The sequence below is a fragment of the Myotis lucifugus genome, unplaced genomic scaffold (genome assembly GCF_000147115.1).
Source record: "Myotis lucifugus unplaced genomic scaffold, Myoluc2.0 scaffold_382, whole genome shotgun sequence".
NCBI lineage: Eukaryota > Metazoa > Chordata > Mammalia > Chiroptera > Vespertilionidae > Myotis > Myotis lucifugus.
In genome coordinates, this window is record NW_005871430.1 from 668737 (window position 1) to 728078 (window position 59342).

Below are 59342 nucleotides of genomic sequence, written 5' to 3' on the forward strand. Positions count from 1 at the left end.
GCCCAGAATAGCCCCGGTTCACACCCGGTCCACAGAGAAACCCGTGACGACAAGGATTCTGAGTAAGCCCAGAGAAAGGACTGGCAGGGCTGCCAACGGCCCTGCCGCCACTCCTTCCTCTTCCTCAGTCCTTTCTCCCCAGTGGACGGCGTTTGTTTCTGTGTTGACTACATTCCCAGCCTTCCTGAGCCTTACTGCACAGGTTCCTTTCTTGCGTTAGCTGCTGCTTGAAAATGTCCTCATCCCTACGCGTCTTCAACGAAAGGTGCTTGGATTCTCAGAGCCCAACAAAAGCTCCCTGTGCTATTTTGCTGGCAATCAAAACTTAATGCCAGGATTTGCTCGCCTGCGGTGAGATGTGTCTCCCAGGCCCTGTTCCTTTCCCGCTGCTGCTGAGCCACATGGTAGAACACAAAGGCACCGATAGGTCTACGCCTTGATACCCGGTTTGGCTGATAGGCCTGTCCCAGTCCCCTCCTGAACTGGATTTTGGGGTGAGGCCTGAACTCCTCAGGGGCTTCTTAGGACCATCCAGAGAGCGGGACATCTTTTCCTCCTCATTTTTTTTTCTCTCCTCAGCAGGAGGGAAGGCTGCTCACCCCTCCCTTTTTCTACAGAACTGCCTCCCTCCACTTCCATCCTTTCCCTTACTGCTGCCTTTCACTGAAGCTGCCAGGTTGCCATGCCAATAAGGTTCCCATGGTTACTAGGAAGAGCTGCTGCATTCCAACAGGCAGGGCTTACCCACTGGAGGAGAAAAGGAGACCAATATTGCCCCAGGGCAAAAAGGGACGGAAGGGGTGTCTCAGCCCCGGGAATGTTGGAGAACAGATCTTGTTTATCTTGGTGTCTCTAGGCTGGACCTTGGACCAAATCTCGCTGCCTCCACTCAAGTTCTCTAGTCCCTAAACCGGGAGAGAGGCGCCTGGCACTAGTTCAAATCCATTGTTTTGCCTGGTGTGGAGTCCAATAGGCACCACATTGTGAGGATCCTGTTAATATGTAAATACACTGATACATCTGGGCTCTTTGTCCAGCTAGAAAAATGGCAAAATGCAAAACATGCTCTGCTGCCTCCTCCATTGGATAGCTTGTCTGAGAAACTGCTTTTCTCCTTATGGTGTTCCCCCCGGACTGACGAGTCTAAGCCACATCACTCTTTAAAGAAAACACACAGAGTTTGTTTTCTCTCAAATATAAAGACATGTATTTTCATGTAAAATTCAGAAGAAAAAATTTTTAGTCGTTCAAAATTCCAAAATCAAAATACTTATTTTTTAATCCTCACCTGAAGATATTTTTCCACTGATTTTCAGAGAGAGTGGAAGAGAGAGGGAAAGACAGAGAGAAACACCGATATGGGAGGAATCTGCAACAGAGGTCTGTGCCCTTGACCGGAATTTGAACCTGGAACCCTTCAGTCCGCAGGCTGATGCTCTATCCACTGAGCCAAACTGGCTAGGGCTATTTTCTTCTTTTTAAAATACAGTTTTTGTTACTGGTTTGTCTCAGATAAACACACTTTACTTTGTACAGATTTTGCTATAATGAGTATTTTTTCTCTCTCTGTTTCTATCAATTGTCAAATAAAAAAATGGCAATTTACCAGCCGGTGTGGCTCAGTGGTTGAACATGAACCAGGAGGTCAGGGTTCAATTCCGGGTCAGGGCACATGCTTGGGTTGTGGGCTGGATCCCCAGTGTGGGGTGTGCAGGAGGCAGCCAATCAATGATTCTCTCTCATCATTGATGTTTCTAGCTCTCTCTTCGTCTCCCTTCCTCCCTGAAATCAATAATAAAAAGATATTTAAAAAATATAGTTACCTTCTATGCCTGGAAGCAGAGCATCAACTTCTCTTTGAGGAACATGCTCCTTCCCAGCTACGAGGGGAGAAAAGTGATTCTTATCCTCAAAGATGGGGAGTGGATACCAAGACGAATTTGCATAAACAGACCTTACTAATGGAGTCCTTATAGTCCATAAGTCCCCCATGTATTGTCTAGTCAATTCCCCTCGAGTTGTTATCCACTGAAGCTCAAACTCTCTTTCCCTTGTGAAAAGGGTATATAAGCCCCCAGAGCTAAATGCTACTTTAAGTTTTACTTCTTTTTTTTTCTTGTGAATTTCTGTGCACATAAATGTTCATAAAAATTATGTGCTTTTTATCCTGTTAATCTCTCTTTTGTCAATTTAATCATAAGCTCCAGGTGCTGGATTTAAGAGAGTGAAGGAAAAGTGTTTCCTCCCTGATATATCCATGCTCATAGCAGCATAATTTACAATAGACAAGAGATGGGCCAAAACCGGTTTGGCTCAGTGGATAGAGCGTCGGCTTACGGACTGAGAGGTCCCGGGTTCGATTCCGGTCAAGGGCATGTACCTGAGTTGCGGGCATATCCCCGGTGGGGGATGTGCAGGAGGCGGCTGATCGATGTTTCTCTCTCATCAATGTTTCTGACTCTCTGTCTCTCTCCCTTCCTCTCTGTGGAAAATCAATAAAATATATTAAAAAAAAAAAAAAGAGATGGAAACAACCCAAATGTCCATCGGTGGATGAATGGATAAAAAAAAATGTGATATAACGATACAATGGAATACTATTGAGCCTTAAAAAGGAAGGAAATTCTGACACATGCTATAACATGGATGAAACTTGAAGACATTACGCTAGGGGAAATAAACCAGTCACAAAAAGACAAATACTACATGATTCCACTTACAGGAGGTATCCGGAGTAAATTCACAGAAACGGAAAGTGAAATAGTGGTTGCCAGGGGTTGGAGGGAGGAGGAAATGGGGGGTTGTTATTTAATGAGGACAGACTTTAATTACAAGGTGGAAAAGTTCTGGAGATTGGTTGCATAACAATATGAATATACTTAATACTATTGAACTATATACTTAAAAATGGCTGAGATAGTAAATTTTATGTGGTGTAGTGTGTTTTTTTTTAGCTTTTGTTCTTTTAATAAATTGATTTTTTAGAGACAGAGATGAACAGAGAGAGATATGTTCCACTTATTTATGCATTTATTGGTTGCTCCTTGTATATGCCCGGACTGGGAATCGAACCTACAATCTTGGTATATTGGGACGATGCTCTAGCAACTGAACAACCCAGTCAGGGTTATGTTATATGCATTTTACTACAATTTTAAAAACTCAGCCCTAACTGGTTTGGCTCAGTGGGTAGAGAGTCGGCCTGCGGACTCAAGGGTCCCAGGTTCAATTCCGGTCAAGGGCATGTACCTTGGTTGCAGGCACGTCCCCAGTGGGGGGTGTGCAGGAGGCAACTGATCGATGTTTCTCTCTCATCGATGTTTCTAAATCTCTAGCCCTCTCCCTTCCTCTCTGTAAAAAAAAAACACCAATCCAATAAAGTATATTTAAAACAAACAAATAAACATAGAGTTACCAAATTATATCTATAACATCATTTGACCCAAACATAGAGCTACTAAATTATATATAAAAAACATATGATAGGAATGTTCACATCAGTGTTATTCATAGTAGCCAAAAACTAAAAACAAAGCCGCGGAGACCGCGCCATCTTGAGTGGCTGCTTTTTGGAAATGTATACTGTACACCCAAAGACCCGGCATCCAGAGATCGGCTGCTAACCTGGAGACACTGGATCTGGGACAGCGCAACTACGTGGAGTCCTGCTTCTCTCAGAAAGCAGATCCAAGCAACAGCGGCCTCATGATCACCACACCCACTGTCTGAGGAACAGCAGCTGTACGTGAAGCCTCCCCCCACCAGCCAGAAGAGCCACCACAGCTGTGAACAGCACCCACCAGAGGAGCTGCTGCCAACTGAGGAGCAGCTACTACTGCCACCGCCCGAGGAGCAACCACAACCCAAGGAGCCACTGCCACCCAGGGAGCAGCCACTGAACGACTCAACATCTAGATATGTCAGTGAGATCAAACATGGGTAGGCAAAAAAAAACCCCAAAGGAAAGAAAAGGGGGACTTGCCAGAAAAGCAGCTAAGTGATACAGAGGCATGCAACATGACAGAAAAAGAATTCAGAATAAGGGTCCTAGAGTGCATAAACCGGATGGAGGGAAAACTCAACAACTTATGCAAGAAGCAAGAAAACAGATGAAAAAATCGATAACTTATGTAAGACCCAAGAAGAAATGAAGAGCGATATAGCTTCAATAAAAAACATCACTGAAAGCATCAACAGTAGACTAGGAGAAGTGGAGGACCGAATTAGTGAATTAGAAGACAAGGAAGCAAAACACACCCAAACTGTACTGCAATTGGAGAAAAAAATTAAAAGACAGGAGGAGAGCCTAAGGGAGCTTTGGGACAACATGAAACGAAACAACATACGAATAATAGGGGTGCCAGAACAACAGAAAGAGGAACAGGATTAGAAAACCTATTTGAAGAAATAATATCAGAAAACTTCCCTGAGGTGGGGAAGAAAAAAAGTCACACAAGCACAGAGAGTCCCAAACAAAGTGAACCCCAAAAGACCCACACCAAGACACATCATAATTACTATGGCAAATGTTCAGGACAAAGAGAGAATCTTACAGGCTGCAAGAGAGAGACGGAAAGTTACATACAAGGGATCTCCCATTAGATTATCAAATGATTTCTCAACAGAAACACATCAGGCCAGAAAAGAATGGACGGAAATTTACAAAGTGATGCAAAGCAAAGGACTGAATCCAAGAATACTCTATCCAGCAAGGCTATCATTCAAAATTGAAGGGGAAATAAGAAGCTTCACAGACAAAAAAAGGCTAAGGGAGTTTATCGCCACCAAGCCAGCAATGCAAGAAATGCTAAAGGGACTGGTGTAAAAAGAAGAAATAAAAAGCTCAGAAAGAAAACAGCCACACACACACAAAAGAAATGGCTACAAACAAGTACCTTTCAATAATAACTTTAAACGTAAATGGACTAAATGCTCCAACCAAAAGATATCAAGTGGCTGAATGGATAAAAAAACATGAGCCATACATTTGCTGTCTACAAGAGACCCACCTCATTAGAAGGGACTCACACAGACTGAAAGTGAAGGGATGGAAAAATATCTTCCAGGCAAATGGAAAGGAAAAGAAAGCTGGGGTAGCAATACTTATATCAGACAAAATAGACCTCAAAGTGAAGGCTATAACAAGAGATAAGGAAGGCCACTTCATAATACTAAAGGGATCAATACAACAAGAAGATATAACCCTGGTAAACATATATGCACTCAATGCAGGAGCACCCAAATACATTAAAAAAACTCCTGGAAGATATCAAAGGAGAGATCAACAACAATACAATCATAGTAGGGGACTTTAATACACCACTGACATCACTGGATAAATCCTCTAGACAAACAATCAGCAAAGAAACAGCAATCCTAAATGACTCACTAGATCAGATGGACTTAATTGACATCTTCAGAACACTTCATCCCAAAGCCACGGAATATACATTCCACTCAAGTGCTCATGAGACAGATTCAAAAATAGACCACATATTGGGTCACAAACAAAGTCTCCCCAAATTCAAGAAGATTTAAATCATACCAAGCATCATCTCAGACCACGATGGCATAATATTAGAAATAAACTACAATAAAAACAACCCAAAATACTCAAACACTTGGAAGCTGAATAGCATGTTATTAAATATTGATTGGGTTACCAATGAGATCAAAGAAGAAATTAAAAGCATCCTGGAAACTAATGACAATGAAAACACAACAATCCAAAACCTATGGGACGCAATGAAAGCAGTCCTGAGAGGGAAGTTTATAGCTCTACAGGCCTATCTCAAAAAACAAGAAAAAAAATGGTAGTAAATCATCTAACTCTACTACTCAAAGAATTAGGAAGAGAGCAACAAGAAAACCCCAGAGTGAGCAGAAGGAAGGAGATAAAGATTAGAGGAGAAATAAATGACATAGAGACCAAAAAGACAATACAGAAAATCAATGAAACCAAGAGCTGGTTCTTTGAAATGATAAAGAAGATTGACAAACCTCTAGCCAGGCTCACCAAGAAGCAAAGAGAGAGGACCCAAATAAACAAAATCAGAAACGATAGAGGGGAAATAACAACAGACCCCACAGAAATACAAATGATTGTAAAAAAATACTATAGCCGAAACCGGTTTGGCTCAGTGGATAGAGCGTCGGCCTGCGGACTGAAAGGTCCCAGGTCCGATTCCGGTCAAGGGCATATACCTGGGTTGCGGGCACATCCCCAGTAGGAGGTGTGCAGAAGGCAGCTGATCGATATTTCTCTCTCATCGATGTTTCTAACTCTCTATCTCTCTCCCTTCCTCTCTGTAAAAAATCAATAAAATATTTTTTAAAAAATACTATGGACAGCTCTACTCCAAAAAACTAAACAACCTGGAGGAAATGGACAAATTCCTAGAAAAATTCAACATTCCAATACTCAATCAGGAAGAATCTAAAAATCTCAATAGGCCAATAACTATGGAAGAAATTGAAGCAGCCATCAAAAAGCTTCCAGTAAACAAAAGCCCAGGACCAGATGGCTTCACAGGGGAGTTTTACCAAACATTCAAGGAAGAACTAAAACCTATCCTCCTCAGACTACTACAAAAAATTCAAGAGGAAGGAACACTTCCAAGCTCATTCTATGAAGCATCACCCTAATACCAAAACCAGGTAAAGACAACACAATGAAAGAGAATTACAGGCCAATATCCCTCATGAACATAGATGCCAAAATCCTCAACAAAATCTTAGCAAATCGGATCCAGCAGTACATCAGAAAGATCATACACCACGACCAAGTAGGATTTATCTCAGGGATGCAAGGATGGTACAATATCCGAAAATCAATAAACATGATACATCACATAAACAAATTGAAAGAAAAAAACCACATGTTCATATCAATTGATGCAGAAAAAGCATTTGACAAAATCCAACACCCATTTTTGATAAAAACTCTCAGCAAGGTGGGAGTAGAAGGATCATACCTCAACATAATAAAAGCCATATATGACAGGCCCACAGCCAACATCATACTCAATGGACAAAAACTAACACCATTTCCCCTAAGAACAGGAACAAGACAGGGATGCCCACTCTCACCACTCCTGTTCAACATAGTACTGGAAGTATTAGCCATTGCAATTAGACAAGAAGAAGAAATAAAAGGCATCCAAATTGGAAAAGAGGAAGTAAAACTGTCCTTATTTGCAGACGACATGATATTATACATACAAAACCCTAAAGACTCCATCAAAAAACTACTAGACTTAATACATGAATTTGGCAATGTAGCAGGATACAAAATTAACCCCAAGAAATCTATGGTATTTCTATGCACCAATAGTGAACTTTCAGAAAGAGAGATTAAAAAAACAATCCCATTTACCATTGCACCAAAAAAAATTAAGCTACCTAGGAATAAACTTAACTAAAGAGGTAAAAGATCTCTACTCAGAAAACTACAGGACGCTGAAAAAAGAGATAGAGGAAGACATAAACAGATGGAAGAACATACCGTGTTCATGGATTGGTAGAATCAACATCATTAAAATGTCCATACTACCCAAAACAATCTATAAATTCAATGCACTTCCCATTAAAATACCAATGGCATACTTCACAGATCTAGTACGAACTCTCCAAAAATTCATCTGGAATAAAAAAAGACCCTGAATGCCAAACCGGTTTGGCTCAGTGGATAGAGCGTCGGCCTGCGGACTGAAAGGTCCCAGGTTCGATTCCGGTCAAGGGCATGTACCTTGGTTGCGGGCACATCCCCAGTGGGAGGTGTGCAGGAGGCAGCTGGTCGATGTTTCTCTCTCATCGATGTTTCTAACTCTCTATCCCTCTCCCTTCCTCTCTGTAAAAAATCAATAAAATATATTAAAAAAAAAAAAAAGACCCTGAATAGCTGCAGCAATCCTGAGAAAGAACAAAGTAGGTGGGATCTCAATACCAGATATCAAGCTGTATTACAAAGCCACTGTTCTCAAAACTGCCTGGTACTGGCACAAGAACAGACATATAGATCAATGGAATAGAATAGAGAGCCCAGAAATTGGCCCGAACCAATATGCTCAATTAATATTTGACAAAGGAGGCAAGAACATACAATGGAGCCAAGATAGCCTCTTCAATAAATGGTGTTGGGAAAATTGGACAGATATATGCAAGAAAATGAAACTAGACCACCAACTTACACCATACACAAAAATAAACTCAAAATGGATAAAGGACTTAAATGTACGATGGGAAACCATAAAAATTCTAGAAGGATTCCAAGGCAACAAAATCTCAGACATATGCTGAAGCAATTTCTTCACTGATACAGCTCCTAGAGCACTTGAAACTAAAGAGAAAATGAACAAATGGGACTACATCAAAATAAAAAGCTTCTGCACAGCAAATGAAACCATCAACAAAACAACAAGAAAACCCACTGCATGGGAAAATATATTTGCCAATGTCATATCTGATAATGGCCTAATCTCCAAAATTTATAGGGAACTCATACAACTTAACAAAAGGAAGATAAACAATCCAATCAAAAAATGGGCAAAGGATCTAAATAGAAACCTTTCAAAAGAGGACATTCAGAAAGCCAAGAGACATATGAAAACATGCTCAAAGTCACTAATCATCCGAGAGATGCAAATCAAAACAACAATGAGGTACCATCTCACACCTGTCAGAATGGCTATCATCAACAAATCAACAAACGACAAGTGCTGGAGAGGATGTGGAGAAAAAGGAACACTCGTGTACTGCTGGTGATGCAGACTGGTGCAGCCACTATGGAAGACAGTATGGAGTTTCCTCAAAAAACTAAAAATGGAACTCCCATTTGACCCTGTGATCCCACTTCTGGGAATATATCCCAAGAAACCAGAAACACCAATCAGAAAGGATATATGCACCCATATGTTCATAGCAGCACAATTCACCATAGCTAAGATCTGGAAACAGCCTAAGTGCCCATCAGTAGATGAATGGATTAGAAAACTGTGGTACATCTACACGATGGAATACTATGCTGCTATAAAAAAGAAGAAACTCTTACATTTGCAACGGCATGGATGGAACTGGAGAACATTATGCTAAATGAAATAAACCAGTCAATGAAGGAAAAATACCACATGATCTCACTCATTCACGGATAATAAAGACCATTAGAAACTACGAACAATAATAGATACAGAGGCAGAGCAGCCTCAAACTGATTGTCAAACTTCAGTGGGAAGGCTGGGGAGGGTTGGGGGGCAGCAAAGAGGGGGGTAAGAGATCAACCGAAGGACTTGTATGCATGCATATAAGCATAACCAATGGACATAAGAGGAGGCCAAGGGATTGTCAAGGGTGGGGGAAAAAAAGGGACACATATGTAATACCCTTTGTAATACTTTAAGCAAACAAACAAACAAAAAAACCTTAAGTCACATCATTTAAAAAATAAAAATGGGGGAATTTGCTGGAAGCCGGTCATCCTTGCTGCTTGACACAGTCGCTGCAAGGAAGAAACATCTGCACAGCATATGTTTCAAGGGACGTGGCATATATGACATGCTGTTATTAATATGTTTGCTCCCCTTCTTGGTGCTATGTGTTTAAACCAAGGTCACCTCTCTGAGAAAGGTTGTTTTCCCAGGTAGGGATTTTTCCCCTGAAGTTAGGGAGGGAATAAAACCCCTTAACTAAGTGCCAGGCGGGTATTTAATCACTTTAACTACGAACAATCACACTTAAGCTACATAATCTTTACTCCCTGGAATGGAGATAAGAAACGCCCTAACCTTTGGAATAGAAATTGATAGGATTACAATCAACTGGTATAAATACAGATGTAACAAAACAATAATACACAGAACCTAGTTGGAGATCCTGGCTAGAACCTGGCTAGAGAACCTGACTAGGCTGCTGATCAACTGAACGCTGTCTTCGTGTCTGTCTTCGTGTCATTCCTTCTTCGCCGACTCCGTCCACACCTTTGGGAACCCCTGGACCTGCTGGGGCTGGACCCCAACAGGGAAGCACATCAGAGCACATCGCTGACAGCCCAGCCCCACAGCAGCTCAGCGTTGGGCCAGGATCATCCAGCGTGAACATCTGTGTCCGTGAGGAGAATGGCATCTCAAGACGAACCAGCCAGGAACGGTCCCTGGGCAGGAAACTTCAAGCTTAGAATTCTCGGAGGACCCATCAACCAGGAGGGAGAGGAGGCGGAGAAGGTCGGCTTCCCCAGCCCTGGACTCATCTCATTGAACAAGGGCAGCCGCAGGCTTGGGAAGGCGGAGCTTCAGGGCATCTATTGGTCTTTCTGCTCATGGCTGCAGCCAGACAGGCACAGTAAGCTAGAGATGATTGTCCAACTGTCAGTGGAGCAGTTTCTGCTCAACAGGCCCAACAGCGAGAGGGCCGCCTGGCGGGAGAAGTGGGAGTCGAGTGGCAGAGACCTGGAGGCATTCATGGAGCACCTGGAGGATGAGGACCTGAGGCCCCCCAGAATGATACATTTCAGCATGGGGGGGCAGGACGCCCTGTTCTCGGAGAACATGCCCATAGGACAGGTCCTGGCCTACCTCCAGGAGCAGTGCTCAGCAGCAGCCGCCAAGGCGCTCACCCGGGGGACACCCTCCCTGCCTCCCCCAGAGACACCCCCATCAGCAGCACCAGGAGATGCAGATGCAGATGCAGATGAAGATGGCGACAACCTTTCCAGTCCAGACCACCAACCCCTGGAGGAAGAGAGCCCTCAGGGCCCCGCAGAGAGCGAGGTGTCCGGGGAGAGTCCACGCAGCTCTGGTTCAGCAAGTCCGGGCGCCCCCACTGCCCAGGAAGAGCCTCCCCGAGAGGAGGCGCCCCAGGAGGCGGGGGGAGCCCGAAAGCTGTACCGGTGCGACCAGTGTCCCCGGGTCTTCGAGTACCTCTGTCGGTTCCAGCTGCACCAGCGGAGGCACAACAACGAGAGGCCCTTCCTTTGTGCCACGTGCGGCAAAGGCTTCTTCCAGGCCTCGGACCTGCGCGTGCACGAGCTGATCCACTCGAAGGAGAAGCCCTTCCGCTGCGGCAGCTGCGACCGCGCTTTCAGCCACCGGACCAACCTGCTGGCGCACGAGCGCATCCACACGGGCGCCAAGCCCTACACGTGCGCTCAGTGCGGGAGGACCTACCGCCAGTCCTCCACCTACCACCGCCACCTGCGGATGCACCAGGGGCAGGCCAACTAATCTGGGGCCTCCGCGCCCGCGGACATCACGCGTGCCAGCTCCTCTCTGAAGTGACTCTCCTGTTTGGAACGGCAAAAAGTTGGTTAAAAGGGAACATAAGACATTTAAATAAAAATTTCCGAAAAAAATAATAAATAAAAATAAAAACAAGCAAAAAGTCCATCAACTGATGAATTATTCATCAAAATGTGGTATATTCATACAATGAAATATTATTTTTAAAATATATTTTTATTAATTTCAGAGAGTAAAGGAGAGGTAGAGAGCGATAGAAACATTAATGATGAAAGGGAAGTATTGATTGGTTGCCTCCTGTATTCCCCCTACTGGGGATCGAGTCCACAACCCAGGCATGTGCCCTGACCAGGAATCAAACCATGACCTCCTGGTTCATAGGTTGAAGCTCAAGCACTGAGCCACACTGGCCAGGTTGGAATATTATCCTATCTAATCTAATAAAAGAGAAACATGCTAATTAGCGTACAACCGCTACCCTTTTCATTGGCTAATCAGGGCGATATGCAAATTAACTGCCAACTAAGATGGCAGTTAACCGCCAACAAAGATGGCGGTTAATTTGCATATGTAGGCACAATGCAGGGAGGCGAAAGGGAAAGCAGGAAGAAGCCCCCTGCCACTGACAGTGATCGGAAACCCAGGGAGGAGCTAAGAGCCAGCCACAATCGGAGAATTGGGGTGCCTTTGCCGCCCTGGCAGTGATAGCGGGAAGTAGGGGTGGAACCAGCGATGAGAGCTGGGCACGGGCGAAGCTGGCAGTCCCGGGAGCTAGGGGTCCCTTGCCTGGGCCTAAAGCGGAGCCCGTGCGATCGTGGGGCCGCTGCTGCTGCAGGTCCCTGCTGCCCAAGCCGGACGCCTCGGCCAGAGGCGTTAGGCCTGGGCAGGGGCGGAGCCTGCACCGCAGGGAGCTGGGGGTCCCCTTGCTCAGGCCTAAGGCCTCGGTCAGAGCATTAGGCCTGGGCAAGGGGCCGATCCTGTGATTGGAGGGTGATGGGGGTCAACGCCTGCGGGCTCCCAGTATGTGAGAGGGGGCAGGCTGGGCTGAGGAACACTCCCCCCCCCCAACCCAGTGCACAAATTTCATGCACCGGGCCCCTAGTCCTATATAATAAAAGGCTAATATGCAAATCAACCAAACAGCAGAAAAAAAACAGCAGAACAACCAGTCGCTATGACATGCACTGACCACCAGGGGGCAGACGCTCATCGCAGGAGCTGCCCCCTGGTGGTCATTGCACTCCTACAGGGGGAGCTCCACTCAGCCAGAAGCCAGGCTCAAAGCTGGCAAGCACAGTGGAGGTGGCGGGAGCCTCTGCAGCAGCGCTAAGGACCCCTCGGGGGTCCTGGACTGTGAGAGGGCACAAGCTGGGCTGAGGGAGCCCCCTCCCCACCCCGCCATCCAGTGCACAAATATTGTGCACCGGGCCTCTAGTTTTTCTATAAAAGAAATGAAGTGCTGATATATGCTATAACATGAATAAACCTTGAAAACATTTGTTAAGTGAAAGAAGTCAGACACAAAAAGCTACATACTGTATCATTCCATTAACATCAAAAGTTCAAAATGGTCATCTATAGAGACAGAAAGATTAGTGTTTGCCTAGGGCTGGGAAAGAGAGGTGGGAATGGGCAGTGACAGCTAATGGGTACGGTTCGTTTTTTGAGGCAAAAAAAAAAATGGTTCTTTTAAATTAGAATGTAATGATGGTTGTAAACCATTGAGTTACATACTTTAAATGAGTGAATGTATGATATGTGAAGTATATCTCAACAAAGCTGTTAAAAAATGGAAAAAATTAAAAAAGTATTTAGGTCTTAGCAAATTGCTGAGTTCTAATAGGTCTGGTAGCTTAACATGAAAAGTCAAACCAAGCAAGTCCCTTGGTCTGAATCTCTAGCGAAGGAGGGATTCTCTAAATTTTGTCCTAATTCCTGGGCTCAGCAGAATCAGTCCAAACCTCTATTTTTAAATCTGCCATAAATGTATGGTTTCTTTAATTCCTGGGTGAAGAGGGCTAATTTCCTAAATGTCTGTTCATTGAGGGGGAAATTCCTGACAGCATACCTAGGCAACTTATTTCTCTTTTGCTTTGATTTCATCATATCTAAAATGGTAACAGCCCTGACTGGTTTGGCTCAGTGGATAGAGCGTCGGCCGGCAGACTGAAGGGTCCCAGGTTCGATTCCGGTCAAGGGCATGTACCTTGGTTGCGGGCACATCCCCAGTGGGGGGTGTGTAGGAGGCAGCTGATTGATGTTTCTAACTCTCTATCCCTCTCCCTTCCTCTCTGTAAAAAAATCAATAAAATATATTTTAAAAAAATGGTAACAATAATACCGTATTTTTCCATATATAAGATGCTATTTTTTCCTAAAATCATTAGACTGAAAATTGAGGGGTGTCTTATACATAGAAGTAAGCTGAGGAGGGAGCTGCACGGGTGCGTAGCTGCCCATACCTTGTCAAACAGGCTTCTTCCAATCATGAGCCTTATTGTTACTGATGTCAGCTGATGCCATAATTGGAGGTGGAGATGGAGGTGGAGATGGAGGTGGAGATTGAGCAGATGCAACAGGGACCAGAGCATTCTGAGCCCATAAAGATGCCAAAAAATAAAAAGATAAATACCGGTAAGCAATTGTCTTACTCTGCAAAATTCAAACTGAATGTAATCAGCTATGCAAAAGAGCATGGAAATAGAGCTGCAGAGAGACAATTTGGACGTCCTCCCACTGAGTGTATGACCAGACAGTGGAGAAAACAGGAAGAACAACTCCTTAAGATGCCAAAAAAGAAGGCGGCCTTAAGAGGAAAACCAGCAAAATGGGTAAACTTGGAGCAGAGGCTTGGACTTGGATTATGGAGCAGTGCCAGAGTGGCTTATGTGTGTCAACCAAGCTTATTCAATGTCAGGCAAGAATGTTTGCAAGCAAAATAAACATTGCTGGTTTTATAGGAAAGGCAAAATGGTGCTTCAATTTCATGAGGGGAGAAGGGTTGACCATGAGAACACGAACAAAGTTAGCTCAGAAAATGCCACCAGTTTATGAAGATGATCTCACATATATAGACATGACTCAGAAGACAGCAGTGATACAGTAGAAGCTGAAGAAATTTATATGTCTGGAACTAATAGTGATGAAGAAGAGAGAAGTGATGCAACAGAGGCTGAATAAAGTGATATGCTGCATAATATCATAGTACTGGTATGTAAACATTACCTGTGGTAATTACTAAACAAAAATGTGTTCTGTTTTATGTTTAAAATATTGATTTCTTAATTTTGGGTTGGAAAAGTGGAGGGGGTGTTATACAGGGAAAAGTACAGTAAATAGCATTCCTATTTGCTTCTGTAGGGGAAGAAAACATTTTATTCTACCCTTTTGGGTACTTTTGACTGGTCTATTAAGTTGACATAACACAAATGAAGAGGAGAAAAACATATTTAATTTTGTATGTATGGGAGCCTCACCCCCAAGGAAGTTAATGAATGTGTAGAGTGTGCTCACTGCCTGATGTTAATCTATCCGTTTAGGAAAGCATTGTTCTTTCTGGTCAATCTAGGTGACCACCCACCATATGGTTTTACTACGAAGCCCCTTAAAAAAGAGACCCTGTCCTGGGAGGGGTTTGGATTCTTCCCGGCCCAACCACCACTGGGAGCAACTGCCTTGCCCATGTTTGTAAGTTTCTCCTAGGAATTTGACTAAGGCGAAATGTCAGTTCTTCCGAACTGACCCTGAATTTAGACTTCTGGGGCTTTCCCCCAGTGCCTCCCTTACTAGCTATAATCACAAGGCTACTATGTCAATGTCTCCATTAGCATTGCTGTACTTTTCCTGGACTGTCCTGCCCAAACAAATGGTTTGATTGTACATTACAGGAATTTCCCAACAATTTTTCAGTGGAAAACATTGACAGCCTGTACACACAATTCTTTGAATCATACTGACTAGGAAGAGAAGTAGCTCACATTGATGTAGACTGCTTTTGCCGAACACACTAAATCAAGACTTTCTACTGAAGGAGAATATAGGGGGCAGCCTGGGGGGTGGGGCGGGGGAGAGAAGGGGGTTAGCAATCTGAATCCTTGCCAGTAACCAGTATCCTACTGCACATTCTTGTTAGCCTATAATTAAGTCACTGCCCCTGCCTTAGGCAATAATCTGTTTTCCTAAATACTCCCAGTTTACAAGGGCCACAAACCCAGAATTTAACAGCTTAGCCAGAGAGGATTTTTAGCTGTAATCTTACTTCCAGGTCTTTAGCTGTAATCTTACTTCCCCATTCTAACTAAGGTAGGGCTGCAAAAGCCCGGGAGTTAGGAAACAAAGAATTTTAGGAATATATATTTAAGGAGTAATCTCCTTGTATAAGATGTTCAGGCTTTGGATCTTTGAATCCCCTGAGCCAGCAGCGCTGCTTTGAATAAAGGTCTCTCTTTTTTTTTTTTCCTGAATCTCCGAGTACTCATTGTGTATTTTCTGGTCGCCTGGTAAATTCTGCAACACTATGTTATCTAAACATTAGACCTTTTTTTCTCTTCTTTCTTTCCTTTACTCTCTGGCATTGGCCTGGAAAGATAATGCCTTCGTCCATATCTCCCAGGCCATTGCTAAGTGGGGTAACGTCTGGAATTTAGAACAACTTTTTTATTTCTAGCTAGCAGAAAACCTAACTGACCCCTACTTTGAATGGGGTCAGTTAGGTTTTCTGATAGGATTTATCCTTGTTTGTAGTGTTTATCATTATTCTCCTTGGGCCTATGAGTGCCTAGCTGGCTGGCACACAGCTGGACAATGACTTTGATTATCTGATTATGCTCAAAACTGTTCTAGAAAGGCCTACAAGGAGGCATTCGTGATTCAGGAATCACTTCCTTTGGGAAGGCCATATTCTCCTGGTTAGGAATAGATACAAATGGGAATATGATCTGAAACCCCTTCTTCATTCTTGGAGACATTACCATTACAGATTTTGTTGCTAAGGCATTATCTGTCCAGATCTTTAGACTCTCTGACTAAAGTTGTTCTTGATAATAGAACAGTCTTGGTTATCTGTAGCTGAGCAAGGAGGTATCTGTGCTATGGCCACCACCACCTGTTTTACCTGGATCAATACTTTGGGGGAAGTTGAAAGTCAGTTATAAGAGTTCACTTAGCAAGACAGTTGGCTTAAAAGGATGACTCCTTCAAGGGGTCTCTCTTTGTTTGGGTTTTGGGGACTATGGAGGTTTTTATTTAGCTCCAGACGGTTGCTGTCATTTGGCCATGCATGAAATGTTTCAAGATGATCAAGGTGTTTAAAAGGCCAGAATGGGATTTTCATGTGAAATCTAATTTTTAAAATGTTGGAAAAACTGAAGTCCAAACGAAACATTTCTGCATGCTGGATTCAGCCAGAGATTGCTATTTCCTGACTCCTACATTAAAACATTTGAATCATGAAACAAAAACAAAAACACTGAATCATGGAAAAAATTAGATCATATTTTTGTGTTTCAGAAATTAAGGGGGAGATGCAATAGAGTAGTAAGTAGTGTAACCAGACAATCAATGGGTTTGTACTGCCTGTCACTACTTGAGCCAATTAAGCAGAGATAGGGTTGAATCATATGTGAGTGTTTATTCCAATACTGCCGGCAGTTTGAGAGAGCAGCAGGTCATTCACAAAAATCTGCTCTGCGGCCCCCATAAGCCAGCTGCTTATACAGGGTAAAAATCAATGGGTAAATATCCTCGGGTGAGGGGAAGGAAGGAAGGAAGGAAGGAAGGAAGGAAGGAAGGAAGGAAGGAAGGAAGGAAGGAAGGAAGGAAGGAAAGGGAAGGGAAGGAAGGAAAGGAAGGATGAAGGGAGGGAGGGAGGGAGGGAGGAAGGAAGGAAGGAAGGAAGAAAGAAAGGAAAAGAATTTTGACCCGGCTGGGAGTTGTCTGCCCTCAGTACCTGGGAGTCAACCTTGGAGTGTGGTCCATTCTCATTCAAGAATTGCCTAGTGCCCTGACCGGTTTGGCTTAGTGGATGGAGCGTCGGCCTGTGGACTCAAGGGTCCCGGGTTCGATTCCGGTCAAGGGCATGTACCTTGGTTGTGGGCGCATCCCCAGTGGGAGGTGTGCAGGAGGCAACTGATCGATGTTTCTCTCTCATCGATGTTTCTGACTTTCTATCCCTCTCCCTTCCTCTCTGTAAAAAATCAATAAAATATATTTTTTTAAAAAAGAATTGCCTATTATCATGGAAAGATTAACAACCTTGTTGCCTGAACAATGGAGTCCCACCATAGCCTGCTTTGCCTACTTCCCCATGCCTGTAATCCCTACTTATCCATATAATCCTTGTCTTACCCTATGTAAGCAGCTGGTTTAGGGGATGATGCAGAGCAGATTTTTGTGGATGATGTGCTGGTCTCCCATACTGCCAGCAGTATTGGAGCAAAGGCTCATGTGATTCAACCGTCTCTGCTTAACTCGTGTAGTGACAGGCAGCACGGACCCACTGATTGTCCAATTACATATTCTGGCACAACGAAAGGACGTAAGCAAGAGACTCCTCTGGGGTGAGTACCGAGGATCCCGCTTGCTGCCTGGACTTGGGGTTCCTGGGGCTGAGGTCTGGACTCTTTATTTGCAGCGCTGCCAGGAATTTTCCTGTTTTGAGTTCCAGCTGTAGCCTCAGCAATTCTCCACGTGTCACCTGAGACCTAAGTTGATTGAAGCGTTTTTGTAGGAGGAATCAAGGGTGTTTGTATGGCACGAGAAGTACTTGCTGCCTCCTGTCTGCGCTTCCTTGTAAGGAAGTATGTTCTGTGTATGGCAGTAGTGTGTGTGGCATGGGAGGCATTTTATTGCCTGTCCTCCGGGTGAGCCTGATCAGCTCCGGGTGGCAAGGGACCTCCAGTGGTCCTTGCTTGGTCTCCAAGTCTTTAGTCTGATCCACTCTGGGACGAGAGACATTGCTCTGCTTTGGTTGGTTTTAAACACAGGGCATTCTGAGATTTCTGTGGCTGGACAGACAAGGAGCATGATGTGAAGCTCTTGTCTGTGGGTTGTACGTGCCCATAAATATTGTACACTAGAGGCCCGATGCATGAAATCCATGCAAGAGTAGGCCTTCCTTCCTCCGCTTGCCAGCACCGGCTTCCCTCTGGCACCCGGGACTCAGGCTTCCCTCGCAGCCCCCACTTTGTCTGGAAGGTCGTCTGGAAGGATGTCCGGTCTAATTAGCATATTACCCTTTTATTATTATAGATAGCCTCTCTGTTGATTGTTTTGTGTCTTTTTATTGTTTGGTTTAATGTTGTTTAAAGATGGGGCGTATCCCACTTTGCTAGGGGCTCCAGCTACTTGTGGTTGGCTGAACCTGTGTCAGGGATTTCGGTTATTTCCCAGCAGCTGCCGAGAATTCTTAATCTTAGTGACCCTTCCTGTTCTCCCTCTGAAGGCATCAACCGCTGGAAACTCTTAGCGAGTGAACGTTCTTGTCTGTCTATGATGTAACTTGGTTACTGACGTTCTTTGCTTGCTTTCTTATCTTTGGAGGACTTAGTTTGCTCTCTACTGTTTTATTAACATAGGGAATCCTCTGTCTCTGATGTTTGGGCTTTGTGCTACTCAGAACCCATTTGCTGTGCTGGGTTAGTGTGAGATAAGATTCTAAGGCTAATGTCCCAGTCCATCCTTTTGAGAGTACTCATTTATTTACTGTAGGGGTTTTTGTTTGTTTGTTTCTGTTTTTTAAGAACTCTTCTTATATGCAAGATTTCTTGTTGTTACAGTCTACTCAGAAAGAAAAATACAGGAAATAAAACCTTCTGAACTCCCCCAAGTTCTTTTCCTAGTAGAAGTGTCCCCCAGCAGGCTACAGAAATAGCAGTGGGGGGCCACTCCCATTTTTGTAAGGAGAAATAAAATAAAATAATACTTTCACATTACACAGTAATTTGGAGCCATCTAGTAAATCCTATCTTCCCTAAACCATGGAGACTTAAGAATAAATGATTTGCATTTTGCCTCCCTAACCAGAGGATAAATAGCTTATATCAACCTACTCAGGGAAACAGATAGCAGAAATCCAACTAGTGTCATTTGCTGACCACACCCAAGGGCAAATGAAGTTAGAGAATAAACCTCATTTTGGTTAGTCCTTTTCTAGTCTATTAAAAGGGAAAAGGTCTTTCCTGTTTTTGCCCAGGAAGCAAAAGTTCTATAAGTTATTGAAATGGTTATGTTACTAGGGGCCCAGTGCACGAATTCGTGCATCTTGAAAGGAACTGTGGGCCCCGAGGCTGCTGTGGACACAGGAGTGGGTCTTGGCCCATCCTCCACACCCCACCCGACCCCTCCCACTGCAGCCCCCCTGCCCCTCCCCTGTCCCTCCCATGTCTGCCTTGTCCACCTCTAGGCACCATTGCCAACTCTTTCTGCGCCCAGGCCTCATTGTCCCTCTGACAGAGAGCAAGGATCTCTTGGCTCTGAAGGAAAATGTTGTCCCTCAGCACGAAGCAGTTACAGAAGAAACCCTGTGCCCCTTTTCTCAAATAATTTAGAGCAGCGGTTCTCAACCTGTGGATCGCGACCCCTTTGGGGGTCGAACAACCCTTTCACAGGGGTCGCCTAAGACCATCGGAAAACACATATACAATTACATATTGTTTTTGTGATTAATCACTATGCTTTAATTATGTTCAGTTTGTAACAATGAAAATACATCCTGCATATCAGATATTTACATCACGATTCATAACAGTAGCAAAATTACAGTTATGAAGTAGCAACGAAAATAATTTTATGGTTGGAGATCACCACAACATGAGGAACTGTATTAAAGGGTTGCGGCATTAGGAAGGTTGAGAACCACTGCTTTAGAGCCAAGATACTTGAGGGGGGATGTGGTAGGAAGTTAGATATAAGCAGTGCAAGGATGATGATCCAACTGGAGGAGAAATGGATGGGACCCTGGGACGTGCTTCTCACCACTCCAACTGCTCTGAAGTTGACAATGGAGGAACCTGTGTAGAACTGACCTTTACATTTTGCTGAGTAGGAATTGGGGCACCTATTGATAATATATAGAATTATTCCATTCATTTTGGAAAGTCATACACAGAGACCTTTATATGTTGGGATCCACTGTCTGGGAAAAGGATGCAGGGATGTTTCCTCTAAAGCAGCGGTTCTCAACCTTCCTAATGCCGCGACCCTTTAATACAGTCCCTCATGTTGTGGTGCCCCCCATTTCATTGTTACAAATTGAACATAATTAAAGCATAGTGATTAATCACAAAACAATATGTAATTATATATGTGTTTTCCGATGGTCTTAGGCGACCCCCTGTGAAAGGGTTGTTCGACCCCCAAAGGGGTTGCGACCCACAGGTTGAGAACCGCTGCTCTAAAGGTTAGTGCAGTAATTCTCAGTGGCGAATGTCTGACTTTTACCAGGTGTTCTAGTTATTGTGGTTAAGTATCTAGTAACTACAATATGAATTGTTCAGATGATTTCACCCTCCATTATAGTAATGGACATATTACGCTGCCAGGTGGTTGGTTTCTGATAGGTGGGATAATTGTTTATTCATATATCCCTGCCAACAGCACTGTGTGTGTGTGTGTGTGTGGGGGGGGGGGTGATTCATGGAAGTCTTTCCAGGTAAGGGATGAAGGTTGCTTAGGATGACTGTCCATCTTTGAGCCCCAGAAATATCACAGAGTCGGAACCAAAAAAGACCTTCTCACGGCCATTGCACTGCACTGCAATGTCGTCTCCACCTGTGGAGTCCTGCTGAATATATTTCATCCATTTTTGTTATGCTGGTACTGGTAGGCTCCCTTAAAGTAGAAGTGGCCCAGCTGGCTTGTAGCATGGTAAAAGCCCTGAATGCCACCACCAGGGCTATACATGGGAGAAATCAAGAGGTGAGCCAGGTCAGGGAGGCAGTTCTAGAGAAGCGGACAGCAATAGGTTGTTTGCTGTTTGTGGCGTGGCCACGGTTGTGAGGAATTTAAAGGAATGTGCTATTTTAATCTTTCTGACAAGTCTCAGCAGATAGAAAACATATCCAAGATCCTGCATTTGGTGTATTCCATCTGTGGACGAAAGGGGCCACATGCTAACCTGACAAGCTCAGGGAACGCCTTCATGGCAGTCTTACAAACTCAAAGACCTAAAGTAACCACAAAGGATGGTCTGAAATTAAACTTTAACTAAAAGCAGTTATGGTGGGTAGTCACACCTAGGCTGGTATCTTCACTGACAAGGTCAACCTTTACCTTAACTGGGCCTGTCTTTTTGCATCTATGATAACATCGATAAAAAAAAAAAAAAGGTTAAAAACTGCCATTCTCTGGAGCAGCGGTAGCCAACAGGTGTTCCGTGAACCACTGGTGGTCTGTGAGGTCCAAGAGGTTGGCGACCGCTGCTCTGGAGCATTATCTCAATTCGCTGAGATTTTGCTTCCCAGCAACTGTTGACAGTTTGGCTCAACTAAACTCACAAAAATTCTTTACAGGTTTGAATGTTTTAACAGGAGTGAGATATATAGAAGAGATTGGGAATAGGGAGAAAAAGGTTATAGGTAGGGCTTGATGGTTTGATGCCAAGAAAATGCCTGTCCCTAGGGTAGAAGTGGACTGGTGAAGATGGAGATGAAGTCTTATCTCTATTTACTTTTATGTTTTTATCTTAACCATCACTTTGCCCACAGAGTATACCCCTAATGCAGCCGAATGGCATGGCGGCTTGTGCTATTAATCATTTGGAGCTTGACTTAAACCCATCATTGCTTGGTACCTTTGGTTACAGAAAATTTCCAACCAAATAAACCAAGGTGACTTCTGTATTATTGTTCTCCTGTTGTCAGGCTTCCTAAGACTTCATAAGGACATGCAACTCTGCACAAGTAAATGGGGAGGGCGAAGAGCAGGATGACGGATCCGGAAGAACCGAATCTGGGAAGCGCTCCGGAAAGGCTGGGCGTCCCAGATTCGGCGCGGGACGTGCACCGGCCTGTGGGCCGACTGGATTTCCCAGGCTCCGTCGCCCTATGTTGCCCCGACCCGGTCTCTGCCCTGGGCGGCCCGTGCACTTCCCAGCAGCCCGTTCACGCCCAGTGCGGGCGCAGCCCCGCGTTGCCTCCGCCACCGAGGGGATCTCTCCCCCTTTGCCTTGGTGGCTCCCCGCCCGCCCAGTGCCCAGTGCCCACCGCCCCCGCCCCCGCCCCCGCCCCGGCCCCGGCCTCCCGCGCATGCCCAGTGCAGGTGCCGCCTGGGCTCGGCCCTGGGAGCGCCCGGGCGGCAGCCGGCTGTCGGCGCGGAGGATCCCGTGGCCCGCGGTGGGCGAGGGGCCGGGTCGGAGCCGAGCGGCGGACTTGCCGGTAAGGTGCAGGCTCGGGAGACCCAGGCAACTGCCGCGCGCTAGGGACTGGGGCGAAGGAAAGGGAACCTTCCGGTTCCGGGCGGTGAGATTCTGCAGGCCCCGAGCTCCGGGGTCGTGTGGTTTGCGGGGAAGGGACCCCCCCTGGAAAGGAGGAATGCCCGGGGGGGGGCGCGCGTCCCATGCCTCCGTGTGCCCGGTGGCCGAGGGCGAACGGCTCCGCGCCGGGTGCCGCTGCGGGTGCGGAGGGAGCTCGCGGTTTTCAGTGGGAATCGCCGAGGACTCCGGGAGCCGCCACCGGGCGGACCTGGAGCCAGTCCAGGGGCCGGTGAGGAGGAGGGCGCTCACCTTTCCTGCACCTGCAGCGGGTCTGCCCGCCTCCTGCTTTCCGCACTTGGGCTTCGTGTCTCTGCAGATGCCTCCCAAGTTCTAATGACTGCGAGGCACTCGGTGGCCAGGGAGGGGTATTTCCAGGATTAAGACACATTTTGTCTATGGAATGCTCGGGGTAAACAACAGTCCTCTGGAGTGAAAGGTCCGACCGAGGGTAGAACGCCGGGGCTTTCAAGTTTGCTGTAGCCCAGCCCTGTGCTGTCGCCTTGGGTTAGCCATTCATCTTTGGAGACTCAGTTTCCCCGCCTGTAACATGATGTGGACCCGTTGCACTTTCCCTCCTTCCAGGTGAGTTGGAGGGTCCCCCCTGCGCTCTTCAGTCTCTGTGGGGTCTCAGATTGTGGCAGGTTCCTTTTCTCCAAACCGGTAAATCCCAAATATTCCCGAAGGAAGGCTGCTAGGATCTCCGCATAAAATGTGAAGTGACCTATCTTTCAAAGGCCACTGCTGGTCAGTAGGTAACCTGCCCCTCGGTGCACGCAGAAGCCAGGTGTTAATGGCCATGGTTCAGATAACAGAGCTGTTCTACTGGCCTGGGATTGACCTGCTTCAGGCTCTCTCTGCCCCGTGAGGGATCCAGACTCAATATGTGGCTAGCTCACTTTGGAGTGCGATTATGTTCATAAAGAAGTTTTTTATTTTCATGTTATTGCACTTAAAAACATGAAGATTTTGATACCCTTAAAATATAGATTAGTAAGTAGCTGGTTCAGAGTGGATTCATGCGAGTCTTTCCAGACCAGTGTCTTTCTTGTGTGTCATCATTGAGCATTTTACTACTCACCTGGCACTGAGTTATCTTTCACGCTGAGATGGTTTTCTGTTTGTTTTCAAGTGGGAGTGAGTATCAGGAGAAGTTTCTTGCCCTGGAAACCTCTGTACCTGAAATGAAGGGAGTGCGTCTGTGTAGGATTTGCCCTAAGGAGCAGATGGTTCAGATGGTGTGCGAGTTACCTTCTTCCTGCTGTTGTATTCCCTGCTCTTTCAGTTCTGGGTGGCATTAGTCCAGTTGGGTCAAGAAGGTACAGTTTGGTGAGGTGGTTTTAGGTCAGGGAAAGTGTGCTTACGTTTTGAAATTTGAGGTTTATATAAGCTGCCTGTGAAATTCTGTCGTTATAATCTATCTCTTAAATTGAGAATACCTTAGATTGGTTTAATTAGGATTGAGAAGTGTTTTTGTTTTTAATCCTCACCTGAGGATATTTTTCCTATTGTTTTTTCAGAGAGAGTAGAAGGGAGGGAGGGGGAGAGTTGAAACGGCGACCCTTAGGTGCATGGGCTGATGCTCTAACCATTGAGCACACTGGCCAGGGCTAGAATCCCAATTTCTTAATAAAATTTCTGAACATGGGTTTTATCATTCACCTTAATGACATTAAGTGGGAACACAAATTTGAAGAATACTTACAGATATGAGCTTTCAAGTTCTTAAACTTTGAAGCTAGATTTGTCGTTTACCTGAGAAATAAAATGGGAAAGTTGTAGTGAGTTAAAGAATATTTGTACGCGTGAACTTTTTTTGGCCTAGTGTAAATAAAATCCACTGTGTCTTGCATGCTTATTAAAATTGCACTTTTATATGCATATATTTAAAATTGGAAAGTGTATGGAGGCCCCTTTTGGAGGTCTTGGTGGGAAATTTCACATCACGCCTTAAACTTAACTGTGTGCAGGGGGGCCTTGTGCCTGAAGTGCATATTTAGTAAATTTTGCAAGAACTTTCATCTTGCTCTTGTACTTTCATTCAAGTGTTAGAGGTTATACACCAAGCATACCTATAGCTTAAGGAGATATTGGAATGTGTGTGGGGGCAGTTAGGGACATCAAAGTCCGGGGAGGAGATTACTGGTCCCAGAGCCATTTACCCCTGTAAAAGTGAAATTAAATTAAATTAAAAAATAATTTATCCATTGCAGATTTCATTAGTTGCAGGGATAACCTTACTTTAGTTCACTGTCCTAGTATCTAAGGGCTAGAATCCTAAGGACTCCTATTAGAGATGCAAGTATGTGGAAAATGGCATCATGCAGAAATGTACATGAAGTTACTTATCTTTAAATATTTTTCTCCCATTATCTCTGTTTCCAGGTTCTTCATGATGAGAGATTTTGGGGTGCTTCTCTCTCCTCTGTATAGTTGGTAGTTTGGGTGGTGAAGATATGGCTGACAGTGTCAAAACCTTTCTCCAGGACCTTGCCAGGGTGAGTACATCAAGCCATCTCATGACCCTTTTGCTGTAGGAACTGACTAGGAAATCCTTTAGGTATTCATATTTGTTGGGTCCTTCACATAGAGGTTTTTATCCTAATCCACTCTACTTAAGAGATAGGTATTACCCTAGCTTGCAGAAGCTTGGTAGACCTTCCTGGTGTCTATAGCATGAGAATCCTGGTCAGCTTGGGTCCAGAGCCCTTTTTTTTTTTTAAACTTTATTTTGGGATAATTTTAGACTTACAGAAAAGTTGCCAAATAGTACAGAGTTCCTCTGTATCCGTCACTAGGTTCTGCTAATGTTAGCATCTCCTGTAACCATGACACATTGGTCAAAACTAAGCAATGAACATTGGTTACATTACTGTTATGTAAACTACTACATTTGGATTTACTACATTAGAGACCCCCCATTTTATAAGGTGCAGATGATGATGCTCTAGGAAAATGTCCCATAAAGATCTGCTTAGAACCTAGTCACCCAGATTTCCAATGGCATAAAATTCTCTTATAGTGGATGTCTGAGGTCTAATGCCCTAGTTGTGGCCCCTCTAGCTCTATTCCTAGGAGCAGGAGAGAGGCCAGTTCTGATGGGGGTGGGGAGTTTGAGTTAAAAGAGAAATGGAAGGAGTATCTTGGAAGGGCTAAAGAGACTCTATGCAATGTGATCTACTTTTAATACCTTTACCTCCTTGTGTGATAAAATTTCAACCCTGGATCAGTTCTGCATTGTACACTTTACATGTTTGTCTGCCCCATGAGCTGTAAGTGGGGATCCTGTCATCATTCTCGTACATACTAGGCCCTCAGCCATTTGAACTCTACTATCTGGAATATTTAAACTGTTGTGGAAGATTTAGAAATTAAAAGCAAAATAAGACTAAAAATTACTCGTAGGTAAAAGATCAGGTGCACACTGTGCCAATTTATGGTGCTATCAGTTGGTAGTTCATAAACTTGCCCGTGTCTCTGTATCCTGGTGATTATCTCCAACATTTATTTTGGCTAATAACAATGGGTGAAAATGCCATCCTTAAATCCAGGCTCACCATTGCTACCAGATTGCCTTTTTGTGCTGCTGCTTCAGAAGTCAGGTACCCCAGCGCTACCACTCTACTTTGGACATAAAAGTGTTGTGGCAGTTAATTAAACTATAATTTTTGTTGTTGTTTACTTGTATACTTTTCCTGCTATGTTTCTTGATCATTTCCATATGGCCCATGTCTAGCTCATTGCAGATGCTTGGTATGTGGGTGACCCTATTTTATGTATAATAGTAAGTGTAGCAAAATATTGATCTGGTGAATCTGGAGGAAAGGGTATTAAGAAGTTTTCCATTCTTGCAACTCTTCTACAAATTGGGAATTATTTCAAAAAAAAAAAAATCAAGGTTCCCGTAAGCCACGTAGCAAAATAAATAGTGGTTTCCACCATGATAACACTTTACGGCATATAAGTAAGTATTCCCTGATCCATCATTTTCCCTCTTTAAAAAGAATACTCTTGTATTATACTCTTGTCTGTAGGGAATCAAAGACTCCATCTGGGGAATTTGTACCATCTCAAAGCTCGATGCTCGAATTCAGCAAAAGAGAGAGGAGCAGCGTCGGAGAAGGGCAAGCAGTGTCCTGGCACAAAGGAGAGCCCAGAGCATAGAGAGGAAGCAAGAGAGGTAAGGAGTGGAGGCTGGTGTCGGAAATGTCTGAGCCCCCTTCCAAGGGAAGGCACTTCAGGACATGACTGCTCCTCAGCATAGAATTGAGACCGTGTGACGTAACTTGGGGTTTTAGTAGCGCCCCATTGTTTTTTGTACTCTCTCCCCCCAAAATGTGATGTTATTCTCCCCCATCCACCTACAGTGATTTAAACTAGGGTCTAGCAGTCATCCTTGCTCAGATGTCATGGTGCTTGTTTTTTGTTTGTTTTTTAATCAGAACGATGACGAGAGAACCACAAAAGAATTATTTGGATTGATGGGTACTTCTAGGAGAGCCTATGTGGGTTTACTTATTTTTTTTTTTTTTTTTTACTTTTGCAGTCAGAAATATAATACTTGGATTTACTTATTGGTAGAACTCCAGACATCCTCTTTTAATCTTCTTCGGTCTTGGAGTTTAGAAAATAAATTTTTTGTTTTGAGAAAAGCTGCTTCTCTAGAAATGTTTTTGGTCTGTTCTTATTGACTGACATTAGAACATTGGGAGAACAATGGGTGCTGGAAAATTAATACCAACAAAAGATATCAAATGGGGAGCTACTGAATGACAGTATGAAAATGGCCTATCTGCCTTGTAAGCTAAATACATGTGTTCTTTTGCAGTGAGCCACGTATCGTTAGTAGAATTTTCCAGTGCTGCGCTTGGAATGGCGGAGTATTCTGGGTAAGTTCTTTTTCCTCAAATTCTAGGTGCCTTGTAAGTATCTTCGGATTGTTGCTGTTAATAGTTCTCTTCTGTTTTCTTTAAACTGAGACAAGTAGCTTTTACCAGCTGACACATGCTTAAGACCATAACTTAGGATTCTATGCAACTGGAGTGCTTTTATTCTCACTCAGAGAACACTTGTATGTAAATAAAGGGCTATTCCTAAAATAAGTTTTTTAAATTACTTATTCACATGTTTTAATGTTGTTATTGGTTAATAATTTCTCTTGACATTGTCTGGACATTTTGGCTAAGAGCATCTTGTGGGATCAGAGGGAAATGACAGGTGGATGAGGACAAGGGTCTCCCCTCATCTGGTTATAGCGATCTATTAGAATTGATATCTATTGAAACCCACACCAGAAAAGATTGCCTGCAATTAAGTGAGAAGCAACCCAGGCTTAGGTGAAATTTGAATACTTCAAAAAACAGGTAGTTAAATATTTCCTTAGACTTGGAATTCGATGTAATTTGTTCCCTTAATTTAAACATTTCACAGATGTTTCCAGGTGTTAACTTTAATAAAACATTACTATGCACTTAGTCTGTGCCTTTATTTTGTCCTGTATACAGTCTGAAATGTTCTTCTCTGCCCCCAAAGTTTTACTGTTTTTATAGGCAGTATTAGGTTTGTACCTCTTAGATGGATATTGGGATTAGAAATGGGTCCAGTTTTGGTGCTGCTCCGGCCTTCTAATTTATAAAGTCACCTCCATCTGGAAAATAATTGCATTGACACTTGGAACTCTTTTTTTTGAAGAAGGGTTTTTAATATTTACCTTCTTGCTTCTTTCCTTTAGTTCAGTCTCCTCTTGTTTTATCGAGTGTTTATTCCTGTACTTCAGTCAGTAACTGCCCAGATTATTGGTAAGTATGGTGCTGTCTGCCTGGGATAGAGGTAGGAGGTTTTTTCCTGTCTCCCTCAGTCTATGGAGCTCTTTCTATGTACCAGGAGCTTGGGATGTTTTTAACTCAAACCTCTCAACCGCCCTTTGAGTGGGTATTGTTATAGATGTCATTTTATGGGTGAGGAAATGAAAGTTAGTTACCAAGGTTAAATCATTAGTAAATGGCAGAGCTGGGATTTGAGCTCAGGTGGTTTCCTGCATCTTACTTACTGTTAATCACTGTGACATCTCAGTCACCACCAGGTAAGCAGGTTTGTCTCAAGGCAAGCAGCACATAGCTATGGCTACTCTGAACCGGAGTTGTGGCCAGAATTTGATGTTTGCAAAGAATAAAAATATCTGAAAAGGGCATAGTTTGTGCTGCAAAAAACAAAGATATGTGTGGGGCGGGGGTGGGAGGAATAGTCACGATTAGGGGTTCCATATTTGGTCTTCTGGTTTTCCATTTCTCCAGTTAAACGAACTCTTTTCCCCTTCCGTAGGTGATCCGTCTCTACATGGAGATGTTTGGTCATGGCTGGAATTCTTCCTCACGTCCATTTTCAGTGCTCTTTGGGTGCTCCCCCTGTTTGTGCTTAGCAAAGTGGTGAATGCCATTTGGTTCCAAGTAGGTCCAGGGCGGAATGGAGGCTGGGTCCTGTAGCATGAGGGTTGACAGGTGGCAGATTATAGCCTGCGAAGTGAGTGGCCTTGTAGGGAGCAACTCGCAGGCTTCCTTGGTCACGCAGCCAGTGGGTGGCGTTTGTGCTCCTGTAAAATGGAATTACCGTGTCGGGCCAACAGAGCTTTTCTCACCTGGCAGGTCCAAGGGAAGATCAGTGGCCTTAGCTTTGGGATGGATATGGGGGCCATTTCGTTCCTGGTTGGGTGAGCTACTTTCTCTGTTACAGGATATAGCCGACCTGGCATTCGAGGTATCAGGGCGGAAGCCTCACCCATTCCCTAGTGTTAGCAAAATCATTGCTGACATGCTCTTCAATCTTCTGCTGCAGGCTCTTTTCCTCATCCAGGTGAGACTGGGCACATGCACAGCTTTCAAAATAAAGGTTCACTAGAGGGAAGTTTACACAGACGGGGTACTGCATTTACCCTGGGGCCGAAATGCTTTATGGGAGGTAATGACTTTTAAATAAGCTTTTTACAGAAACAACTAGGAAATTTAAAAATCACAGAATAAGAAACATGAATTTACCTGCCCTTTCCTGCCACCTGGGCATTCTCCACTCTCCTGCTTGTCAGAAATTTGAGAAGCAACTGAATGGCTCTCGGGGCAGAGAGTAATGACTCGGTGGCAGGCGAATAGCGTTGGGTCTCTGAAACTTTGGAATTAAGATTTTCCATGTTTATTCTTCAGGGGATGTTTGTGAGTCTCTTTCCCATCCACCTTGTGGGTCAGCTGGTCAGTCTCCTGCATATGTCCCTTCTCTACTCACTGTACTGCTTTGAATATCGTTGGTTCAATAAAGGTAAGTCCAGCTGAAGAAACTCCAAACTAAACCTTGGGGGCTCACTTTGGAAATGCTGCTGCTAAGCAGACTTCTTAAAACTTACCTAACGCTTAGGCCCTTGGCAACCCGTCCTTGGAAGGAAGTAGCATCTTTGGCAAGAGGGCACTTACCTTTGGCTTAACCCTTAACTTTGATGCTGGGGCGTACAGCAATGCAGCATTACCTTTACGGTGCTTAATGTGATGTAGCTCTGACTGAGCCATAAATGAGCAGAAGGCATTCTGAATTAGAGAAATTAATTTGATGTCAGTGCATTCAGATAATTTTGGGTATTTTAAAAGCCCTTTACATATCTGTCTGGGTATGTCTGGTTGAAAGAGGTTAATTTCTAGGCGATGGCTAACTTTTTATTTGATATCTTGCTTTGCTTAGGACTAATCCTGACAAAGGATGCTGGTGGTGTCATTCATAATTCACTTAGCCTGCCAGCTTTGAAATTGTGATTATTGAATTGTAAAAACTTTGCCTCAAATCTTTATATCACATTTGGACAATGCTGAATTATGTGTTTTAGCTGTTTTCTAAATGGCTGACCTATATCCCAAACTCAAACCTCAAATTTGTCTCCTGTATTTAGTCATTTTGAGAAAAGGAAGTAAGAATTTCAATTGTGTTGGCTCCTTGTTTTAGGAATTGAAATGCACCAGCGGTTGTCAAACATAGAGAGGAACTGGCCTTACTACTTTGGATTTGGTTTACCTCTGGCTTTCCTCACAGCAATGCAGTCCTCGTACATTATCAGGTGATTTGGCTGGAGGGCCTGGAGGGGGACTGGTACAAAGCTCAGCGCAGGGAGCATCTTCTGGACGCCTGGTTCTGTGCTAGGCATTCTTCATTCCTGTTGACTGTTAGGCTGTCCATAGGACTTTCTCCTAGACATGTGTCAGTATTAACATCTAGTCTGCAGGACCTGTATGCCATATTTCATCTATGTTGCCTCCTGGAGCAGTGTTAAACATAGCCAGTGCTTAGAAAAACCCTTTTTTAAAAATTTAAAGATGTGTTTGATTTATTAAGGGCTTATCAAGCCATAATGTTAGCACTGGACGCAAAGGAATTTGGGGCTTCTCATGTCTTCTCCAAAGTCATGGCTGTTATGAAGGTGACTAATTATTTTTCTTCTTTTTTTTTTTACAGTGGCTGCCTCTTCTCTATCCTCTTTCCTTTATTCATTATTAGCGCCAATGAAGCAAAGACCCCTGGCAAAGCTTAGTAAGTATTAGCCAGTACTAGTCAAAGTGTAGTACGTTGTTTTCTGTGTAAAGGATTGGGGCTATAATACCACAATTACTAGTATATGAATGAGACATTTTAAAAAATAACCTCTTACATTTCTGGAAAACATTAATGTACAGTTTAGTAAGAGAAAAACACTTCTGGGATATATCCCCAAATTTCCCCCATGCATATATATGTACATGAATATGTTTTTAAAATTGATGCTATAATACATATTTTAAAAATTTAACAATTTACTGAATAAGGCATTTGTAAACACTGGTAACTATGTTCATTTTTGTAAGAATGGCCAACTTTTTAAAAAGGCATTAGGCCCATGTGTCTGGCTGTAGGAGTTCAATGATAACTAGAGGCCTGATGCACGGAATCGTCCACTGGTGGGGTCCCACAGCCTGGCCTGTGCCATCTTTCAATCCAGGACCCCTCAGGGGATGTGGTAGTGCTTGAAGCGGCAGGTGGCTAGGGAGGAAGCCAAGCCGGGCGCCATGCTGCGCCTGCCGCTGCAGCTGCCACCACTGCAGCTGCGGAGGTGCTCCCACTGTGGGAGCTCACTGACCACCAGGGGGCAACTCCTGCGTTGAGCGTCTGCCCCCGGTGGTCAGTGTGTGTCACAGTGACTAGTCAAATGTTGTTTGGACATTTGGTCGCCTAGGCTTTTATATATATGGATGATAGTAAAACAGTATTTTAAAAGGAGTCTTTAGCAGTAATACTAGCACTCCAAAAGTTTTATCACTTCAAAGAAAAGCTCAGCCTTTACTCAATTTTGGTTAAGTCAGAGGATACAATTATGTCAGATCTGTTTTGAGTTTTTGCTTATTCTTGCTGTCCAGCAATGCTCAGTGTGAGTCTTAGTAGGAATTGACTTTGTCTGGAACTCTCTTGAAAATGAAACACATACGCATATGATGTCTTCAGACGTAGCTTGAAGTTTGTGCCCTGAAGTCAGTTATAGAAAAGTGCTTCTTGGTTCAGAGTTAATCTGAAATATAAATTTGTTTCCAGTAAGTAAGCTTTGATACTTCAAATGGTGGTGAGTTCATTACACTTACGACAGTGACAGGAACCAGTGCATTCTTTAGTTGCTGCCTGTTTAATCCATGTGTCCAATATCTGTACTGTGTCTACTATCTGTACTTCCTTGATCAAATTTCACTTGTCTTATTTTCCCTGTCATTTTAAAACTTAATGTAGTCGGATAATAATTCTGACCAGCTGGGGATCTCACAAGTTGGCTCTCTTGCCTTGTAGCCTTTTCCAGTTGCGCCTCTTCTCCTTGGTGGTTTTCTTAAGCAACAGACTCTTCCACAAGACGGTCTACCTGCAGTCCGCCCTGAGTAGCTCAGCCTCTGCAGAGAAGTTCCCTTCGCCGCATTCGTCTCCTGCCAAACTGAAGGCTGCTGCAGGCCACTGAGTCACCTGCCACCCAGGGGGAAGGAGTGGGATTGGAAGGAGGCTGTGCAGTTCTTTCCTGGTTCACCACCCCCACCAGGGAAGGCAGGGCCCACTCTGCCAAGGGCCTTCTGCGTATTCCCTCCTGAGGAACTGGGATTTTTGTCTCAAAATCTCCTGACACCAGTATGTGGACTTTTAACACCTGTGAGTCTGAAAGGCCCACAGGTTTTTCTGCAGCTCTTTTCTAGCATTTGCCAGCCTCCCCTCGCCTGGACTGATTCGAATACTTTTTCTCCCCGTGCCATTCACCCTTCCACTTCCCCTTCCTGCCTTCCATCACCCTTGGATGAATGGATTTTGTAATTCTAGCTTTTGTATTTTGTGGACCTGTTATTTTTGTTGTTTTTCTGTGAAGCACATACATTGGATGTGGGAGGTAAAGGAGTGTCCGTTACTCCTGGTCACTCCCTTTATAGCCATCACTGTCTTGTTTCTTGTAACTCAGGTTAGATTTTGGTCTCTCTTGCTCCACTGCAAAAAATAAGCCTGAAGAGATGGGACAGGAGGAAAGACCTCACAGCCAGATCTGCTGGGTTTTGAGGAGTGATTTTTCCTTCCCCTTGAAGGGGAAAAGCTCTTTTCACTGGTACATTTAAAGTTCCCCAGCCACAGGGAGGTACCAGTTTTGGACAAGTGCCACTGCAACACAGAATGCTCAGAGAACCTGAACTCTTAAACTCTGCAGGTCTGAAATTTACTGTCGGCCATTGTCGGGTCTGTCTGATGTTTCAAAGGGGATATTGGGTGCTGCAAATCGAAACTGAAGGGGTAAACTTATTAAAACCATTAAACCTGTGATTGGTGTTTTTCTGTTATTTTAAAGAGACAAGTACTGGAGGAGGGGGCAGATGTCAAAACACTTGTACAATTTTAAAATGTCACAATTAAATGTGATTCGTTTACCACAAGGTGTGGAATGGTTGAATTTATAAATCACATCAAGAAACATATTCATGGCCCTGACCGGTTTGGCTCAGTGGACAGAGCGTCAGCCTGTGGACTCAAGGGTCCCAGGTTGGATTCCAGTCAAGGGCATGTACCTTGGTTGCGGGCACATCCCCAGTGGGGGGTGTGCAGGAGGCAGCTGATGTTTCTCATTGATGTTTCTAACTCTCTATCCCTCTCCCTTCCTCTCTGTAAAAAATTAATAAAATATATTTAAAATCTATTAAAAAAAAAAAGAAAAGAAACATATTCATGGAACCCAAGACTTAGTCTTGGGTAAATTGCTTATATTTTTTTGAGAGATTAGTCCTGAAAAATGTAACCTGAGGAAGTTTGGATTATGTCATGATGATCATGTTAACATCTTGGAAAGAATTTAGGATTGCTGAATTATTTGTTTTAAAGTCTGTGTGTACATCTCCTGTGTATTCATGGATAAAGAGATCCTTATAGATTTCAGTGTATTGAACATTCTCATTAGAGAAGAGATTAGAGATTTGGCTAACTGTACCATGTACAAGCCAAAATTAAGAGTTTAAGAATCACTTCTGGGGATGAAAACCAAGTTTAAAGTGCAGAAAGTTTTAAAATAGCGGGCATCTTGGGGGTGAGCATTGTTTTCCAGCTTGTGCAAAAAAATTATAAAAGACATAATTTAAAATAAGAGTTGCTTCCTCCTTTAGACACCTGGTCATTTGTCACTAGGACTGCAGAGAACTGCCAGGTTGCTGTGGGGTGCTTGGAAGACCTCAGTATTTCATCAGCTTGCAACTGATCACTGATTGCCTTAAGATTAGTTTAAGTTTTGACAAGTCGCTGTTATTTAAGTGGCCACATCTCTGCTGCCAGAAATTTGTATGTGTATTAACTAAATTAGTGTTAGTTTAGAACGGTGAGGGAGTTTGAGTGGATGAAGGCACTCGATTTTATCCAGCACTATGTCTTGCGATAGAAAATGCTTACAAGTTTAAGTGATTGGAAACGAGGAATCTGCAGTTTTATGGGTGTAATTGAGAAGTCAGGCCTGTGGCATCGTATCTACAACAGAAATTCTGGTAATCACTAAAAATGAAAATCAGCATGTTTTAATCATGTAACCAGTAGGATCTAAGGCAGGGGTCCTCAAACTTTTTAAACGGGGGGCCAGTTCACTGTCCCTCAGACCCTTGGAGGGCCGGACTATAGTTAAAAAAAAACTATGAACAAATTCCTATGCACACTGCACCTATCTTATTTTGAAGTAAAAAAACAAAACGGGAACAAATACAATATTTGTATTTGCATGTGACCCGCGGGCCGTAGTTTGAGGACCCCTGATCTAAGGAATCATGTTCACAAAAGCTCTTCTCGGGTACAGACATCACAGCCTGGACAGGTCTATGGGGTTCAAAACACTACCCTTTTATCCTGCCTAGAGCTGAGTTGTCCATTGTAGCAACTCTGGAGGAATTAGAAACTGGATGCTTCAGACCTGGGGAGGGTAGGTGAGTCTGCTGGAAACCTAACATTTTTATGAGCTGACTTGTTAATTGCTCTTACATTGTTATGGGCCTCGATAAAGTTTAAGAGGAATTGGGACAAAGAAGAGAGCGACTAAAGGTTAGAGGTTTGTGAACCATCTTAAAGGGATAACATCAGGGAGCAAAAGGGCAACTATAGTTGCCTGTTCACTGTCTTTGCATTTTTCGTCCACTTTTACTTATTTTCTGATTATAGAAGTAGGACATTTATTCAGCTTCTATACTCATGTGTCTACCTGTACTGAGATGGCCCTGGTAAAGGTTATCAGTTCATCGGTAGTACAATGGAAGAGACCTTTAGTCTAGCAGTCATCTTGAGCCCCCCTTCCCCACCCAAACCCCCCATTTAAAAGTCTATGCTACAAGACTCACAGAAATAGAAAGGAAGCTGACTTTAGGTCAGTATAACAGGTGTTTTTTTTTTTTTAACAATGAGAGTGATAGTTCTTATCAGAAATATTTGTAAGGACATTAATATGAATCATAGATCCAGTAAACGGTCGAGGAAGCAGACTAACTGACTTAACCATATGCCATGCTTTACAGCACCTTCTCTGTCAGGCACTGGATTCAAGGATGAACCAGAAATATAGGATAACTGCCCAGTTGGACCTAACTATAGTGAAGGAGACAAAAGTGATCAAGCACATTTTTAAAAGTATATTTTTATTGATTTTTTTAGGAAGAGAGAGAGAAACATTGGCTGCCTCCTGTACACCCCCTCCTGGGGATGGAGCCTGCAACCCAGGCATGTTCCCCGATCAGGAATTGAACCAGTGACTTCTTGGTGCATGGGATGACACTGGGCCATACCAGCCAGGCGATCAAGCAGCATTTTAAAAAGCATGTTCAAATAGGTAGCTACTATTTCCACAGGTCTCAGCTTGAATAAGACATTGGGATTTAGAATCTTTGAGCAGGATGAGAGATTAGGCTGTCTGTTCAGCCTCATTCTTATTTTACCCATTCTCTGGTTTCAAATTTACATGTTTTGTAGTGCTTGCAGACCGACGGGGAAAGTAGTGACCCATCTGACCATTTCGATGAGTAATTCTTAACCAGAGATCACCCTCGAAATCGTCTCAGGAGCTTTCACCAAATACACAGAACACCACCTGTCCCTGGGAGAAATGTGATTCTAGAAATAAAGGCACTTGAAAAATTAGAATAACTACCTTCACATTAATGTTGTAAGCTATATTGCATCAATGAACTAGGAACAGATTGGTGTGAAAAAGGGACAACACAGGAAAGTTCTTGCAAGTGACAGCAGTTATGGGCATAAAATGAGATGGCTGATAAAAGTGACACCGAGGGGGCTAAATGAGAGAATTGCAAGATGGAACCGTGGAAATCTCCGAGAATGTAGAGCAAAGGGATGAAGATATGGAAAAGGGTAAGAATCACACAGGTATCCAAGAATCAGGAATCCATTTGTCTCACAGCAACTTCAGAAAATAAGCAAACATGAAGAATAAAATAAAAAACTTCCGGGACTGATGGTGAAAATCGGAGTTTGCAGATGGAAAGGGACAAGTGTACAGCAGGAAAAATGAAGGGGGGGAAAAAACCTCCATAAATGGGGTCTCCAAGGAAAAATAATTTACCAGAGAAAAACAGGTTACCTACAAAGGAACGTGACTCACTGGCAGCAGACTTCGCCAGAACAGCTCCAGGTAAAATTTTAATGCCTTAAAAACGCCTGTGCTCCTGTGTGCGGGGGGGATTAGGATGGTCCCAGTTCTGTTCCTATAATTCTAAACCTCGCTATGCTAATGCCTAAAGACAAAATAAAAGCACGGTTTGCTTTCCATTCAGCTTTTCTGAAAAAGTTACTTGAAAAAAAAAAATCTATGAAAGTGGAAAACAAATACAAGAAATAGATACCTGTGTGTTTAGGTTGTTCCTTCGCGTCGTTTCCGCTTCTGGTCACGTGGCTGAGGTCAACGGGCCGCGCCGTCCCTACCCCACGACTGCCTCGCGGGTCCGCAGACCGACACGTCACTCCTCGGCCCTCAACCTAACTGCCTCGAGCACGTTCCCTCGGCGCTCTCGCTCTCAGCAGCAGGCCAATCACAGCTCGGCGGGAGCACTAAGTCCCGCCCCCCGGATGCTAAGTGACTTTTGCTTTGCCCATTTAAGAAGTGCGAGCGCGGCCTCGTTCCCGCCTCTGGGTCTGACAGACAGTTCCGCAACCCTATCATTCTTCCGAAGTGGCGGGTCGACCCGGAGCCAGCCAATGGGGAGCCGTCCCGGAGGCGGACCTGGCCTCTGCCAGGGTTGAGTGCGCCGCTGAGCGGATGGCCGTGGGAGCTGAGCGGATTCCCGAGCAACGCCGGCCAGGTGAGAAGGCCGCGGGATAGAACTGGAGGATAGCGGCAGGTGCGGCGCAGGGCGTCGGTGGGATTGAGGAAGTGCCGAAGGTGGGGCTCCAAGGGCGGAGGTGGGGATCGGAGGCAGACCGGCGAGCGTGGAGGAGGGGGCGTGGGGCGTGGTGGTGCTGGTGGTGCTGGTGCTGGTGCTGGTGCTGCTGGTGATGGTGGGGTGCCCCGTGGGGTGCCCCGGGAATGGAAAGATGTGCAGGTCTGGGGAGCGGGTGCACTCCGGCAGGGGGTGCGTGGAGTTGCTGGGATCCTGGGATTGGTCCTGGGGGGGAAGGCGCTCAGGCTGCTGAGCTGGCGGTTGTCTCGCAGTGGGGCTGTCAGAGGTTTCGATCCCGTGAGGGTGGGAGACGGGTGCAGGGGGTGAGTGGACCGGGGAGGAGGGGAGTGAAGGCGTGCGTGGGGGGCGGGGGAAGGGTGCAAGCGAACGGGGGCGCGGGGGAGGGTGCTGTCCCCGGAACTGGAACCGGGGTGGGACGAGGGTGCCCGGCTTGCAGGCACGTTGGGGAGAACGGGTGCGGAGCGTTTAGGAGAAGCGCCTTGGCTCTTTCTTGCTCGAGGCTGTTGGGAAACGATCGGAGGCTGCACAGCGAGAGCTCCCTCGAGGTCCTGCCTTGGGTTACCAGCCCCTGTGCTCAGCTTTCAGGCAGAGGATCTGCTGCCCTCCTTTCCGCTCTCAAACTCTTCCAGGTGGGGGGTCATGTCAACTCGGTAGCAGTTAAGTCTTTTGTTTCAGGCGTTCCAGAAAGCAAATAGGAACCGGAGGGATGTGGCTGGAATATTGACTTCCTGGAGTTAGGTGTTTCTTCTTGATTGCAAGATAAGGCTTTCCCCTGCGATTTTCATTAAGCCCGTGTAAAACGGCACCTCTGACGGTTAATTATGGAAAAGATGCTTGATTTTTCACTGTTGAGCTAGGAACATACGATTCTTCATGCCTTCCACGCAGTCCAGTGTAACACCCCCCCCCTTCCCCCCCCGCCTCCACTTTCCTCTAGTAATAATTGAGGGGGTGGGGGGGGGACAAGAGAGGCACAGGTTCCTTTTGACCCCCCTGCAGCCTTGGACTGTGTTGCATATCCTTTATTGTTGTGTTCTTGATCACCGAGCCCTGGACCAGCTTGTGGTTTAAGAATACCTGCGATCAGCCGTGCTCTTTTAGTTGACCCTGCAGTCACTGGTCCTTGGAACAGAGGGAAGCTCTAGCTAGCCAGCCAGTTGAAACCGAAATTTGGACCTGCAAATTGAGCTGACTCAGTCAGGCTTCTATTTCTCCGCTTTCTACGTTCACTTCTGTACTCACTATTCATCCCTTGCTTGCTTTCAGACATTCCTGCCTCTTCTTGAATGCTCTTTCTCCTTGTAATTAGTTTTTTTCTGTTTCCAATTTTTTTCAATTTTTTTTACATCTCTTCCTCCAACCCCCATTTTTCTATTTCTGTGTTTTCTCTGTACACTTGTTGTACCACACTGTTGCCAGTTTTGTGTATGCACTTGTTAGCTGTGAGGAAGTGGGAAACGGAATTATGGTGATAGGTCTAATCATTCCTTTTCAGTCTTAACACAGACACCTGACTTGTGCCAACTTCCTTGCCAGTGGACCGTAATTCGGGCAAGACTCGGGTATCAGTATTAGCCCTGACCCTCCCTGGTGTGTTCTGTAGCTCCTGATTCCTTTATGTTTCTCTGCCGCCATAAAATAGGATGAAACAGTGAATTGGGTAAATGGAAGGTGTTCACTATCCTATGGTCTTGATTTTTCCATTTCAGCTACTTGAGTGTCATCTGTTGCCACCCATCGATGTCAAGATGACTAAGCTGGGATTTTTGCGGTTGTCCTATGAGAAGCAGGACACGCTGCTGAAGCTTCTCATTCTGTCCATGGCTGCTGTGTTGTGTGAGTGTGCATGGGCACTCTTTCTTTGGGGGATGGAAAGGAGAAAATCTTGAAAAAAAAATCAAGAATGGCTTTCTTATTCTTTTCAGCAGAATGTGTTCCTTTTTACTGTCCTCCATCAGTATAATTTTATGAAGGCAAAAGAACAAGGGTTATAAAAGGACTAGTGATCCTCTGGGAAAGAATGGGGAGCATGCTGTGCTCGTTCTATTTTCCCATAGGGCTGAAAGAGATGCTGAGGACCCTTGGGTACTGAATTTTCAAAAAGACAGTTTGGTTGCCTACCTTAGTATTTGTCTTTAGATATTTTAGCTTTTTATGAGTTGTAAGTATAGTCTTGATTGCCTTACCTCTTAGTTTGCTCCAAAGTTAAGGTTAGTTGTGGGGAACTCAACATATATAGAAGACGACCATGTAAGTTGAGTGCAGCGTTAATAGGTGGATGCGTTATTAGAGGCATTGATGGGAACTAGTTAAATGTGTCCTGCCTGAGTGGAAAATGTAGGTGTGATTGTCAGGAGGAAGTGAACTTCTCTTTATTTTATGTGGGAGGGATGGATAAATATTCAGGGGTCATTTTATATTTCTGTGACTTCTGTGCTGGATAAGACTATTATCTTTAAAATTCTATTGTCTGCTATTATTCATGGCACATTACCATTGAAATAGTAATTCTCTGGTATTTGCAGCATTCTCCACTCGTCTCTTTGCCGTCCTGAGATTTGAAAGTGTCATCCACGAGTTTGATCCGTGAGTACATTTGCTTGGTCCGGTATTTTCTTTGAGAAGCATTCAGGTTCATGGGTTTCAAATTCACATTCCAGTCAGTTCTTAGTGATGGGGATGTGTTTTCTACACATTTAGGGGGGAAACTGCTTAAGTTTTCCAAAGGATATAATTGTCTTCTTTTGAAACATTTCTGTTAGAATTAATCAAGTGAGTCTCTTAAACTTATAAAAAATGTAAGACATTACTGGTATGCCTGCCTATCACTTTAAGGTCGGCTTCTCAGCTGGGTCAATAGTTAGGAATGTAGATTGAGGGAAAGGGGCCTGGTGTATGCTTTTAGGCTGAAAAGAAAATCACAAGCTATTAACTTGAGATCCATGACATTTTTTTTCCTGCTTAACAATTTATATGGTAGAAATTGGGCCTATCAGTTAAGTACTAAGACTTTGAGAAAAATTTAAACGGATTAATTTGATTAGGGATTTTGTTTTAGATAAAAAAGATACAGGTGAAATACATTTATTGAGCATTCATTTTGTTCCAAGCACTGTTTCATGGATTATCTCTAAAACCTAACTACAGCCCTATGAGATGGAGGTAGTACTTTATCTCCTTTTCACAAATAAGACAGGAAGCTGGGAGAGAGAATTCAGGTTTACAAGTGTAATAAGTAGAAGAACCAAGCTTTGACTCTAGGTTTGTCTGTCTCTAGACACTGGAGTCATTATGTTATATTGCCTAAGGCTTAATTAAAATTTGGAGAGCTAGAATCATAGGTTCTTGAAATATTGGTATCTTAAACATAGCCTATTCAGCTTATGGAGCATTGATTCAAAATGCTCCTGCATATATTTGTAAATTTGTTGATTTGTAAATTTGCAAGCATTGAGGTGAGATGTCAGAGAAAGCAAGAATATCTGCTCTGTAGTCACAGAGCTGGAAGAGACTGTAAAGATCTTGTGATTTGACATTTCCTCTTGCAGAGCAGAAAATTGAGGTCAGGGGTGTGACTCTAGTCCAGACCTATTCACACTAACTTTTACTTTTTCCACCTCACTCTGCTAGGCACAGGACACATTTCTGACACATGTTGACTGCCTGTTACCCTGAGCCCTTCTGTCTCTTTGACAGTTACCAAAATGACATTCATTAGCAAGAAACAGGATAGAGATTTCTGCTACTTCTGCTTTAGCTGTGAAAACTTGACTGACCAAAGAGGAAATAAGATTAGAGGGGTGAGCAGGAATGATGATTAGTCATGATTATCTTTAGTAATTAAACAATTCCGTTTATTTATTTATTTATTTATATTTTTTGCCTTTTAAAAAATTTCTTTTTAAGTGAGAAACTTAGAAACTTAAGAGAAGGGGTCACATAGCTTGGACCCAAAGAACTGTGTCTTTCCATGGATAACACTAAGCGTTTCATATCAAACATTTACATTTTACACTCCTATGTAGGTGGCATTTAGAACTGTTTTAAATAACATGAGAATTAAGAAGTTTGTATTATGGAGCGGGGAGCGGGTTAAAAAATGTTCATTCTGCAGATGGTGTTAAACCACCATCTTTAGAGATGCCCATCACTTGAACTTATCCATGTGTCCTTGTGCGTAGTATGGAAATGTTCTCTTTCATGTTCCTGTCACTGCCAAATGTATTAGTGCCCACAGCTCAGCTGTTTTGCCTTTTGGGTGCTTGACCTCTCTGACTTGTGGCGGTTCCTACGACACGCCAGCCTGATGGAGTGCCCTGCTAGAGAGCGTTAGTAGCATGTTAGGCTTTAGCTGCACTTCCTTACGAAGCAGTGCTTTAATTGAGCCAAGCATGGAACTACAAATGAGACTTATAGGAGCATAAAATGATTTTCATGCTTGGCATAATTTTTGGTAGCAAACTGACTTTTATTGGAGTAATGATAAGTTTCTCAGTGGTATAACCTGAGGAGCAAAATTTACTGCAAATTGGTACAAGTATTTGAGTATGAAAAGACATGGATCCTTTTTCCCTTGCTGTAGGTACTTTAATTATCGGACTACCCGGTTCCTTGCTGAGGAGGGGTTTTATAAATTCCATAACTGGTTTGATGACCGGGCCTGGTACCCATTGGGCCGAATCATTGGTGGAACGATTTACCCAGGTAAGTGAAACAGGATTCTTTTTAAAAAACAGAAATAAGTATTTGTATATTATGGAACAATTTATTTTTAATATCTTTATTTTATGACACTTGTAATTTCATTCTGATTGCAGATTCCTAAAAGTGGATCTTATATAGACAGGAGAACGTGTATGGGAGAGTGGGCATGGGTAGTTCTTCATAAATTCTGGACTTCTGACTGAATCCTTAAGAGAGAAATATAAGCCTATTGTAGTCGCTGTCGTAGTATTTCTGGTGGTTTATTAAGACCTGTGTTGTCACTTCATTGATACTTACATTTTCCCTTAAGGGCTTTATCCTAGGACTAGAGGCCTGATGCACAAAATTTGTGCAAGAGGCTTGGCCCTAGCAGCCATGGCAGCTTGCCTCGGCCATCACAGCCGGCTTCGCCCGGAAGGTCGTTGGGCTGTCCGGTCTCATTAGCATATTATGCTTTTATTATAGAGAACTTAATGGGGTTTCTTCTTCCTGTTACAGGCTTAATGATCACCTCTGCTGCAATCTACCATGTACTCCATTTTTTCCACATCACCATCGACATTCGGAATGTCTGTGTGTTCCTGGCCCCTCTCTTCTCTTCCTTCACCACCATCGTCACGTACCACCTTACCAAAGAGCTCAAGGTGAAGGATTTGTGGTGACAGGAGGCTTGGGAATGAATGTTGCTGAACCTCTGTAGTCAATGGCAGTGGGTGGGGGCTGAACCTTAGCAGGGAGCCAGAGGCTAAAGACAGCTTTTGCTGTGCTGCATTATTGGTTCACTCCAGCTCCTCCCTAGAATATGTGGTTTCTTATCATTAACAACTGTTTGTCCTTAGAAGAGAACATTTGAAGGTCAAATGTAAATTGTTCCATGAGGAGGAAAAACATTCAAAATGTGAAATGTGAGGTGTGAAGTCCTCACACTCCAAAGGAGAGGAAAAACAGCTATAGGACATCTTCTAGTTCTTCCTACTAAAAATGAACACTTTAGCAGTTATTTGTTGATTTTTGAAAAAGATTTAAAATTCTTAAACCACTTGGCTTCTGTAGGAGACTCCATAATACACCTCTCTTTCTAGGTTTCTGCATTGCTGACCCTGGCTCTTTTAGGCTATTCTTAGTTCGTGGTTATGGTGTCGGGGAGATACTTGAGAAGCGTTAAACTAGGAGGGTTTGGGAAACTTGAGTTTAGTTTGGAAGCCATTTCATGCTTTCCTTGCTGCACTTGTTTCAAATTTGACTCTTATTAACAGACAAGACCTTCCTCACTTTGGGTGTCAGTTACGTTTTGTTGTTCCCCTCTCTCGAGCTCACAGATTGCCTGGTGATATTGCAGCTTGATTATCTAAGCTCCTAGACTCTTTAGTTCAGATAGATTATCACCTAGCTCTGTTGGCTTTTTAGCTCAAATAATAATTGTCTTCCTTTGCTTGTACTTGCATAGCTTTTAGAGGTGTGACTGGTGTTCCTGCAGTGTCACAGATACTCTTAGGGGTAGGGATTCATAAGCCTGGAGATTCACCAGCCAAACAGCCCACTCGGCCAGTGTCTGATGTCTGACAGCTTACATGATTTGTCTGTCCTTAGCATATGTGTTCTGTTTCAGACTTGGTATCATCATGGGGAGTTGGTGTGAAGTTTTAGCTGTCTTGTGCTGTGAACATTTCTAGCATCACATTTACCTGTGAAAGTGCTGGACTGTTCTCTGAGCTTATGTTAAACAGAATGGTCTAGTGCAGTGGTCGGCAAACTGCGGCTCGAGAGCCACATGCGGCTCTTTGGCCCCTTGAGTGTGGCTCTTCCTAAGCCTTAGGAGTACCCTAATTAAGTTAATAACAATGTACCTACCTATATAGTTTAAGTTTAAAAAATTTGGCTCTCAAAAGAAATTTCAATCGTTGTACTGTTGATACTTGGCTCTGTTGACTAATAAGTTTGCTGACCACTGGACTAGTGGATCCTCTCTTCTCCTCTCTCAGAGATGTATTGGTGTTAACTTCCTGTTGCCCTTCTTTCCTCACAGGATGCGGGGGCTGGACTTCTTGCTGCTGCCATGATTGCTGTAGTTCCTGGGTATATCTCCCGATCTGTAGCTGGCTCCTATGACAATGAAGGTAAGACTGAAAATGCCAAGGAACGTCTGTCCACTTCATTTCCCCCTGCAACTTCATGATGTGCAGTAGAACCTGGATTCATATCTATTATTTAGCAATAGCAAAAATGGTATCTGGGCAAGATTAGAAATAGGCAGGAAAGGATCTCAGAAAAGTTTATATTCTCTTCCTGTCCTCTCTTGTAGAAAGGTAGCTGGCGATTTTTCTTCTGTAAGGCATTTGACTCATCTCTGGACTTATAAAAGTAGAGTCAATTTTTAGTGTTGAATGGCACACTTGTTTTAACATTATTTACTTGTTTAATTTTTCTAGATGAGTGGCATGGACGTTCTTAAAACTATAATGACTTTTACTACATATTTTCAATTCAACCTGTGTTTATTGAGTGTTATTGGGAAAGCAGTGTTAGGTATTATAAAGATAGTAATGAATAAGATTATAGAGATAGATAATGAATAAAATTGTGTTGGCCTGTATTTTATGAAGGAAGGTAAATATGGACCTATAAAAATAACTAGTAACAAGCAGATAGTATTGTGTGCCAAGAGAGTACTATGAACAGAGTACTTTGGGAATGTAGTTAACGGAGATATTAATTCAGATTTGGGAGCCAGGGAAGGCTATTCGGAAGTAGTTTAGGTGAACTGGACCCTGAGGCACTTCCAACAGGCATATTAAAGAGGGGCAGTCAGGGAAGAGGGATCTGCTGTGGTAAGATGGAAATGCAGGATGCGTGGGATATATTTAGGACTAGCAGGGAATTTAGTACCTGGAAAGAATAGTAATGATAATGGTCAACACTCACTGAGTGCTTGCTGTGTGCGAGGTACTGTTCTAAGTGCTTAGCATGCAATTAGTGAGTTTGTCTTCACAACACTTATGAAGTAGATACTATTATGGACTGATTAGTATAAGGAAAGGCACAATAATTATGCTATAAATGGGTAGTAGATCTGAGATATGAATCAGGCAGTTTGTTCCAGAGTGGTATTCTTAAAAATTATGCCAGTATGGCCCTTTATTGACTTTTTGTTGCATTCTTTCTGCAGGAATTGCCATCTTTTGCATGCTACTCACTTACTACATGTGGATCAAAGCAGTAAAGACTGGTTCCATCTATTGGGCAGCCAAGTGTGCCCTTGCTTATTTCTACATGGTAACTTTTCACTTCTTTCTTCTAGAAGTTTCTCTATGTCCGAATACCTACTGGGATCAACTGTTATAAATTGGAAGTAGCTCTTGGGCTTTGAGACTATGGAATGGAAGCTAGAAGTCTTTACTGTCTCTTGTATCCATACAAAGACTAACCCAAGGCAGGCATGGATGTCGATTATATAATAGCAAGATAGAGATGTTTTAATTTTTAAAGTTTTCCAGATACCGTATTTTCTTTGGGTGCATATTGGTTGGCCAACTCTCTTTTTCTTTTTTTTTTTAAAATATATTTTATTGATTTTTTACAGAGAGGAAGGGAGAGAGATAGAGAGAGTTAGAAACATCGATGAGAGAGAAACATCGATCAGCTGCCTCCTGCACATCTCCCACTGGGGATGTGCCCGCAACCCAGGTACATGCCCTTTACCGGTATCGAACCTGGGACCTTTCAGTCCGCAGGCCGACGCTCTATCCACTGAGCCAAACCGGTTTCGGCAACTCTCTTTTCTGATATGTTCCCCTTAAGTTTTTTATATATTTATATTTGTTTGATTTTACATATATTCTTAGACTTCTTCCTATAACTGCTTCCACTTGCTCATGTTTCCCATGTATCCCTAAGTTCTCCATGTGAACTTAAAATAGCTTGCATCTAGAGTAGCCCTGAAGGTTGGGTGCCTCTTGTTTTGTGATTTTGATGTCAGGAGCCATAGGGAATAGGGGATTGAGTTATAGCAATGGGTGTGAATTTGATTTTCCTATTTAAAGAAATCAGTTATTTAAACTCTCTAAGCCACTTGGCATAAATAAAGTTTATTAGTTATTATAAAGATTATGTTCTTTAAAAAGGTCACAGCTAATATCCCAAGGTGTGCTGGTGGTGGGAGGAGGAGGAGTGCTCAGAGGAGCTGTTCTCTTTCATCCTGTCACAGGTCTCTTCATGGGGAGGCTATGTGTTCTTGATCAACTTGATCCCGCTCCATGTGCTGGTGCTGATGCTCACGGGACGCTTCTCCCACCGGATCTATGTGGCCTATTGCACTGTCTACTGCCTGGGCACCATTCTTTCCATGCAGATCTCCTTTGTGGGCTTCCAGGTGAGCTCTAGGCTGAGTGGGACTTTTAGCTTCTACTTGTTCTAACCAGCTCCACCTAGATTGATTTATCTTGGATTTTGGTGAGGAGAGTAAGACTTCACAGGTCTCACCTTGGCTTGCTGGTGTTAACTGAAGTAACAGAATCATTAGTCATTAAACTCTCCTTCCAGGAGTTCATTAATGTTTGCTCCATGAAGTTTGACTGTTAATTTGGCTTAGGTTTGTAGGAAGAGGAGAAGTATTTTGGCTGAGCTGCCTTGATATAAGTGATCAAAATGATTCCTAATCCTTTTTAATGATAATGATCCCTAAACTCCTTAAAGGGGCCTAAGCGAAAATATTTCAGGAAGCAGAGCACAAACCTTTTAGCCACATTACCCTCCAGAGTTAAGAGACAACTATTAAATCTAAACAATATGGTGTGTTTGGTTTCTCATGTCAGTCCCATGAAAGTGGAATCCTTATTCAGAGGTCAGCAAGTATTTCTTTACTGATCACCTATATGCAGTTTGCTAATCACTGGGAAAAGTGAAAAGTAACAAATTGGTCCTGGTCTTTAAGGAAGTTACAATCTTGCTGGGGGGAAAGAAGTACATGCATCTGTCTATAGCAGTGATGGCGAACCTTTTGAGCTCGGCCTGTCAGCATTTTGAAAAACCCTTAACTCTGGTGCCGTGTCACATATAGAAATTTTTTGACCTTTGCAACCATAGTAAAACAAAGACTTATATTTTTGATATTTATTTTATATATATAAATGCCATTTAACCAAGAAAAATCAACCAAAAAAATGAGTTCGCGTGTCACCTCTGACACGCGTGTCATAGGTTTGCCATCACTGGTCTACAGTCTATAGTATGTGGTTCTGGAAATGCAGTTCCCAGACCAGCAGCATCAGCAGTATCTGGGAACTTGTTAGAAATGCAAATTCTGGTGCCTCACTACAGACTGACTGGGTTTGGGCTCAGCAATCTCCCCTCCCTCCCCACCACCTCCCATGATTATACCTACTAGAGTTTGAGAACAGGTGGTTTAAAGTTAAGTGATGGAAGAGATCTAAAGTTCAGGGAACGTGGAGGGGAGTGATGGATTTCAGTGTGGCAGATTAGGGGGAAATGATATTTGCATTGTGCCTTCAGTGATGAGAATTTCAGTGAATGCAAATTTTAGGATAATGAGAAAATTGCAATCCAGGCTAAAAGAATCGCCTGAGCAAAGGCCAGAGATGTGATAGAAAATATTGGAAAATATAGCAGGTGAATTAGACCCTCCTCTAGATTGTCCCTAGTTCCTTGGTGGCTTCAGAACTCATTTGACCCATTGAATTAGGTCAGGGTAATTCAGGTTTAGGCTGGACCCATTCTTTTTCTAACATTATTCTCATACATATGCTTTCACCAACAGCCTGTCCTCTCATCAGAGCACATGGCAGCCTTTGGGGTCTTTGGCCTCTGCCAGATCCATGCCTTTGTGGATTATCTGCGCAGCAAGTTGAACCCACAGCAATTTGAAGTTCTTTTTCGAAGTGTCATCTCCCTGGTCGGCTTTGTCCTTCTCACCGTGGGAACTCTCCTCATGCTCACAGGTAGGAAAGGTTCATGTCTTTTAGTATTAAATGTAAACTCCAAAAATATGGGTTAAGAAAGATTCCTTCTTTTTCTCCTATTTCTCTTTTCATTATAAACATATGAAGTCCTACTTCTTCAACTTTTATTTCACTCGTCAGCCTACTGTTTGGATTCAGCATAGCAAAGGATGTCTTGTTAGAGCAGCTCTTAATCTCAGAAGAATCACACTTGATCAAAGGACCGTATCTTCCCTTGCTAATTATTCTCTTTTTTTTTTTCTTTTCCCTTTTTTGGTTCCTGTTGGTAGTCCTAACATTGCTTGCCAAACCCTACAGCACGGGCTCATCTGATCCTGTATGCACGACACCACAGGAGTTTAGTTACGCATTTTCCTCACTTCCACTTCTCAGAGGCTGATTTTATTTGCCAAGTTTCTGTGAATTGTCTAATTCAGAGCAGCACTAGAGGACATAGTTGACTTGTAGAGTTGGCCTTTGTTTGACCAGATTTGGCCTAAACCCTTCTAGGAAGCACTTCTGCCTCCCGTCTGAGTTTATGCACAGCCTGACTTTATTTTGCTTGCTTTACTGACGAAAGTACTCTCCAGTTTGAAAAAAGGGAAGGAGTGAAATTCTCCAAGTATTGATGGCATTTAAACAAAAACCTAGTCCTGTCTCAGAGAATCTTATTGAATGAGAAGTTGTGATTAGTTAGGATTAGGTGTTACTTTGTTTCAGGAGTGATTGTGAAATGTTTGTTCTCTTTGCTGCCAGGAAAAATATCTCCCTGGACGGGGCGTTTCTACTCACTGCTGGATCCTTCTTACGCGAAGAACAACATCCCCATCATTGCTTCTGTGTCTGAGCATCAGCCTACGACCTGGTCTTCATACTATTTTGACCTGCAGCTTCTTGTCTTCATGTTTCCAGGTCTGTCTGCCTTGTGTTCTAAAGTGCCCTTCTTTGTAAGAGTCACCATTTGTTTCAAAATAAGTAAAATACCCTCATCCTTGTGTTTGTTCTTTGCCTACTTACCCTGTGCAGTACAGAGGATGATGGCTAAGCATTTTTTTCTGAAGCAGAGCAGATGTTAGAATTGAATAGTTGCAGTCCCTGGAAAGTTCAGAACCTCAGTTTTCTGCTCATTTATGTGTGAAAATTTGTATTCAGGGTGTATGTGTGTGTGTGAATAATTCTAGTGTACCTCTCTCCCAATGCCCATCCCTGGGTCCTCCCCATTAATCAGCAATATTGAAATCCAGAATGGGCCTGGCTGATTGTAGAGCCTCTTCATGTAATGCAGTGGTTCTCAACCTGTGGGTCCCGACCCCTTTGGGGGTCAAACGACCCTTTCACAGGGGTCGCCTAAGACCATCGGAAAACACATACATAATTACATATTGTTTTTGTGATTCATCACTATGCTTTAATTATGTTCAATATGTAACAATGAAATTGGGGGTCACCACATGAGGAACTGTATTAAAGGGTCGTGGCATTAGGAAGGTTGAGAACCACTGATCTAATGTGTATCTTCCGGCCAATCCAGATATGTTTTAGAATTTACCCATTATACTGGGCTTTCTTTTAAAAAAATTTTATTTTGTAAAATAACTTTTACATTTTTTTCTTACTATGAAACTAAGTTATCTATTGTAAAAAATATATAAGTGAAAAAAGTTAAAAATTTCAGTTCTCACCACATATCTGTTGCTACTATTAACATTTTGATGTATATTTGTCCAATTATTTATTGAATAAAAATTAAATGCTAGTTTTCCTCGATTATTTTAATTTCATAAGGAATCATGATAATTTCTGTTTAGTATTGTTTTAGAGAAATAATATTTAAGATATATCATTTGTTAACTTTTTTAAAGCTACAGAGATGTGTAATGGAGAAGGCAAATGGTCCATAATCTCTGTAGCAGTATTTTAATTGTAGCATATTAATTTTATAAGTAAAATATGCTATAATTTTCCTTCTTAATGTTGGATATTTATGTGGTTTCTGATTTTTTGCTATTTTAAAGAGTGCTGTAGTGAACATCTTTCCATGTATGTATGATTGTTTTTTTAGCTGCTTACTTTTTACTTTTACTCTTGTAGTTGGTCTCTATTACTGCTTTAGCAACCTGTCCGATGCCCGGATTTTCATCATCATGTATGGTGTGACCAGCATGTACTTTTCAGCTGTCATGGTGAGGAATTCCCTCAGTCCTAGCACACCTTTTCATTTCTAACTCTGGGTGCTTTCTTGTTTCCTGCATAGCAGGATTCAGAAAGTTCTGATGATTGTGCACATGCTTCCCTCTGAGCATTCGAGGGCTGCCTTGTAAAGCTGCTCACAGGTTGATCCTTCACTGGGAGGTGTGAGCACTCATGCATTCTGATGGCGGGGCCCAGCTTTCTTGTATTCAGGACCTTGTGTTAGGGAGAGGCACTTCTGCACTTGTTGGAGAAAGTGACCCTGGGCAGGTTCCTTCCCTTCTCTTTCTGGATGTCTTAAAAAGGGAGATGATGGAGGCTTTTTGAGTTGTTAAAACAGGAGAGATTTTATATATTGTAACAAGACTGTTTCTCACACGTTTTTGATCCCAAACCATAGTTAAGAAATATAGTTACTATTACTCAGGACTCTCATACATATATACATATATGTATAACTGAAAAACGAAAGTTAAGAAATATATACTTATACTACTGTAGATTTATCAATTATTTTTTCTTCTATTTTGTTCTATTTCATTGAAAAGTCATATTTGCTAAAAACCCCTAAATTAATGTCATGATGTACGCATAGGTTGAAAACTGTAATTTGTAAAACACAGATCAGACTGTAATCTTGCTTCCTGTCTCTTAGGTGCGTCTGATGCTGGTGCTGGCGCCTGTTATGTGCATTCTTTCTGGCATCGGAGTCTCCCAGGTACTGTCCACTTACATGAAGAATCTAGACATCAGTCGTCCAGACAAGAAGAGCAAGAAGCAACAGGATTCTACCTACCCTATTAAGAATGAAGTGAGTATAAAGCAACACTAAGAACAGGCTTGGGAAACTGTGTGTGTCTATGTATGTTTGTTTGTGTATGTTTTTGTTTTTGAGTAAGGGAGTGAGAGGACTGTCATAGGTGGTCAGAATTAACTTATACAGCCCCTGACTTACTTTGATTCATTTTATTATTGACTGTGTGTAAGAAGCTGTTCTGTGTTGTGTAAATTTAATTTGGTTTTAAAACACATTTTTTCCTTGTTTAGGTGGCAAGTGGGATGATATTGGTCATGGCTTTCTTTCTCATTACCTACACCTTTCATTCAACCTGGGTGACCAGTGAGGCCTACTCTTCTCCCTCCATTGTGCTGTCTGCTCGTGGTGGGGATGGCAGTAGAATCATTTTTGATGATTTTCGAGAAGCGTACTATTGGCTTCGTCACAATACTCCAGAGGTAAAGATTTGGGAAAAGGGGGGTTGTGGGTAGGGTAAAGGGGGAGGCATTTGATGTTATGGTGAATCAAAGCTTTTAGGTGGGTGGAAAACTTGGAGAAATTGTAACTATAGGACTCTAGTGTTGAATGAGCTTTAAAGGTCACCTCCATTCAATTCAGGATTTCTATCCTTACTGGTATTGATGGTGATTTTATCATGAGGTGGACTATCACAATTATATAAGAAGAAAAAAGTTACAGATAAATAATACATGTTCATTGTAAAAAAGTCAGCAAATAGAAGAGAAAAGACAAATTTTCCATAATGTGATCACTTAATGATAATAATCACTTTTAACATTTTGGTTTATACCTCTGAGAATCTGAAGTGATTTCCTTTGCAGTAGCTATTAGAAATAGCACTTCTGAGTTAGATTCGTGAAGAGTCAAAACTTTAAGAATTTTGTAATCCTTTCCCATTATATCCTGTGATCTGTATTTCCCCTCATTTTTATAACTGATTTTTAAAATAATATTAAAGACCATTTATTTAATACAATTATCTGGTGAGGCCAATCTATTTGGAAATATTGATCAGTCCCCTATACCTCCTACTCCATTATACTTGTTTGTAAAAAAGTGATCTACAAGGAAAGTATTAGGAATGTTGGATTGTATAATTTGCACGGAGATTTCATGATTGTATATAAATGTAGGACCAGATGCAAAGATTTATTTTCTGTTGCATGCATTATTTTGTGAAGAAATTGATTAATTAGCCATGCCTCATTTCCTATCAGGTGCCCTTCCACTCCATCTCTTGTATGTGATTTTTGGAGGCAGTGAGAAGCTTGTTATTTTCATTTCCCATTACTTCTTTCAGGATGCTAAGGTCATGTCATGGTGGGATTATGGCTACCAGATCACAGCTATGGCGAATCGGACGATTTTAGTGGACAATAACACGTGGAATAATACCCATATTTCTCGAGTAGGGCAGGTAAGGTAAAGGGATCATTTGAGTGTTTGGCCCACAGGGTCTAGTGGGAAGTATTTCTCCATGAGGGATCAGATGACCTGGAATTTTGTTCTGAGAAATGTGCATGTCTTTTTCTAGGCAATGGCATCCACAGAAGAAAAAGCCTATGAGATCATGAGGGAGCTTGATGTTAGCTACGTGTTGGTCATATTTGGAGGCCTTACTGGGTATTCCTCTGATGGTAATGTACTAGATTCTACTTCTGGCTGTAGGGCCTAGATTCTAAGAAAACTAGATGACGCTCCTATTTTTCTGTCCTTCTGTTATCTTATTAACATAATTTCTTAGTTGGGGAAGTTCCTAAGTATTTGCAACTTGAGTTTTTGGGTTTTTTTGGCAACAAGTAGAAAGTAAATGTAAATATTTCTCATGTAGGTACAGCATGCTGTACTTGTTTAAGGTCTAGGAGCAGTTCCACAACCACAACATAAAGCTTCTGAAATGAACTTAAGATTTAATGTATTTTAGTAGGTTTAAGCCATAGAATAATCTCCCAGCTTAAAATGTTTTATATATATTGTGCCTCACGCAGCCTGGGCATGTGCCCTGATGGTAAATGGAACTAGCAACCTCTTGGTGCATGGGGTTAATGCTCAACCACTGAGCCACACCAGCCGGGGCCACATAAGTCATTTTACAATGTCTGTTAGCCAGATCAAAATAAGTAAAAAGAAATAGGGGAAATGAATTTTATTTATTTATTTTTACTTAACTTTTTAATTGAATTTATTGGGGTGACATTACTCCCCCCATTATTACAATTGCTTTTTTTTTATATTGTTAAAGACCATTTGTTTAATACAATTATCTGATAAGGCCAGTCTATTTATTTGGAAATATTGGTTAATAAAATTATATAGGTATCAGGTGTACAATTCTATAATACACCATCTGTATACTGCATTGTGAGTTTACCACCCCAAGTCAAGTCTCCTTCCATCACCATTTATCCCCCCTTATACCTTCTTCTACCTCCCCCACATCCCCTGGAAATGAATTTTAATAATTTTATTTAACTGAATATTATTACTTAATATGTAATCAAGATTTTTACACACTTTGTTTTGTTTTTGGACTATTTCATACTTACAGCACATCTTAATTTGGACTAGCCTCATTTCAAGTGTCAGTAGCTACGTGTGGCTAGTAGCTACTGTATTGGACAGCTCAGCCCCAGCTAATACCTGGACCTAATTTCAGTTGTGACTTAAGTCTGGACCAACTGTATAGGATTTTAGCAGTCTAGTAATCTATAGGACAAGCTGTATATTTTGAGGGAAAATGTTTTATCTACAAATTGTCTTTCCAGTTTTTATAAATGAGTTAAATGGTGCCATTCCCTATTAGAAAAATATTTGGGGAATTTCCTTAGAAATAGTGAGCTTTTCATTAGATGGTTTAGCTCCAGCAACCTTTGTAATGCAGCAGTTCTTTCTTTTTCTTTTTTTCCCTAGACATCAACAAGTTTCTGTGGATGGTCCGGATTGGAGGGAGCACAGACACAGGCAGACATATCAAGGAGCATGATTATTATACTCCAACTGGGGAATTCCGTGTGGACCGGGAGGGTTCTCCGGTGCTGCTCAACTGCCTTATGTACAAGATGTGTTACTACCGCTTTGGACAGGTGTACACAGAAGCCAGTGAGTGATTCTTAGCAACATTAATAGCAATAGTAACATTAATAGCTAACACAGGGTGCTTTTCATGTGCGAGGCTCTAAGTGCCCTACATCTGTTGATTCACTTAATCCCCTCAATAGCCCAAAAAGTAAATATTAATATTATTCCCATTTTATATATGAGGAAATTAAGGTACAAATAGGATACTTAACCGCCCAAAGTCACATAATAAGTGGCAGAGTCAGGTGAAACTCAGGTGATCTGGCTGTAGATTCTATGCTTTTACCCATTACTTTTTATTCTCTCTCAGTAAAAGGAATTGCAATGGAGAAAGGAATGAAGAGGGACAGATTAAAGGACTTTTCGTTTCTTTAGATAAATACATCGAGAGTAATTAAGGTTCAGTCTTTCCTTCTAACTTCAACTTCTTAGTTCTGCACTAGGGACAATTTCTGAAGCGGATACAGGCCCTTGACTTCTGATAGGTTTTTCTCTGATCCATGGAAGGGTTATTAGTGTATCACAGAGGCCCCTGTGTAGCACTCCTCAGGAACAGAGGGGCTTGGAAGTCAGCCTCCTCCCTCTTAGAAGACATAAGCAGCAGCATCAACTTGGAGAGGACTTGAGTTAGGGTAACACTGGATTTGCCCTTACTACTGACATCCTTTCTGCAGGTCCTACTTTCTAAACAAACAAACTACAGGCTGAGGAATAACATTCCAGTTAGTAGATGACTCATCAAATTGATTTACTATTTCCTTAGGAAATCTGCACTGTAGAAAGAAGTGTCCCATTTTTTTGTCCCTTTCTAGAGCGTCCACCAGGTTTTGACCGTGTGCGGAATGCTGAGATTGGGAATAAGGACTTTGAGCTCGATGTCCTGGAGGAAGCTTATACCACAGAGCACTGGCTAGTAAGGATATACAAGGTGAGCAGATGTTATACTGTCATATTTGCACATTGGTTCTAGTGCTAAAAGTGGACTACGTATTTCTAAAATAGGGACATTTCTAATGTCTGAAAAGTAGCTTGCAATTCACTCTGAATTTTACTGTTTTTATTTAGATTGTTCTTAGAAAACACCCTAGTCTGCTGTCATTGTGGCAATGTTGTCAGTGATATATTTCCATTTGGTGCTGGACTTGACCTTTTAATGATTATCAGGCTTTAGTGGGGCAGGGGGTGGGGTGGAGAAAGTGTGTGTTTGTGCTTTCGAGCTACTGAAGAATTTATGGCATAGAGTCACATAAGTGTGTTATATCTCTAACATAAGAAAAGATTGAGAACCTTGATGTGTTGGAAGGTAGATAATTTATAACTGCTCCTCACAGAGGTATTTCAAAGGCTAAGGCAGAGGTAACTAGTCTCTAACCAGTGCTCATTTAGTCACAAAGCCAAACTGGGCAGGAGAATCCAATGTAATCCCTCCCCGTCTGGGTGACCCAACTCAGTAGAGTAGCTGTCCTAAATTGACCTGATTGTAATGTTAAACTGACATCTTTATGTTGTAGGTAAAGGACCTGGATAATCGAGGCTTGTCAAGGACATAAACATTACGTCCAGCTCTGATATGCTTCGCACTGAGCGCGTCACGTTTAGGACGCTGAAGATGTTTTTAAAATATGCAGTTTATAAGACTGGAGCACGATGGGATTAGAATTGTCTGGAAGTTTTGCCCTGGGTAATATGGGCTGGGCCAAATGCAATGATTTTTTTTTTATAATTCTGAGAGGTTACCAAATGAAATGTCATGGCTTTACTTTGGTCAATTAAAGGGAGGGAATTTTTTTTTTTTAATGTGCCTTATTTGTTTTTATTTTTGACTGATTTGAGGAAGGCAGAAGTTTATGCTGGGCTGATAAAAGGACAGAAAGCAGGCCTCATCCCTGTTTTTAGCTTCCTAAATCAGCTATGTAGGGGCATACTGTCTTTATCAAGTCAGGAAAACTTCAAGGGCTGGGTCAGATCCTACATATACAAACAATTTTGTCATTTCAAAAATTACAGCACTGAGCACAATGCTGTGCACATAGTAGGTGCTCAATAAACTTTTATTGAATGAATAAATGTGGGACTAGAGGAGTGCCATTTCTGGGTAGGAAAGGCAGCGATGTTGCCATCATGTCTCTGTTCTCAACATTATCTCATCCTTGGAAGCTCCAACTTTATGAGGGAGAGAAGGTGGCTAGCCAGACCTGATCTCTATTCTTTGGGACTAGCTAGGTGGTTTTTTCTTTTCTTTTTTTTTTCGTTCTTTTTTTAGCAGGAATAAATCAAGTGAGAATAAATCAGCAGTTTTGAAGATTCAAGGCAAAGAGTTTATTATTATTCTGATTCTCAGTGGAGGAAGAGACTCCTCCAACATTATATATACAACTTGATGTTCAATAGGTATTTTTGAATCAGCTGAAATATAATCATGCTTATCTGTTTGAAATCCAGCTCTTTAGTACTCTCACTTATCCATGATATAGTAAATGTGTCTTTGCTCATTTCCTTTAGTTTAGGCACTAAAACTCTAGTGGTTATTTAAGGCGAGCTATTTTACCCCTTAGTCTCTGTCTATTTGTTATTATTACGTACCATACCACTAACAATCTCAACAATCTGGTTTTGAAGTCCTTGCCAAATAAGCTATACTAGTAAGTTAGAAGGAGGAATTGCTATCAGTAGTACCTAGAGAGCAGGCCTAGCCTGACTACAATAAAGGGGAAGAGAAACTTAAAAATTTTAACTCAAAGCACAGTAGTCCTATGGATACTATTTAATGTCGGGATAAATAGTCATGTTCAATACAGTAGGACACTATGTATCTTACAACACAGGACATATACAGTGAACTATATAAACCATAAGTCATTAAAAAAAATACATAAGGTAACTGTTTAGTGTTACCTGTTGAAGAAACAGGAGCAAGTACATGGCTTTTAGATAAGTCCAAATGGTGCTCCTGGAGGGTATGCTCAGGTATACTTACGTACCCAGGAAACTTAACCTTCCAAACCAGTTTATATACCAAGTGCTTTAACTGTGTGAGATTTAGTTTTGATGCAATATTTGATTTACTGTACGTAAATACATTACTTGATTTATATACAGAATTCCTCCCTACTGAAAGAGGTTATTCTGAGGCTTGTTTTATTTTTTAAAATTTCTTTTTACCAATATGAATAATACCATTTAGGGATCATTAATGGTCTTTCTCTATAGTAATATGGGATAACCCTTTAACTTATCACTGTAGTTGCTGCTTTGGTGATTCTAATGTTATTACTTCCTAGGCTGCATGAAGCTGTCTTTTTGAAAAATTAACTTTTTCATTGTTACACTTTTTTACACTTAGTGTAAAAAAACTCAATTCTAAAAAGCAACAAGTTTTCCACTCCCTGGGGGCAACCACTTTCAACTCTGCTGATTCTCACATTATTTACCTCCATCTCATTAAATAACTTGCTTTATTTTGCTATGTGTTGGTTTTTCTATCTTAGGTATCATCTGTTGACTTTCTGGTGTGGAAATTGAAGATTTAGCTCTTTTTCACCATCCTGCTATTCCCATGGACCACTTTAAGGTTCTGTTATAGTTATGATTTAGGTTAGCTCCGTAGTTTTTACCTTATGGCTTTTTACAACTAGGCCATGTGGTATACTGTTGTTACTTTGTTTTATCCCTGCTTAACTTTTTTGGAGGGAGTGTTTTCATTGTTTTTTTGTATTTGTCACCAATTTCTCCCCAAGCTCTCATTCATTTGTTTCAAGTTCCTTGTAATATGCTCAGACTCATTGGGTATGTCTTAGAGATGTCTTGTTTTGTTATGTACCAGTTTGATTTATTCTTTAGGTTTGTTACACACCTCTTGAGTTGGTGTATCCTTTCACTGTCATGTATGTTAATCTGAATTCTTTCTTGTTTTGTCACCTCTAACTGCCTCCCTGAGAAAGTGTGTGGGAGATAAATTTCTTGAGATCTTGCATGTCTCACATCACAATTAACAGGTTGGCTAGGTATAGAGTTCCAGGATGTGAAAACTTTTCCTTAGAATTATTTTGAAGTCATTGGCCCGTTGTGTTTTCTCTTCTAAATGTTGAGAAATGCAATGCTGTTCTGATTCTAACTTTTTTGCATGAGTCCATTCCCTCTCACTTCCACCCCCAGACCTCTTAGGGTCTTCTCTGTATGTAATGTTTCGAATTTTCCCGATGATGTGTCTTATAGTGGATCATCCATTGTGCTGGGTACTTTAAACTTTTAAGTCTGGAAAGTCAAGTTCTTTAGTTCTGAGAAATATCCTTGAGTTATTTGTGGATTTCCCCTAATTCTCTTTCTCTTTCTGAAAAAATAAGCTATTTGGATGCTGGACTTCCTGGACTAATCACCCAATATTCTTATTCTGTTTTCCATCTATATGCTTTGTTCTGGAAGATTCCTTAAAAAATATTTTTTGCAATCTGTCTATGTAGTTCCCCTATTTTCTGCTATCACATTTTTTAATGTCCAAGAAGTGTTTTTCTGTTTTGTTGAATATTCCTTTGTTTTGACATCTTTCATATTAAAGGCCTTTTCAAATTCTTAGTTGTCTGCTCTTTTTAAGAGTGGGACCCTAGCCCTGTGGTGTGGCTCAGTGGTTGAACATGAACCTATGAACCAGGAGGTCACGGTTTGATTCCCAGTCAGGGCACATGCCTGGGTTGTGGGCTCGATCCCCCGTTTGGGATGTGCGGAGGCAGCCAGTCAGTGATTCTCTCATCATCGATGTTTCTCTCCCTCTCCCTTACTCTCTGAAATCAATAAAAACATATTTTAAAAAGAAAAAAAAAGTGGGACCCTAAAACAGATTGGAAGGTCTGTTTGGGGAAAGGAGTCCGGCTTATTGAATGTGGGCCTCACTCCTGTGATCTGGCTGGAAATCCCTGGTATTGGCATCTTTAGATCGTTTTATATAGGTAACCTTCCCTTGAGAAGGCTTGTAAACCC

The 59342-nt window shown here is 42.5% G+C and overlaps 3 protein-coding genes across 7 annotated transcripts; all 3 read left to right on the forward strand.

Annotated features, from left to right (window-relative positions):
* Positions 1–10109: 10109 nt before the first annotated feature.
* Positions 10110–11213, forward strand: LOC102442290 (zinc finger and SCAN domain-containing protein 4-like). The gene has a single exon (XM_006101769.1). The coding sequence runs from the start codon at positions 10110–10112 to the stop codon at positions 11211–11213; it is 1104 nt and encodes a 367-aa protein (XP_006101831.1).
* An 11278-nt stretch (positions 11214–22491) lies between these two features.
* EI24 (EI24, autophagy associated transmembrane protein) lies at positions 22492–33534 on the forward strand. 3 transcript variants are annotated; one of them, XM_023743253.1, is made up of 11 exons: positions 22492–22600; positions 25080–25193; positions 26730–26875; positions 27524–27584; positions 28427–28493; positions 29017–29141; positions 29425–29544; positions 29889–30000; positions 30673–30784; positions 31180–31254; positions 32533–33534. In XM_023743253.1, the coding sequence occupies exons 2-11, from the start codon at positions 25152–25154 to the stop codon at positions 32693–32695; spliced, it is 1023 nt and encodes a 340-aa protein (XP_023599021.1). In that variant the 5' UTR covers positions 22492–22600; positions 25080–25151; the 3' UTR covers positions 32696–33534. The 3 variants fall into 3 exon arrangements, with proteins under 3 accessions (XP_023599021.1, XP_023599023.1, XP_023599022.1); XM_023743254.1 differs by lacking the exon at positions 22492–22600 and adding an exon at positions 23110–23280 and having other exon boundaries at positions 25081–25193; XM_023743255.1 differs by lacking the exon at positions 30673–30784.
* Positions 33535–37450: 3916 nt separating this feature from the next.
* STT3A (STT3A, catalytic subunit of the oligosaccharyltransferase complex) lies at positions 37451–56677 on the forward strand. Of its 3 annotated transcripts, none has more exons than XM_006101753.3 (18): positions 37451–37544; positions 39353–39479; positions 40169–40229; positions 42226–42347; positions 42846–42991; positions 44374–44464; positions 45514–45620; positions 46552–46716; positions 48121–48301; positions 49058–49213; positions 50393–50484; positions 51147–51302; positions 51539–51727; positions 52591–52707; positions 52825–52927; positions 54201–54389; positions 55181–55296; positions 55880–56677. In XM_006101753.3, the coding sequence occupies exons 2-18, from the start codon at positions 39392–39394 to the stop codon at positions 55916–55918; spliced, it is 2118 nt and encodes a 705-aa protein (XP_006101815.1). In that variant the 5' UTR covers positions 37451–37544; positions 39353–39391; the 3' UTR covers positions 55919–56677. The 3 variants fall into 3 exon arrangements, with proteins under 3 accessions (XP_006101815.1, XP_006101816.1, XP_023599024.1); XM_006101754.3 differs by having other exon boundaries at positions 37466–37583; positions 55880–56169; XM_023743256.1 differs by lacking the exon at positions 37451–37544 and adding an exon at positions 37604–37624 and having other exon boundaries at positions 55880–56169.
* Positions 56678–59342: the final 2665 nt, after the last annotated feature.

Coding starts and splice junctions, on each gene's coding strand:
- LOC102442290 (XM_006101769.1), top strand. CDS start 10,110: ATGGCATCTCAAGACGAACCAGCCAGGAACGGTCCCTGGGCAGGAAAC.
- EI24 (XM_023743253.1), top strand. CDS start 25,152: ATGGCTGACAGTGTCAAAACCTTTCTCCAGGACCTTGCCAGG. Junction 27,585..28,426: donor GGAATGGCGGAGTATTCTGG/GTAAGTTCTTTT, acceptor TCTTTCCTTTAG/TTCAGTCTCCTCTTGTTTTA. Junction 31,255..32,532: donor AAGACCCCTGGCAAAGCTTA/GTAAGTATTAGC, acceptor CTTGCCTTGTAG/CCTTTTCCAGTTGCGCCTCT.
- STT3A (XM_006101753.3), top strand. CDS start 39,392: ATGACTAAGCTGGGATTTTTGCGGTTGTCCTATGAGAAGCAGGACACG. Junction 49,214..50,392: donor TCTTGTCTTCATGTTTCCAG/GTCTGTCTGCCT, acceptor TTACTCTTGTAG/TTGGTCTCTATTACTGCTTT. Junction 52,928..54,200: donor TACTGGGTATTCCTCTGATG/GTAATGTACTAG, acceptor TTTTTTCCCTAG/ACATCAACAAGTTTCTGTGG.